Below are 72,089 nucleotides of genomic sequence, written 5' to 3'. Positions count from 1 at the left end.
CTCTAGAAAGCTCATCTCAGCCTTTCCTCGCAGCTATCGACCTCCCCGGCGTCCTTCTCTGGCTCACACATCCCGGGCCCTGCAGCTGAAGGGACAGCGCTATGACCTCCTTCCCTTCGCCACCGTGGCACGGTGATCAGGTGCTACCAGAACTGGGCTCAGGGAGTGCGCGGCCTCCCGAAAGACTCCGAGTCCTTGGCGTGCGGGTATCTCCAACCCCCAACCGGTGTCCCCCTAAGCCATACGCGTCCGAGTTCCCATCTTGCGTGCGCCCGGTCAGTCCTCACCTGAAGTCCTCTAGCCGGCAGTCGGGCCCACGCAGCCTCACTATTCAGGCCCCCAGGCAGCCGGCGACACAGCTACTGAGTGGGTGCGTCCCCGCCGACAGCCACGCGCCCCCTCTCTACGTCCGGCCCCCACCGCGTGCGCATGCCCGGCCTTATACCCCGCGCGTCACCGCTGGGCCCGCCCCCGCCTGCTGCCCCGCCCCGCTCCCCAGGGCCTGCCACGTGGGGCCGCCAGCTAGCAGTGTTCAGTTACCGTGGCCAACCTGGTCCTCCAGCTTTGTGCATCCCGGGCTCGCATCCTAGCTCTTTCGGTTTCATCCACCCTTCCTCTTGAATTCCATCCTTGACTCACGGAGGCCCAACAGGCTCTGCTATTCTCTGGAAACCTCCCATCTGTCCTTCCTAGCCCCTTTATAGGAAACCCTCATAGCCTGACCTCCATCCTGTGTCTCCTGAGGGAGCATGCCCCTCTCTAGGTAGGTATTTGTATTTTTAATACTGTTGATGAATCTAAGAGGCTTTTCTGTTTTCTCCAGTTCTAAAATGTTCTGTAAGCAGGAAGGAGCGCCTCATAGACTGCGTTTCTTTTGCCTGTCCCAGCCAACCAAAAGAATCAAAATGCCTTGTAACGATCCAAATAAAAGATTATATTCATGTTTTTCAGATTTTCGCACCACTTTCTCAGAGTAATCAGATTTCTAAGGAGCCAGGTCAAACCTTAGATTTTGTTTGTCCTGGGAGGAGTCTCTTCCGCTGTGGGAAGGGCCTATTGTGTTGGATAATGAGCTTCGGATATGCAAATTTCTTGAGAAAAATAAGTCACCCTCTAAACTCTTCTTGTTCTATTCAGCTGAATATTATGATTATTTCCTCTATAGCTTAACCAGCTGTCACCTGGGGCAGGGAGCTCCCCCTCCCCCCAGGAAGGACCTCAAATGGTACTGGAGCCATTGAATGACCGGGTTTCTGTTCCAGTACAGGGAACCTATCCAGTTGGCTGTGGTATCTCTAAATTTGTTCAGTAGAGAGATGGCACCTAAGTGTTGGGTTAAGTTCCCAAAAGAAGGAAGTGATAGGAAAGGAACTCGGTGTCCCTAGAACAGGTGGCAGGAAGGACTCCGTTCAGTGGCAGCTTGCTCTTGAACTGGCTAGAGCACCGAAGTGTGGGGCTGGGGGTTGGCGAGGTAACAGCCAGTCCTGGTAGTGCAGACCTATAATCTCCGCTACTCTAGAGCCAGAAGGATCTCAAGTTCAAGGCCAGCTGGGGCAACTTAGTGAGATCCTTTCTCAAAAGGTAAAAGGGTGCCGGACGGTGGTGGCGCACGCCCGTAATCCCAGCACTCTGGGAGGCAGAGGCCAGCCTGGTCTACAGAGTGAGTTCCAGGACAGCCAGGGCTATACAAAGAAACCCTGTCTTGAAAAAACCAAATAAAAAAAAAAAACAAAAAAACAAAAAACAAACAACAAAAGGTAAAAGGGGGACTTGGTACATGTTGATTCAGTGTATGGCTTAGGTCTGCTTGAAGTCATGATGAGTTCGAGGCCAGCAAAACCAGTTCTGGTAATGTTCATGTGGAATTCAGCACTTGAGAAGTGGCGACAAGGATCCCATGTTTAAAGTCCGCCTTACCCCCCCTCAAACTCCCCTCCCCCCCCCCCCCCCGTAATGAGTTCGAGACCATGCCTGAGCTACCTGGGACCCTTTTTGTAAATTAATAAGTAAATGTCTTGCCTAGCATATGCAAGGTCTTAAGTTTAAAAGATATAAAAGTACTCAGCCCAGTCAGATTCTTCTGGCCACTCTACTTTTCTGAAATTCAATTATCTTTGCTCTGTAATTACAGTACTCCAATGAGTAAGGGGGAAAACCTGTGATGGTCCTCTCATTTACTTTCTGAGTAATTTTGAGGTAATGATACCTCTTGCAGAATTTCCTCTAGAGCCCCTTCAACTCTATAATAACACTGGATATTTGCCTTGGTTAAAGTTACAGTGTTTCTCAGACATTATGTCATCCACTTAAGACTCCAAAGTGCAATGGACTGTCAGGAAAGGTCAGTCCCCGTCAGGCTCCTCCTAGAAGTATATGAAAAGAATTGGAAGCCCACCTAGAGATAAGGTATCTGATATTCCAAACACACAGAACTCTGAATAGGATGAAGCTCATAAACACTCATCCCACACCTGGCGGTGGTGGCGCACGCCTGTAATCCCAGCACTCTGGGAGGCAGAGGCTGGCAGATTTCTGAGTTCAAGGCCAGCCTGGTCTACAGAGTGAGTTCCAGGACAGCCAGGGCTATACAGAGAAACTCTGTTTAGAAAAAAACAAATCTAAAAAACAAAAACAAACAAACAATAAAACACTCATCCCACAGGATTCCAGACAGGATGTCAGTACTACTAAACTTGCATTAAGCTGTTGTCAAAGGCAGCTCAGATGGTACAGTATGAGCTGGGCATGATGGCCCATGTTTCCAGTGCTAGCAGTTGGGTGGTAAAGCAAGAGTTCAAGGCTAGTTCAGTTCCACAGTGAGTGTGAGCCCAACCTGGGTTAAGAGAGACCCTGTCTCAAAACAAATAGGCACTAGTGGGAAAGAGGAGTGATGGGCCACCCCACCACAGGACCTATCTGTGTGGCACTGTCACCTGTTTGTGGAACTGTCAAAGTCCACAGGGGCACCCGGAGTTGATAAGCTATCTCAAGCTGATAAGCTATACAGAAGAGGAATTCAATTAATCATTAACATAGCTCAAAATCAAAAAGTCCTAAGTCTCTGCATCCGCCCCCATTGGCATTTCTTCAGTAGACGCATCCTGATGAGAAGACACACGCTGACTAGGTCCTACCTTGTCCATGACAGTGATGGTCACCATACATAGTGACATCTGGAGCCTGGATTTCTCACCACCACTTGCTCCCCCCACCCTTCCATTCATCTGCCTCTCAGTAAACTTCTTGATTGTTCTGAAGTACATCTGATCTACTCTTTCAGAGGTTTTTGAAACCCTTTAAAAAAAAAAAAAAGCAATGTACTTGATGTGTGTGGTCAGAGAACAACTTGGAGGGAGTTGGTTTTCTCTTTCCATCATGTAGGTCTCAGGGACTGAACTCTGGTCGTCAGGCTGGGCATCAGTGACTTTACCATCTAAGCCATCTTGCTGAGACCCAAAGTAATTTCTTTCTTTTTTTTTTTTTTTTTCATTTTTTGGTTTTTCGAGACAGGGTTTCTCTGTGTAGCCCTGGCTGTCCTGGAACTCACTCTGTAGACCAGGCTGGCCTCGAACTCAGAAATCCACCTGCCTCTTTCTCCCAAGTGCTGGGATTAAAGGCATGCGCCACCACTGCCCTGCAAGTATTTTATTTCTATCCTTAATCTTAACCTTAGACCATCACCTGCCTTGATTTCAAGACCTTTCACTCTGTATCCACGCATCCTAATGCAGCAGTTTGTACATAACAGATTCTCTATAAATATTTGTTGGACTGGGTAGCAGCTCCCTCAGATTTTGGTGTTGGGCAATATTTAGGGGAACTGAACACAAGAAGCTGACACAGTCACAGCCCCTGCCAACATATGTAGACAGATTTCCCGCAAGAGAGATGAGGGGAACAGCCCTGCAGAGTAAGCCAAAGAAATCAGACAGCCTTCCTGTAGTGTGGAGGGTGGGGCTGAAGACTCAGAAAGCCACAGCCCTGAGTCAACTGTGTTGACAGGACAGCAGGGAATGAGCAGGACAGCCAAGACTCCTCATCCTGCTTGTCAGTTTTGGACAGTGTTGGATTTGGCCAAGAGTCCACAGCATTTTCCTAGACTGTTAGATTAGTTATCAGTTTCTCTGTTGCTTCTTTTTGGGGGTACAGGGTATGGTAGATTTTCTATGCTAATTTTTCCTTATGTTCTTGTAGGACTTAACAAATTTAAGAGGATCAGAGGAAACATGGTGTCCACCACCCCACAATCTGGCCCAAGGACCCATGTGTAAACACCCTAGGCCACTAGGCAAAGCTCATATGATGGCCAGTGCCCTCAGCTACGACTCAGGCATCTGGGAGAATGCTTGACCCTGGAATAATTATCAATGGGAATGCTAACTGGGCAAACAAATATTCCCAGTGTTCCAGCAATCCATAACCTTTGTTTTCTCCCTGCTTTTGGTAATTTGATTCTCTTTCTGTGTTTTTTGTTTTTGTTTGGTGTTTTTAGATTTAGTTACGTGCATGAGTATTTTTACTTGCATGTATGTAATATACCACATACACATCTGCAGAGGTCAAGGAGGGTATGGATTCCATGGAACAGGAGTTACAGAAGGTTGTGGACACATGGGTGCTGGGAACCAAGCCAGGCCACTGCAAAGGCAGCCGGTGCTTTTAATCCTGAGTCGTTGCTCCAACCTCCTTTAAAACTCTTTTTAGTAGGTATTCTGTGTGTGTATGTGCAGTGTGCTAGAGTGAGTGTGTGGAGGCCAGAGGACAACCTAGGGGAAATGCTTTCTCCTTCCATCATGAGTCAGACTTTCAGGCTTGGTGGCACGGCTGTCACGCTCGCAGAGTCCTGCCAACCACCCTTTGATCCTACACCAGTCTGCCCATTTTGTTATTCATCTCAATAAGACAACTTAGGATTTGTGACTTTCCTCTTTTATTTTTCTGTCCTCTCTTAATTTCTGCTCTGATATTTATTTTTAAAAGATTAGCTGGGCAGCCAGGCGTGGTGGCGCACACCTGTAATCCCAGCACTTGGGAGGCAGAGGCAGGTGGATTTCTGAGTTCGAGGCCAGCCTGGTCTACAAAGTGAATCCCAGGACAGCCAGGACTACACAGAGAAACCCTGTCTCAAAAAACAAACAAACAAACAACAACAAAAAAAAGATTAGCTGGGCATGCGGCACACACAAAGATGCAGCTGAGCAGCCTGGGATGCTAAGGAAGGACCACTTAAACCTAAGAGTTGAAGACCAGCTTGGTCAACACTGTGAGACCTTCATCTCAAACTTAAAAACAAGACAGAGAGACAGAGGCAGAGGGAGGGAGGATTAGAGGGAAGGAAAGAAGAGGGAGAGAGAGAGAGAGATTGATTAATTGATTGATTGACTGACTGATTGATTGATTGATTAATTAGAAGAGTGGTGGCCCTAGCCTTTAATTCTATCACTCAGGAGGCAGAGGTAGGTGAATCTCAGAGTTCAAGGCCAATCTGGTCTACAAAGCAAATAAAAGGACTATCAGGGCTACACAGAAACACTGTCTTCGAAAGAAAAGGAGAAGGTAAAAGGAGAAGGAGGTAAAAGGAGGAGGAAGGGAGGAGGAGGAAAAGAAGACCAGGCATATACAATGGAACCTCAGCTGGGCGTGGTAATGCACTGTCATCTCACCCTGGAGAAGCTGAGCAGGACCAACAGTGTATTTGAAGCCAGCCTGAATTATACAGCAAGACCTTGGCCCCAATCAAACAAATCAACCATCCCCAACACACACCCACAAAACTATTTTGGCTAACACGTCTCATTCTACCATTTTGCCTAATACTCCTCTTTTTTCCACACCACAAGTAACTAACTTTTTTAAGGACTTTATTTTTTTTAGCTCAGTTCACAGCAAAAGTAGCACCCCTACCCCACATGTCCCTGACTCCCTGTACACACCCATACACCTACTACCAACGTCCCCGGCCATGCTGCATTTGTCAAATAGGTGAGTCAATTCCCACACACCATTACCTCCAAGTACCCATGGTTTCTGTAAGGGTTCACTCTTGCTGGTGGGCAGGCTATTAGTTTGACAAATCCTGGCATGCATTCACCATTGCAGTTTCAGAGAGAATCTCTCATCATTCCAGAAGTCCTCTATATTCAAGCTATTTTCCCCACACACCCCAAACTACACACCTGAAACCAACTGTCAGTTTTCTCTGGTTTTCCAAAGGGCTTTTAAAATTTATATGTATGGGTGTTTTACCTGGATGTATTTCTGCACTGTCTTAGTTGGTGTTTTACTGCTGTGAACAGACCCCATTACCAAGGCAACTCTTATAAGGACAACATTTAATTGTGGCTGGCTTACAGGTTTCAGAGGTTCAGTCCAGTATCATCAAGGCAGGAACATGGCAGCATCCAGGCAAGCATGGTGTAGAAGGAGTTGAAAGTTTTGCATGTTGTTCTGAAGGCTGCTAGCAGAATACTGACTTCCAGGAAGCTAGGGTGAGGGTCTTAAACCCACACCCACAGTGACACACCTACTCCAACAGGGCCACATCTTCTAATAGTGCCACTCCCTTGGCCTAGCATATACAAACCATCACATACACCAAGTACATGCCTGGTGCCCAAGGAGGCCAGAGAGGATGATGAATCCTTTGGGACTGAAGTTACAGGTGGTTGTAAGGCACTATGTAGGGGCTGAGAATTGAACCCAGGTCCTTTCTAAGAGCAACAAGTGCTCTTAACCACTGAGCCATTCCTCTAGATCCCTCAATTTAAATCAGAGCTTTGTTTCTTAGCCCTATTGATTTGGAACTCTCTAGATCAGGCTATCAATAAACTTGATGCACTTGCTTCTGCCTCCCGTGTGCTCAGATCTTGAGAATTGTGTGTGTGCTTATGCATGTGCAGATGCATGCCTGTGTGTGGATGAGGAAACCAGAAGAGGTGCCCTCTGTCACTCTCCATCCACTCCTTTGCTCTGAACTAGGGACTTGTACTTTCTTGGCTAGGCTGGAATCCACAAGCCCCACAGGCCCTCCTGCCATTGTCCCCCCTCTAGCTGGAGTGAAAGGTATATACTCAGCTTATTCTATGGTGCTGGGATCCAAACTAATAATTATACAGCAAGCATTCTCAACTACAGAGGCAGATCTCCAGCCCTTCAGAGCATCTTACTCTTTCTTCCTCCCATAATTCCTCCCTCCCTCCCTCCCTCCATTTCTCCCACTCCCCTTAGGCAGGGCCTCACTGAAAAGCTCTGGTTGGCCTGGAATTTGATATGTAGACCAGGTTGGGTTTAAACTCCCAAAGTTCTGTTGTTTCCTTTACCAGCTTCTCAGGTGGACCCCCAGAGTTTGGGATGTCCAGAACCCTTCTGTTGCTAAACATCATTCTCCAACTGTCATCCAGTTACTGGACTCTACCAGGACCGTGCTCTGTTAAGCTCCAGAGGACATCAAGACCACCCACCCACCTTGTCCCTAATCCCAGAAAATGAGACTCCACTTTGGCAGCCTGCAGCCGAGCTCCACCTCACTGTATTTGACATGGGTTTCTGCTGTGTGGTGTTGGTGCACGCCTGTAATCCCAGCACTCTGGGAGGCAGAGGCAGGCGGATTTCTGAGTTCAGGGCCAGACTGGTCTACAGAGTGAGTTCCAGGACAGCCAGGGTTACACAGAGAAAACCTGTCTTAAAAAAACCAAATCAAAAAAAAAAAAAAAGACATGGGTTTTCTTGTCCTCCCCCTGCTGTTCTTTGTTTCCATCCAGGGCAGTCCTTATATCTAGAGATTTCAGTCCTTACATCTAGAGATTTTAGCCCTTACATCTAGAGATTTCAGTCCTTACAGCTAGAGATTTCAGTCTTTACAGCTAGAGATTTCAGTCCTTACATCTAGAGATTTCAGTCCTTACAGCTAGAGATTTCAGTTCTTACAGCTAGAGATTTCAGTCCTTACAGCTAGAGATTTCAGTCCTTACAGCTAGAGATTTCAGTCCTTACAGCTAGAGATTTCAGGTTCAAGAAACACCCACAGATAACAACAGTCTTTCCAAATAGGGTCAGGAAACTGCTCCACAGCCAGATGCCAGGAACTGATCCAAATTGCTTTCATCCCTGTATCTGTTATCCTGTCTAAATATTATGATCTCTATACTTGCTTTCTCTTTGACCAGACAAAAGATTATTGTAGAAAATGGCCAGATGAATATAGGGGCTGCCCATATTGGTCTCATCAGATACATATGCTAGGATCATGAACCAATCATTTCTTCTATCAACACAGCATGACACTTTTCTTCTACATACAAGACCCATGGGATTCCAGGTGGGAGACAGGAGTTGTTGGCAAGCTCTACCATAAAAGCCCAGTTCTCCAGTAAGTACTATCCATATTCAGAGAAAATATGTCTCAATTGCCCAACCCCTAGATATTAGAAAAGTAAGGGAGATAATCAAACACTCCTCCGAGGTCCTTACCTCTTTGACAGCACCCTCACAAATAGCATTAACTTGCCATTTTGCCTTTTGCTTCAGACCCTGACCTCAGTGTACCAACTCCTTAATTTACCAGGCCTGGTCACTTTAAAGATTGCTGGTTATGCATACCCCCTGGAATCAACTCAAAACTGTCACTTACAGCCACTCTGGTGATACTGCCAAGTAACCTTACCTCACCTTTTGTCAGCGGTCCTGCCTCCAATGTCACCATGACTCTGTACCTTATCTCTTGGCATGGCAAACTGTTTTAAGACCTCTGGGAAGCCAGGTGTGGTGGCACACACCTATAATCCCAGCACTTGGGAGGCAGAGGCAGGCAGATTTCAGAGTTTGAGGCCAGCCTGGTCTACAGAGTGAGTTCCAGGACAGCCAGGACCACACAGAGAAACCCTGTGTCGAAAAACCAAATAAACAAACAAACAAATGAATAACCAACCTCTGGGACACGTTTTGTAGGAACACTAAGCTCCCTAGACTGCAATAGAACCATAAGCCTTGATATATCATCTCTGCCACAATGCCCTGCAGTCCAAAACACGTCAATTCTTTGGGGCACCCTGGTATATCATTGCCTACCTGCCAGCTGGTCAGGAGTTTGCACGTTGGTATTCCTTTTCCCTGAACTGGGAGTAATCCAGGGAAATGAGCCCCTGCCAATCCCAGTTGTAGATATGCCCAACATAAGAGGGCAGTTCAGGTCATGTTACTCTTGGTAGCTACGGGGCTATATAAGCCATAGGTTTTGGGGTACTGGCACAGAATTGCAAGGATAACAACTTCCATGACCCAATATAATACATTCACTTCCCAGTTTAAAAGCAATCTTTAAGAAATGACTGAAACTGTGCTTACTATCCAGAAACAGATCGATTCTTTGGCAGCTGTGGTGCTTCAGAACTGACGGGGCCTAGATGTTCTGACAGCTAAAGAAGGTGGTCTTTGCCTGTTCCTTAGAAGAATGCTGTTTCTACATCAACCAATCTGGGATAGTGAGAAATAAAATCCAGGAGCTACAGTCAGACAGACAGAATTTCAGGGATCATGAGACCTCCAGTTCTGGGATTTTCGAAAACCCTACATGGAAGTGGATACTCCCTTTTGTAACACCTTTTCTAGTCATCTTCCTGGTGTTATTATTTGTTCCCTGCCTCATTAATCTTGTTTCTACATTGCTCCAGTGGCAAATACAAAAAATTTCTAACCAAACTATTAATCAGTTCCTGTTACAGGATTACCAGCCGCTGCCCACAGAAGAGCCACTGTCCACAGAGGTATCTGACGCAAACCTTTTTACCAAGTGGATCTTGATGGTGAAAGTTAGCTACACCTTAAAACTGATGCTGCCCCTATGCAGCAGGAAGCAGCTTAAGAGACTCAGTGCCCTCCTTCCTTTTCACCATCAGCTTCCCCCTCCTCCTTCTTGTCTCTTTATAATAATAATAAGGGAGGAATGTTGGTACCAGGACCTGTTGCCAAGACAACAGCCACCATATTCCCAGAGTCCACTGGGCTCACCTTTACCTGTGACCACATCAGGACCGTATACATATAAGAGGAACACCCCCTTCCCCTCTTCTCTTTCTGCTGCCACATTTGCCCTTTCCCCTCTCAATAAACCTCCTGTGGAACTGTTTGGCCTGGAATGGCCTTTTTGGAGCTGCTGCGACCCTATGATCCCAACAGTTACCTTTAAACAATTCTAGATATATTTTGGGTAATAGTATTTTCTTCAATTCTGTGGCTTTTCTTATACTCTCTTGATTTTAGAAAGAGCAAAAACAAACAAACAAAAACAAATCCGTGGCAGAAAAAGTTACTAAAGAACTAAACTTAAATTCAAAAATAGTAAAGAGGGTCTTTTAAACCCCAGATCTCTGGTGAATCTCAGGTTTCAAACCTCCATGTTTTTGATAAGAGAGCAAGTCATTCGTAGAATGGTTTCTTTTTCACTTCATTCAACAAAATGTTGCTAGAGTGAAGGCAGCACAGCAAGTGTAAGGTACTTCCTGAACTGAGATCAAGGACTTCCTCATTTAAGAAGGGAGGAAAAGCCAGGCTTGGTAGCCTAGACCTTTAATCCTAACACTCTAGAGGCAGAGGCAGGTAGATCTCCTTACAAGTTACAGATTGTAGTGAGTCACCATGTGTGTGCTGGGAATTGAACCCAAGTCTTCTGGGAGACCATTGGCACTCTTAACCACTGAGTAAGCCCACAAGACCTCAAAGCGCATCACAATGACACACTTCCTCCAACAAGGCCACACCTCCTCCAACAAGGGCACCTCCTAACAGTGCCACTCTCTGTGGCCAAGCATTCACACACTTGAGTCTATGGGGACTGTTTCTAGTCAAACCACCACAGAAACCCCATCTCAAAACCCAAGGGGGAAGGGGGACAAAACAAAACCTCTAAAAAGTAGAGTTTCTTCAACAAATTTAAAGAAATAAAGGGTTGTAAAGGCATGTGGTAGTGGTGTAAACAATGATGCAGATTATTGTCAATGGATCAATGGTTATAGATAACACCAGAAAAGTGTATTGAATAAGGACATTTATTTGGAGGTTTGTCATGTGTTGTGGAGGAGGGGTGAGGGGGGTGGTTCTGGAGATTGAATTCACATCATCAGGCTAGGTGAATAGCTCCTTCAACCAGCAAGCTATCTTACTGTGCACTTTTTGAGACAGGGTCTCATGTCTGAAGCCTGGCCTCAAACTCAATATATAGCCAAAGGTGACTCAGAACTCCTTATCCTCCTGACTCTGTCTTCCAAGTGTTGGAACTTGAGGCCTGACCTCCATCTTGCTGCCCCCTACATATTGTAAATGTAGCTTAAAAGGAAGCTTCTTAATGGTAGAGAGGTAACTTGTGGAGTGAGCTTACTGGATCTCTCTTGAGCTAACAGTATCTATTAAGAAAGACTGACAAAGGGGGAGATGTCTCAGCAGTCAAGAACACTGGCTGTTCTTCCAGTGGACCCAGGATCAATTTCCAGTACTCACATGGCGGCTCATAGTTGCCTATAACTCCAGTTTCAGAGGATCTGACACTTTTATGCAAACATACATGCAGGCAAAACACCAGTGCACATGAAATGAAAATAAATAAATCGGTTTTAAAAAATAGGAAGAAAAGAAAGCTGCCAAGCCAGGTGGTGGTGGCACATACTTTTGATCACAGCACTTGGGAGGCAGAAGCAGATGGACTTCTGAGTTTGAGGCCAGCCTGGTCTACATTCTACATAGTAAGTTCCAGGTCAGACAGGGAAATACAGAGAAACCCTGTCTTGAAAAACCAACAGATAGATAGATAGATAGATAGATAGATAGATAGATAGATAGATAGATAGATAGATAGAGAAGAGCTACCAGGAATGGTAGTACCATAGTATATTCATTTTTTATCACCCTGTTGAAAATATGTTAAATATATTAGTGGAGAATTTTCTACTAGTAAACTAGTGAGGGTTCTTATTCCCTCAAGTCCCCAAATGATTCAAGCACATACACAAACTTAGATGCTCTGCTATGTGGGTCTCCCAGCCTGCTTATGGTGAAACTACTTGGCTCCCAATGGTGCTGCCCCTGACATGCACAATAATAAAGGAATAATTCTAACTTTTGCTTCTCTTTGAAGGAAAAGCCACTTAATAAGCAAACCATATTCTTTCACATACAACTATACACATATATTGTTTTTATTTTACACCACAGGGCTCTGAAACACTGCTTGGCCCTGAAACTGAAGAACAAGGCAAGAATGTTGGATATAGAAAGTACATTCTGGTGTTAGGGTTAAGTGTCTGTTCTACCTAAGGAGAAAAAAAGAGTGCTAGGAACAACAGGTTCTAAAGACAAACTCAAAATAGTCCCCGAGATCCAGAAAGCAGAATGTGCTCAACTTTCAGTCTGTTCCGTTTAATCCCATGGCTTTTACATTTCAGGTCTCAGCCTGGCCTTGGTCATAGATTCCAAAAACCAGAGGTGTATTTGAGGACCTGACACTTATCCCTCGCCAACCTCTGGGTGCTACACCCAACTAAAGGCTTTCCTGGTGTTGCCCTAAGCCCAGGGCCTGGCCTGGCCTGGCTTGGTGAGCGTTGACACTGACTCCACAGCCCCGGCTGCTCTTCAGGATTTCAAACTGAGGCTCTCCTAGCACACTGCCATTTAAAATGAGTATTTCTGCTCAGCCCCCTACCATCCATCCATCAACCACACCGAAACATAAATAGATACATACAAATTTGAAAAGGTTAAGTGAAATTAGCTTTAAACCCAGAAAAGCAAGGGATACTGCATTCCGGCTGAAGAACATGAAGATCCTGAAACAGAAGGAATGAAGGAACACAGAAAACCAACTGGTGCTTCCCCACAGGCCCTAGGAGAACGTCCAAATGTCTACACTCAGGTGAGAGGCTCATACTTGTCCAAGCCAACTTTGGGAAGCCTGAAATTCTGGGATTTTGAAAATTTCCAAGCAACACCAGCCCACATCTGGAAGAGACTCTTGCATAATCTCATTTACAGACTTTTGCAGAAAAATCCCTCCACTCCATCCAGAATGTTCCTAGGTCAGCTGAATCCTTTCCATGTGTTCTAATTGAATCTATTCAAGATTAGTTACAAAGAACAAGTATGTGCACATGAATGTGCCAGTTGGGCTGCAGAAAGCAATCTGATGGTTGTAAATAACTGCAGGGTCAGAAGAGCAGTTCCCGCCGAACTCTCAGGAAGCCAGGGAAGGGCCAGACTCACAGCCCTGGGTCAAGTGGGCTCACAGGCCCAACTGTGCCTTACACTGCTTTTACTACAGGTCTTTCACACATGCAGACAGCTGCTCTCTCTGAAACACTATGCTACACAGTAACCATCTCCCTAAAGATGTCTGCAATGACTTTAAAGATGTCTGCAATGACTTCATATCACTTTTGGCACCAGAAATAGGATGGTCCTGTAGGCATAACTTCTGGGATGCTGCCTTGGGGGCTATTTTTTACTTCCGTTACTTATTTAGTAGGAGATTTGCCCTGCTAAGGACATGCTCATCACTGCCTGCCCATAGCCCCGTGCACAGCAGAGGAGCAGCACTGCTCACAGCACTCTGCTCCACCAAGGCGGCTGGCAGCTGCTACTTAGAAACTTGCTTCATTGGCACCAGGCTTTGGTTTTGTCGTGGGCTTTGTGAGGACAGTGGTTTGTTTTTGTTTTTTGAGACAGGGTCTCACTCTGTGAGGCTAGCTAGCCTGGAACTCACCATGTAGTCCAAGCTGGCCTTGAACTAAAGATCCTTCTGCTTCAGTCTCCCAAGTGCTGGAATAACAAGCATGTACCACAACACTCTACTATAATATCAGGGTTAAAAGAAGAACAGAAATCTAATTCTATAAGGATGGAGAAAGAGAAAATGCAAACACAAACTCCACTGCCATTTCTGTTGATTCTATAAGAATGAGCTGAGCTGGAGTCCAGTTGCTCCTTGCAGCCGCAAGTTCCCAGTTACAGGAAGAACAGGTTCTCACACAGCTGGATGGCTGGTTCATGATGGAGAATCTGTCCGGACAGGAAAGCTAGCTTGTGGGCATACTTGCAAGGAGCTGGAACTCGGATGGTACCAGGCCAATTCCAGTACATGTGGCATAGTTTGAAAGTCAGCCTAAAGTTGAGAAGAAAATATGTTATCATTTCTAGCTCCACCAGGGGTTGGGAAGGATGTCACTCTTGGGGATACAACACACAACACTCCTAACCACAGACTGGGGGATTCTGGAAAACCTAATGTTGTTTTTCAGGAATTTTTAGTTTTATATTTCTTTCTTTGGTTCGGTTTGGGGTACAGGTTCTCAACTACCTAGCTTAGGCTGGCTAGTAACTCCACTAGCCCAGGTTGGCTTTGAGCTGCTAGTGATCTTCCTGCCTCAGCCTCTCAAGTGCTAGGATTGTAGGTATGAGCCACTAGGTCTAAGAAAGAAACCATTAGTTTTCATGTGGAATTGTTAATATTTCCACATAAGCCAAAGGATAGGCAGAGCAAGCAAGCACAAGTGTGCTGGTGTCGCTATGGTAGACATGTCTGAGGGGCTGGAGGAATGGTGTCGCTGTGGTAGACATGTCTGAGGGGCTGGAGGAATGGTGTCGCTGTGGTAGACATGTCTGAGGGGCTGCTGCTCTTCCCAAGGACCCAGGTTTGGTTCCCAGCACCCAGATGGCAGTTCACAGGCATTTGTAACTCCAATTCCAGGGGATCAGACACCCTTTTCTGACCTCCATAAGTACCAAACACACATGTGGTACACATATATGCATGCAGGCAAAACACCATACATGTAAAATACAATAAAAGCAGAAAAATGCCACAAATGAAAAAGGCTATAAAAGGGCATTTACCAGTCTACTGGGGGTACATCATAAATGTGGTAATATGTCATAGTCATTTGCAGCAGTTATCTGTCTCTCCATCTGGGTAGCTAGCCAGCTAGGTTTTTGAGACAAGGTCTTATTATGTAGCAGTGACTGGCCTTAACTGGAATTAACTATGTCCTTCAGGCTGATCATTCTAGATGATTCTCTGGCTTCAGTTTCCTGAGTGATAAAATTATAAACATGTGCTACCACATGCAGCTAGAGCACACATGTCGTGTGCCCCTTTAATCCCTGCTACTTAGAAGGCTTAAAGACAAGCTAGGTGTAGTGGTGAATGCCTTTAATCCAAGCACGCGGGAGGCAGAGGCAGGCAGGATCTTTGTGAGTTCCAGAACAGCCAGGGTTACACAGAGAAACCCAATCTCAAAAAACAAACAAACAAAACAAAACAAATAATACAAAACCAGTCTGAGCAAGGTATCAAGATCATTTTTCAAGTGATTTCTTTAATGATTTCCTTATTTTTATTTTATGTGCATTGTTGTTTTGCCTACATGTATGTCCTTGAGAGGATGTTTGATCTCTGGGACTGAAACTACAGACAGTGTGAGCTGCCACGTGGGTACTGAGAACTGAACCCAGGTCCTCTGGAAGAGCAGCCAGTGCTCTTAACCACTGAGCCATCTCTCCGCCCACATAAGACCATTTTTCTAAAATAAATTAATATCAATGCATAGGAATGAAGGCTGTTAGTCATCCACATTTTCTTAAAGCTCTTCAAGTGATTTTAATGTAAAAGCAGGATTACAAATTATTCCTCAAAAAAAATACCACTATTATCAAGATCTGGAGTGTCAACGGGCAAAATATTGGTCTAGGAAGCTAGCTCAGTTGGTAAAGAGCTTACTGTAGAAGCACAGGGACCTGAATTCAGTCCCAGCAACTACTTGGGTTAATCTTGTAATCTTAACGAAGGAAATGGAGACCTTGTTTAATTTGAGTTCTAGATCCTAGTGAGAAAAATTGTCTCAAAAATCAAGGTAGACAGTTGTTAAGACACTTGCTGATGACCTCATCCTCCATACCAATGCACAAATGCACGTGTGCATGTGTATGTGTATATGTGAGTACACACACATACATGAAAGGAGAAAAATATTTTGAGGGACACTGACCAGTCACTTAGCTATTAGTCATTATAAACATCGAGAACAAGTATGTTTCTCACAGACTCACCTCTGCATGTGATCAGGGCTCAGATTTGCAGTATTCAGAACACAGATGTAGTGTGTAGGTATGCCACAGCCCTGTCGCACATGATGAGCAAGAAGGTAGAAATCCACCCTAGCAAGGAAAAAGCACCAACTAGTGAGATGACTGTAAGGCATTCTGAAGATTGCTGCAGCCCCATCGTACATGGCTCAGAAAGGAAAATGACAGCTGGGCAGTGGCGGTACACGTCTTTAATCCCAGCACTTGGGAGGCAGAGGCAGGCAGATTTCTGAGTTCAAGGCCAGCCTGGTCTACACAGTGAGTTCCAGGACAGCCAGGGCTATAGAGAGAAACCCTGTCTCAAAAACAAAATGACAAAGTTAATAAAAGGGCACATGTGTGTGTGTGTGTGCGCGTGTGCGTGTGCGTGTGCGTGTGCGTGTGTGTGTGTGTGTGTGTGTGTGTGTGTGTGTGTGTGTTTGTGTGTAGGCTCTTGGATGTAATCTCAGCACTGGGGAGGCTGAGGAGGAGGTTACATATCTGTTGAGGGCAGTCTGCGCTACATAGAGAGTTTGGGAGGTATGTATAGCATGCGTTATATGAGACCCTGCCTCAGAAGGAAGAAAGGAGAGGGAATATACCTAAAAAGTAAAAGCTTTGGTATCTGGCCTTTACAAGGCACAAGGTTCAATCCCACTGACAAAATGTGTGCATATGTGTACTCATGTGCATGACTATCTGTGGCTGATGAAGATGAGCCCATATCCACACTAAGCTCCTCCACTGGGCTCAGCTGAAGCTTGCTTTTTTCAAGACAAATATGAGGATTCCATTCCACACCTGTCCAGGAATATTGGAGCAACAGACAACTTCTCCAGCTTACTACTCGTCAACCGAGGACTCCTGCTTCGCCTACTTACCACTCACAGCTGGTTATGGTATGATCAACTACAGTCCCAGGGGAGGGGGTGACAAAGTGATCAGGAGCAGCAAGGTACAGATTGGTGCTGATTTTCTTCTGAACTACAAACACCACCATCTTGGGGTGGTAGTTATCAAAGGCTTCAAAGCACTTCTGCAGCTGAGGGATCTCGTAGTTGGCAACTGTCTTTAGCTGGCCATCAGACACTCCATCTCGGTACACCACAATCTTCTCTGGAAGACAATGGTTCACCTAAAATGACACATGGAGGTGGTGACTCCAGAGGCTCTGGGCCACAGTGAAAAAGCTCACACTCATCCTGCAGGATGGAGACTTGGCAGCTGGGAACTCTAGCAGTCAGCTTCAGAGTACATGACTGCCAAGCATGCCAAAAGCTTAAAACCAGTTCTAGATTTACTCAGGGCAGCAAAAGGCCTAATTCAGCCACAGTGCTAAAACATGAAAGCAAGTCACAGCAGCTATGAGTCCCATGCTCACTACCTACTCTCACACACAGTGAACAACAGTCAAAGGTAAGGGCAGGTGCTAGATGTAGTTGCACACACCTGCAATGCCAGCAGTTAAAAGTCTGAGACAGGAGGATCACCATGATTTCTACAGTGCCTGGGCCATACTGTGAAATCTTATCTCAGGAAAAAAAAAAAAAAAGGATAGCGGAATCAAGGACTCAAACATTTTTCTACAAAGATAGTGTCCATGAGTCAGTGGCTATTTGACTTGGGTTTAATGCTGACAATGTCCAGGAAAGAACCTGGAAATGTTACAGAAAGTGTAACACTGCAGTTTTCAACTTGTGGGTTATGACCACCCTGGGTATCCAACAACCCTTTCACAGAAGTCCCATATCAGATATTCTCCAAATCAGATATTTACATTATGATTCATAACAGTAGCAAAATTATAGTTATGAATTAGCAATGAAATAATTTTATGGTTGATTATCACAACATGAGGAACTTATTAAAGGGTTGTAACATTAGGACAGTTGAAAACCACTTGTCTAACACATGAATCCTATGGTCCAGCAGAATGTTAAATCCATTTATGATAAGAAAGCAAGCGGGTTCTCACTATATTAGCTAAGAGTGCATTTGGTTCCATTTTAAGTTAGAAACCCCTCAAAACTGATTTGCTTAACTTCAGTTCTGATTATGGCTTAAGGTATTCACATTCCAGGTCCTTGTCCCTTGACAGAATCATCATGAGTAAAACTTAAATACTTAATACATTCTTTAAAGGTAACTCTACATGAAAACTTTATATCAAAAGACTCTTCTAAAAGTGGCCTTGCTGAGCATGGTAGCACATGCCTGTGACCCCAGCTCTTTAAAGTCCAAGGCAAGAAGAGTGCTGTGGGTCTGGGGCCAGCATAGGCTGCACAGGACATTTCTGTTAGCCTAGGCTACAGGGAAAATCTGGCCTCAAACATCCTCCCTCCAGCCATCTTTTAAAAGTTTTAGTTCAGTGTTTCAAGCTGGGTGTATGGTGGTGCATGCTTTTAGCCCCAGCACCCCAGGGGCAGAGTACCTACATACAGAAGCGAGCGTATCTCTGTGAGTTCAAGACCAAATTGTCTACATAGTGAGTTCCAGACCAGCCAGGGCTATACAGTGAGACACTGTTTCAAAAACAAAACAACATCAAAACAATAAATGTCCTCTTTTCTGAGATACCTTAAATATTTCAACATTTACAAACATCTTTATAGTCAATGGAGTCATTAACTCTGTTTGTGGTACTTTTTCTCAGCCTCACACCCCCCTCCTCTTTTGTGGCAGGACTTCAGTCCCAGTAACGACAGACTTGTGTATACAGTGACCTCAAAGTCTCCAGCCTCTAAACCAGGGTTTCTCAGCCCCAGAGGGCCAGCATTTGGAGATGGGTGAGTGTTCACTGTTAGAGCTTCCCTGTGCTCTGTGGATCAGTGTTTACTGCTGTCCCAAATCTCTGCCAGTCATAAGTGGAAGTGTTTCTAGATAACTGTCCCAGTAAGGAGCTAGGGCTTTAGCCACAGAGCACACAGAAAACTCAAGCCATATTCAGCAGGTGATGTACTATGGTAAGAGGGCGATGAGTCCAGAGCTCAGACGAGCCTTTTACAAATAAGCAAACAGAGAAAAGACACTGGACTTAGGGTCAGGAGCTCTGAGACTGAGTCTGATTCCACTGCTATCTGTGGCTTCAAATACTGCTTCCTGTTGAAAAACTAAGCAAACAGATCACCTCACCACGTTCTTCTCATGGTGGAGAAGAAAAGAAATTATATACACATGGATAAAGGGCTTGGTGCACTACCATGATCTCTAGTGCTCACAAAAAAATCAAGTAGAGCAGGATGCACCTGTAAAGTCCAGCCCTGGAGGACAGAGACAGGAGACTCCCAGAGACTCCCAAAGCAGCCCATGCAGCCCAAACAGTAAGGTCCCATCAGAGTGTCTGCTTCAAAAGTAAGACAAAGCATGGTGAAGACACAAACACACAGGTATAATGTGATGTCTGTTTTAACATAAATATATACAAAGACTGTAGAGGCTGAATGTGGCAGTAAATGTCTATAATCCGTACAATGCTAAGGCAGGAGGATTGTGAATTTAGGGGTTACACAGCTTGAGACCTTGCTTCAAACTATCTTTTGTTGTCAAAGTTGAGGCCAAGCTGGGTCAAGAAAAGACTTGGAAGCACAGAGAAAGCACATGAGAGAGAAAAGAAATGAGTGGAGTGAAAAAAGAAAAAAAAGGAATCAAATTCACCTGGAGAGTTTTCTGCCCCAACCTTGGTGTTTAGCCCGTGCTAACATGTCAGTGAGTGTTTGGCACCACACCTATAATCCTAGCATAGGAGAGGATGAGGCAGGAGATCATCCGGGGCTAAACAGTAAGACTACATGAAGAAGAAAAAGAAAAAAGACACAGTAAATATTCCCATAGTACTATTAGAAAAATTTAAATCAGACCTATGTATTGGGACTATTAAAAATCATTAAATTTTAGTCTCCCTGACTTCTAGAGGGAGGAGCTGTCACAGTACAGTGAACTTGGAAGGTGTCCAGATAAATCAAGAGGAGAGGAAGGAAGGTGACCTCTGGGAACATTACCTAGGTCAAGAAGAGCCATACAGAGTCGGCTAGGAAGGAGATCAGTGTGCTGACCTATGTGAGTACTGAAGACTGCTCACCTAGCGTCTGCAAAGCCCTGGGATCCATTTCCAGCAGCACCGGAAAGGCTAGACAAGCTGTGGACAATACTGGGCACAAGAGGAACACACAGGAGTCAGGTGGACTCCCCCTCCCCCAGACAACAATCTTTTGCTTAAGGTAACACTGAACCACAAACCTCTCCCAGTTATGTGAGGAAAGGGAAGGTGGAATTAACACACAGAGACAACGTTGTCTCACAGGCCACAGGAACTTCCCTGCTTTGCTTTCCAGGATCAGATGTTCATCAAAATGCTCAGGAGCCAGTCATGGTGGCAGACCACTTTAATCCCAGTAGTCAGGAGGCTGATGCAAGAGGGAATAGGAACTCCACAGGAAGACCAACAGAATCAACTAACTTGGACCCTGGGACTCTCAAGAGTCTGAACCACCAACCAAAGAGCATACACAGGCTAGACTGAGGCCTCTCTGTGGGTCCTGAGCAACTGGAGCAGGGGCTATCCTAAAAGCTGTTGCCTGATTACGGGATATGTTCTTCTATCTGGGTTGCTTGTCTGGCCTCTAGCCTCACAGAGACATGAAGTGTCAGGGTAGGGAGATACCTAGGGAGTCTCCCTCCTGCTTAGAAGAGAAGGGGAGGGGGAATGGGAGAAGTATTATGGGAGGGGCTGACCAGGAGGGGGACAGTGAGAAGGATATAGAGTGAATAAATAAAAACTTAAAAATTAAAAAGTAATAGTAGTAATAATAATAAGAGAAGGAGAAGGAGGAGGAGGAGGGAAGGAAGGAACGAACGAACGAATGAACGAATGAAGGAAAGAAAGGAGAAGAGAAGAGAAGAGAAGAAAAGAAAAGAAAAGAGAAAAGGCTCAAAGACAGACTGGGCAACATAGTGAGACCTACATAGACACTGTGACTCTACACAAAGCAAAATAAGTGTAAAACAGAAAAATTACTCCAGTCCCTGAGCTGAATCAGCCAGAGGTTGAGGCACCTCCTTAGCAATTTCCGTTTGCATTGTCAGAGCTCAGGTCAGAGCTGTTAACACTGAAATCAAATAACAGATCAATCAGGATGGGTGGGGCTAGTCATGAGAGAGAAAGCTGCAGAGCAGTTGTCGACTCCGTTTTGATTTTCACACCTGAGTGGGAGGTGACACTGGTGTTCAGACATTAAGGCTGGAGTGGCCAGGAAGCACACACCCAGACTCGAGTTATAGAAGCTAAATAAACTGGATATACTAGAAAGATATACTATACTTTCTTCCTTCTTTCTTTCTTTCTTTCCTTCCTTCCTTCCTTCCCTCCTCCTCCTCCTTCTTCTCTTATTATTATTACTATTAATTTTTAATTTTTAAGAGTTCTCAGGATGAGCTCTGTGGAAAACCTCCTCTCCTGCTGGAGGTGAAACCAGTCACTAAACTTCATCCTAAGAGTATCCTGAGACATTTTCATGAGAAATTTTGACATAAATTACAATAGCATTTTGCAGAGTAACTGATGTGCAGTATTGCAATAGGCTGTAGTATCTTTCCGACTCTTTGTGGTTTTGGTGGTTTGGTTTTTTTCTCTTGGTAGTCCTAGCTGTCCTGGGACTTACTACTACTGGACATATTTCTAATTCATAAGTCAAATATAGCCATTTGCAAACATGTAAAAGAAAAAAACCCTCAAACTTTAGAAATTACCTTTCCTTTGAAATGTCATTTACACTAATATGCATTGAACTTGGTATTTTTGTTTTTGTGCCACAGTCTCATGTGGCCCAGGCTGGTTTCAAATTCTGTATGTAGCTGAGCGTGACTGACTTCTGATCTGCCTGCTTCCTACTCGCAAGAGCTGGGTCCCAGCATATAGTTAAAACATTTTCTTTCTTTCCTCCCTCCCTCTCTCTTCTTCCTTCCTTCTTCACTAACAGGGACTGAACCCAGGGCCATATACTGGGAAAGTAATCTACTTCTAAGTTAGAAGCAGATCTTCTACTTCTTTTTACTTTCTGAATCACAATCCCATTAACTTGTCCCTCATGGCCTTGAATTTACTTGGTACTCCAGGCAGACCTGGTGCTCTGGTAATCTCCCGGCCTCACCGTCCTGTGTGCAGGGATGCAGACATACACCACTACACTTGGTCTCTCGATTCCTTTAGCACTGAGGAAGCTTTCATTGTCTGGCTGTACCAGTCACTTACCCAATCCCCCACTGAAGGGCACCCTGGCTGCTTCCAGGTCTCTACATAATTTATTGTGGCTCCTAAATTTTTGACTTGTTTGAGCAAGATTCCTAGATCATGGGGTGAGATTATGATTAGTTGTTTAATGGCAATCTGAGCATTCTGATGGCTCTATATCACGCCAGCTTCTGGTGTCCCAAGTCCTGGACTATGCCATTTCCACAGCACAGTAGGCCACTGTCACTGTGTAAGGCTCTAAACGCATGGTTGACAATATTGCAATATGCTTATTTGCCATCTGGTGATAATCTTTCATGTCAGTTCTGGTCTTTTGTCCATTTGGGAGAAAAGAGAAATATAGCAAGACAGAGCTTTTCTATGTATAGCCAAACCCCTAGCTAATTAATACTAATATTTACCATGTGCAAAGGGCAGGACTGAGGTAGAGGGGAAGCTCAAAGTCAAGGCAAAAACTCTTCTACCTTAACCCATGTACCAGGATCACCAGTGTGTGCCACCCTACCCAGCTGCTGCATCCCACCACTTCCCCCATCCCTGGAGCTTGCACATCGGCCAGATTGGAATCCAACATATAACACAGTCCAATTTATACATCTGCAGCCATGCCATCAGTGACTTGTATAAAATGCAAAAGCAGCTGTCTGGGTTTTGCATCTTTAGAAAGAATCATTATTTTTTCAGTTACATGTATGAGTCTATGTATCAGGGTGTGTGCATTATTTTATTAGGTGCCTACAGAGGGCAGCTTTCTCTCTCTCTCTATATATATATATATATAGAGAGAGAGAGAGAGAGTGAGAGATACAGAGACAGGGTATCACTTTGTTGCTCTGGCTGGCCCAGAATGCACTGCATAGGTCAGGTTAGCCTTGAATTCATAGAGCTCTGCCTTCCTCTGCTCCCAGGTGCTGGGATTCAAGGCCACACCTTTATTCACCATAGTCAGGTTAAAGTTCCAGCTAATCAGAGGCTCACAGTGGAACTCAGATTTTAATATCTGAAGCAGGAGGCACCCAAACCACATACAAGCCATGGTTTTCTATCTTTCTAAACGTATTTCAAGATTTATTTTATGTGTGTGAATTTTGTCTGCATGTATGTATGCTCAGCACGTGCATGCTGCCTGGTGCCCTCAGAGGTCAGAAGAGGATGTCAGATCCTCTGGAACTGGAACTAGAAAGGGGTGGGTGTAAATTACCATGTCGGTGCTGGGAACTGAACCTGGGTCCTCTGCAGGAGCAGTGAGTGCTCTTAACCCATGTACCAGGATCACTAGGTGGTGGTGGCACACACCTGTAATCCCAGCACTCTGGGAGGCAGAGGCAGGCGGATTTCTGAATTCGAGGCCAGCCTGGTCTACAGAGTGAGTTCCAGGACAGCCAGGGCTACACAGAGAAACCCTGTCTCATAAAAACCAAACCCAAAAAACCAAAAAACCAAAAAACCAAAAAACCAAAAAAAAAAAAAAAAAAAAAAAGACTAAAAGTGATAACACTTAGGAGAAATAAACTTCAGTTTCTTTATTGCATTAGTAGGACTTCTAAAATGAAGCTGCAATGAACAGCAGCTGGAGGGACAGGAGGCCGCCGTTGTCTGCAGTGAGCATAGTTACTGCTGTTATACAACTACCAGGTAGCTTTACTGAAGCTATGCAGGTCTAATTCAGAAGGGCACTTCAATCTATGTAATAAAAATAAAAATAAAAAACAACAACAACAATGGGCTGGAGAGTTGGCTCAGCAGTTAAGAGCACTGACTGCTCTTCCAGAGGTCCTGAGTTCAATTCCCAGCACCGACATGGTGGCTCACAACCATCTGTAATGAGATCTGATGCCCTCTTCTGATGTGCAGAGCATTGTGTATATAATAAATAAATAAATCTTAAAAATAACCCTAAAAACCACCACCACCTACCTACTCAGGTCCTTCATGAAAAACCTCTACATCTAGTGGTAGCACACTCATGAGGAACTTAAAGCTAGCTGCTTCGCCTCTAGGGTGAAGAATAAAATAGTAGTCTCCCCATGACTATTCTTACCCGTGAACCACGAACTAAGTGGCCCCAAACAACAGACATTTGTTACCTCATGGTTTGAAAGTTGCAAGATGTCAGTAGTGGGCCGAGGTTATAGCCCGGTCAGCAGAGTGCTGCCCCAGAATGCGCACGACCATGCCTGAGCCCAGTACTGCATAATAGATGTGTGGTGGTGCTCTCCTCGAGTGCCCATGTGCTTGCTTGGGAGGCAGAGGCAAGATGGTCAGAAACTCGACATCATCTTTGGCTTATACAGTGAGTTTGTGGCCAGCCTGGAATACATGAGACACATTTTGTTGTTGGTGGATTTTTTTTTTTAAGTTTAGTGTGTGTGTCAATTGGAGTTTTGCCTGCATGTATGTCCTTGTGAGGATGTCAGAAGCCCTGGAACGGGAGTTAGACAGCTGTGAGGCTGCCATGCAGTGAGTTAAATCACTGAGCCATGTCTCCAGCCTCTGTTGTTGCTGTTTTTTTTTTTTTAAGATTTATTTATTATTATATTTAAGTACACACTGTAGCTGTCTTCAAACACACCAGAAGAGGTCATCAGATCCCATTACAGATGGTTGTGAGCCACCATGTGGTTGCTGGGATTTGAACTCAGGACCTTCGAAAGAGTAGTCAGTGCTCTTAACCACTAAGCCATCTCTCCAGCCCTGTTGTTGCTGTTTTGAGACAGGGTTTTTCTGTGTAACTCTGGCTGTTTTTGAACTGCGTATTCCTTTAACCATTTCTATCTTCTACCTAGAGTGTCTTTTCCCCACGAACAATGTCATATTTTAGTTTACTTCAGTGTAAATCTGACAATGACAGCATCTCTATTTCTCATTTTTCTGCACATCTTTCACCTTCATTAATGGAAGTCATTTTCAGTGGACTCTGAATCCAGGGTTGGTGGTCACTGTCTTTCATCACTTTGAAGCCATTCCTTTATATCTTATGGCTTACTGTTTCTGTTGAGAAGTTATCTATTAATCTATTAAGATATAACCTCTTCTTTGCTCTCCCAATTTATGTGTATTTTATGCTTATTCCCAGCAAGTTTTTATAATGTGTCTAACTGTATTTTTGCATGTATATATACATATATGTATACACACATATTCTATCTCCTGAGATGTTGGAGTTTGTGTGTGTGTGTGTGTAGATGTGTGTGTGCAGATTTATGTGTAGATGTGTGCGTTTGTGTATGTGTGTTGTGTGCAGATGTATGTGTAGATGTGTGTGTTTGTGTATGTGTGTGTGTGTGTGTGAGAGAGAGAGAGACAGAGAGAGAGAGAGAGAGGGAGGGAGAGAGAGGGGGGATGAGAGAGCAAGTGAGCAGAGAGATCAGAGAGATTGAGACCAACTACCTGACCAACCGGTTCTCACTGGATCCTAGTATAGGCTAGCTAATCTTGCCCTCAGGATCCTCCTGCATATACCTGCAGTGCTGGGATCCCAGGTGCACCACAGCACCTCCTGGGACTGCAGGTGCACCATGCGCCTGCCTCCTGAGTGCTGGGACTGCAGGTGCGCCATGCACCTGCCTGCTTGCTGGACTTTCTCAACTGATGATTTGGCATCCTCAGTGTATAGACCACTGCTTCTTCACTGCTGCCTTCTCAGATACTGCTTTGATTCTTGCGATTTTTTTGTTTTTGCTTTTTGCTGCCATTGAACCATTTCTCTGCGTATTCTGTATTCTAACCCCACACTCCCCATATGTATTGGCTTTCCTGGGTTTGTATTGTTTTGGTTTGGTTTTTGTTTATTTGGTTTTAGCTTTTGTATCTCTGTGCTTCAATCCAATTACGTTCTTCTTGCCTTTCTTTAGCTGTATTTTAAACCAATGTTATATACTGTTTTGGATGGTAGCATCCCTGTCCACCCCCAGGAAGTTTCTAAGCTGACATCCTTACCCTTCAGTCTCGCAGAATGTAACTCTTATTTTAGATAATGACACAAACACATAGGTAAGAATGTGTGAAAACCCATTTACAGGACAAAGAAAGACGACAGGAGAAATAACCCCACTGTCAGCTTCACCTGAAAATTCTTGCCCCAGGCAGTAATGTCTGCTCTTTGAGCCTTCCACCATGATACTTTATTATAGTCTTCTCTTCTTAACATACAACACACATCCATTGAGTGTGCACTCGCAGTTACTATAGTTTTTAGGTCTAAAAACTGTAGATTTCAAAGCTTTCAGTTCATTGTCCAAGTTCTTAGTGGTGTTATTTTTATCTCTTTTAAGATCTTAAGTTGTCTTTACTTATTCATTAACTTTATTCTTTTTTTTTAACATTTATTTATTCAGGGGTGGGTGGCTACGTGCATTACCATGTGTTATGACATCTGTGCGTGTGCGTTGGTGTGGAGTATGCTATAGGAGCAGGTTCTCTTCTACCATGGAGGCTACTGGGATCAAGTTCAGATGGTCAGGTTGCTGGCAGGAGACTTTAGCCACTAGGCCATCTGTTGGCCTTCACATGTGTTTTGACTGCTCACTTCCCCCAAATACTGATGAACTATCAAGCGCACTCCTACAAAGTACTGCAGTTACAGAATAAGGACCTCCCAGAAGACAACAAGAACAGTGGCTAAGATCATCAAAATCAGTTTTGTTTGACTCTGTTTTAAGAGAGCCTCACTGTAACTGTATAGCCCTGGCTGGCCTTGAACTTGCTCTGCTTGCCAGGCCCCAACTTGTGATTGCAGGAATTGCTCTGGAGTGTTTAACCTGCTCTACTGCTTCCCCTTCCCCACTGTAGCCTTGTCCCCATGGTAACTGAAAGTCAGCCAGCACCATGGAACACAGAGAAGAGGAGAAATCCCTGAAGTTGGCTTCAGAGACACATACTTGTACACCCAGTACTCGGGCAGTTTGCGCAGGGCAATTATAGCCTGGGCCACACAATGAACTCAAGGCCACTGTGAGCCTTGAAGCAACTCCGCCATTCAATAGCTATTAAGCTATCAAAATAGAGGCATCACAGGCTGCACGTAAGTAACACTACAAAGATTATAGAGTGCAATCAATCACAAGGGCAATTAATCAACCCACCGCACCCATGGAAGCATCCCAGTGACCCTCTGAATACCAAGGCTCAGGTGAGCAGTCAGGGCTGGCAGTTCTCCACACGCCTTATCATATCTTGGTACCAGGAAACAACGTGTTCTGCCTTCACAAGGAGAGGCCTCTGAAGTTCCTTGTGTAGTACTTCCTGATTCAGTCAGTGCATTCCTTCTCCTGGCTGACTATAATCTGTATCCTTTCTTTAAAGGAACCCCAAGCATGGATATAACAGCTTTTAGTGAGTTCTTTATCTCTTCAGTGAATTATCAAAACTGAGCAAGATTTGGGAAACCACCCAAACGTCCAGCTGGTGGGCCTTCCAAGTGGGGCAAGCTTGGGTAAATAAACTTCATTGTTCAGTCCTAAATTCTTGTTTCAATAATGACATTTCTGAAATTAACATTTGCTAGAAAAGAACATTAGATATGAAAAATAGGAGACAAAAAATTAGGAGACTTTGGATCTAGAAAATAAGAAAAAGTAAAAGAAACAAATGAGAGGAACTCATCAAAAGAACGAACAGAAAAACACCCTTGAAGCCAGATATAGTGGTGCATGCCTTTTATCCCAGCACTTGTGAGGCAGAGGCAGGTAAGATTCTATGAGTTCAAGGGCAGCCTGGTCTACATATGGAGTTCCACTACAGCCAGGGGTACACAGAGAGAGACCTTGTCTCAAAAACAAAATCAAAAACACAACAACAAACACAAAACCCCAGTGAGAAGTCTGGAATATAGGTCAACATAAAGCATTTATCTAGCTTGTACTGATAAAGCCCAGAGTCTGATCCCAAATACCACCCAAACAGAGAAGTGTGGGTAATGATATAAAGAACATTCCTAAGTTAGCAGAATGTGATAACCAGTAAATAGTACAGAATACAGAACCTTGAAGAACAACACAACCAGATCATTTTAACCAAGGGAGGGAACTGTGGGGGAAAATAGGAAAGTGTCACAGAAGTCATTGCCAAGTCAGGCCCTAGAAGGCAGATAGAGCTTGCAAGGAAATGGCAGTAAGAAAATAAATAACAGAGCTTGGTGATAAATTACCGTATCATTTGGGTTTTCTGAGACATGCAAATCCATATTGTCTAATACGTGACAGATACTGTAAGAATCTTAATTTCATAAGAGACTAATAACTTCAGTCACATGGAATCATACGTTTCTAATGGCCTACCCACCATGCAAAGGCCACAGCAGCCCTAAGAATGGAAGCCACTTATCACACTGCTTTGATGTCTTGGCCAGCACAAAACTCAGAACCTAGTTTGCTCACTAGAGCTCTAGACCTTGTATCAGCTTAATGATAGCAATTCTCCCTGGGTAGCATTCTTTGAAATTATGAGAAGTGAATTACAGTGAAGCTTTTGTCCTAAACCAAAATGGAGAGTCAGCAGCTAATGGCAGTCATAAACAGATGAGTAAATTAATAAGTTTTAATTGCTGAAATTTACTTCCAACTCAGCCAGTAAGGGCATGGGAATTATGTTCACAGGCACCAGCTGGTCAAACGGGCAAATATTTATCACTTACCAAATCAAGGTGCAGTGCTGGGCTCCGCAAGCTGCCGTGCAGAGCAGAGCCTGAAAGGGGATTCTGAGCTAGCTCTCTACTAGGCTACGGCTTTCCGACTCTGATGTCCTCCCTGCCTTCCCCATGTCACATCTCTGCTCAAACCTTAACTAGGTATCCCTTAAAGTGTAGTATTGTCAGGATTTCTGGTCTCCTCACCTCATAATACTTTTTCAAGGAGCCCACCAGGCAGAGCTTCAGGCTGTCCACGATCTCCTGATGTGGCATCTGGAATACCACCCTCGAGTACCATTTGGTGAGTGTGCTAGGCAGGTGAGGAAGAAGAGAGACACAGAGAGCACGGTGAGCAGCCACAGCACACAAAGGCCTGTGCTCGCTGTCCACACACAGGGTCCCTTCTGAATTAACTCAACACATATCATCTACCTGCCACGTGCACTTCTGGGGTCAGTACAAGCCTAACAACATGAGATCAAAGACAGAAGGGACAACTGACTCTACAAAGTCATCCTCTGCCCTCCAAACATGTGACCACCCCCACCATCCCCAATGACAACTTCAGTTCTAAAAAGACTAGTAACACAAGGCGCTGGCAGCCTCTGTCTTTGCCAAAGGTGCACAGTACAGGGAGCAGATTGTGCCTGTGGTGAGTGTCAACCACACTGCAAATACAGATATGAGAGGACAGAGGAAGGAATGTAGTGCTTCATAGTCTAGGACAGAGTACCCAAGACTCATCTGATGGATTTATAGTAAGACCAGGCATTGAAATGAGGTGGGCAACAAAAATATTGCTATACTTGCTCACAGATTTATGCTGGCAACGAAGCCCACCACAGAGCGCATGCCTCGGCTGGGGTCGTGGTACACGTCCATTCCAATCACCATTAACTGTTTCTAGGGTAAAAAAAACAGAGACACAAACAAAAGCAGAACTCAAACCCACACAGTCCACTGCTCCATCTTTGTCTCAAAGTCAAAGCACCTCTCATCTTATTTACATAAGAAAACAAGCTCTGCAAAGAAGCAAAGACTGCAATCAACTTGACAGTTTCTAAACATAAAGAACAAAGCCAGATCTAGACTAGGGATCAGCAAGTATTTCCTATGAAAGGATAAATAAGTAAATCTGCAGGTTTTGAGAGCTGAGAGTCTCCCCAGGAACCCTGTAACCCTTTGACTACAAAGGGAGACGGATGTATCCAATGCTGAGTGCTCCAGAGAGAGCATACTTAAATACAGAACTGAATTTCACAGTCTTCATATGTCAGGACATGTTGAACTTATTTCTTCACCATTTCAAAATGTAAAGTACATGCTCAGCTCATGGTCTGTCTAGAACATGCAGCACGGCAGCTGGACTCCTGAGTCCACACTGAGAACAAGGAGGACAGCAGAGGAGGAGAGAAAGAGCGGAGCACTGAACAGACCCATTTCTCTATCACTCACCAGCGGAATATCCACTCCCCAGAGCTCACCACCCAGTTTACAGTTCATCTGAAGTAAAATTTTCTGAGCCACACTCCGAAGCCTGGTGGGCTGACCAATGGTTCGGACATTGATGACCTATCGTGACAGGACCAGAACATCATCAACCTTTTAGGAAATGTTAATAGTTCTAAAGTAACAACATCTCTTGGCTCCATGTCCTTCCTATGTCCCTTCCAACAAGGAAACCAAAATCAGGGGATGCTCAACTCCCTCCCATACAATGTCACAGTATTTGTGTACAGCTGCCCAGACCTCCCTGTAGACCTAGATCTCCATTATTTATAGGATTGAATATTTATTCACCATGTAAGTAAATAGTGGCTATCCTGCATTGTTTAGGGAATAAGCACAAGGGTTTCCCTTCTGAGTTTGATGAGCTCAGTAGAGGTATAATTTTCTTTCAGAATGTTTTTAAACTATGTTTGGTGAATCAGCTGATGAAGAATCCACAGACAGACCAGCCATGGTGGCATGCTTGTAACACCAACATGTGGAGGAGGTGGGCAAAGGCAGGAGGAATAGGAATTTAAGGTCATCTTTGTATACATAGGAAATTTGATGCTAGCCTTGGCTACATGAGACCATCTCAAAAGACCACTAATAGCCCGGACTGAATATACTATATGAAGAAGCTTGAATTAGCATATGTCTGTTATTAATAATACTAATTCTAGGGTTACTAGGTATATATGCACATAATAGGCACATAAACATACAAAAACTTTCAAAATTGTCTTATTAAAAGTGACATTTTTAAAGTTCCCTATGAAAAATATTTTCCCTACTCAGAGTGAAGCCTACATATCCAGCCTTAAGGATTGTGAGGAGCAGAAGAGCTCTTACGAGAGACAGCTACCTGCTGCTGCTGGCTCGTTCTAACCAGACCCTTCTGTGAAAGGCTCTTCCCATGCCAGCCTGGAATGGCCATTTCAGTTTCAGCCTTCAGAGCTTTAGAGGCACTGAGCTGGAGCTGGGCCCATGTCCTCCCATTACCCCTCACCTGTGAGGGCACTGGGGACTGCACACAGCACAGCTTCTTGATGGCTCCATAGAGATCATCACGTGTGCCCATGATGATGCAAACGACCATTTGTATCTTCCCCTAGAGGAGACAAGAATATACTGCCAGGATGTGATCACTCTGGGGACTTTCTTGGGACATATATAAAGTAGACAGGAATTGAAAAACAAATGGTGGACATTCCAACCAGAATCATCCTTTGAATCTGAACTATCATTTGGCTTGGGGCTGCTGTTCATAGACAGGTGATTCATAACTAACATATAGAGATGGCCATGACTACTAATGCTAGTTAACTAGGAGTCTTAAGATTCTAGAAAAAGGGGCTGGAGAGATGGCTCAGTGGTTAAGAGCACTGACTGCTATTCTGAAGATTATGAGTTCAAATCCCAGCAACTACATACATGATGGCTTACAACCATCCATAGTGAGATCTGATGCCCTCTTCGGGGGTGTCTGAAGACAGCTACATCGAGCAGGCCCGAGCCAGAAGAAAAAATATTTGAAGAGAGCTACAGTGTACTTACATATAATAAATAAACAAATCTTTTAAAAGTGTTGCTATACGGAAGTGTACAGAGCCAAATGGAGAAGGAAGGGCCAAGTCCTCTATCTCCTGAGACTCTTAGCCAATGTCAAAACAGAGGACCTTCCGAGAGGGGATGTCAAACAGAATACCACAAGGCTAAGAGACTCCAACTCCAGCACTGATCTTCCCAGGACACTTCAATTCACCAGACTCTTGTACTCAAGGCTAATTTATTTCCAAAGATTTGTCTTCTACCTCCATCCTCTCCTTTGACTTCATCCTCTGTTTACAAAGGGCTGGAGAGATGGCTCAGTGGTTAGGAGCCCTTGCTGTTCTTGCCACTCTTGCAGAGGACCTAAGCACAAGTCCTAGGGCCCACATGGTAGCTCAGATGTCTGTAACTCCAGCTCCAGGTATTCTGAGCCCTGATTTGGCATCCTCAGGTTCCAAGCACACACACTGTGGACTGACATGCATGCAGGCAAGACACATACAAATTTTAAATATTTGTATTTACAAAGAGATAAGAAAGTGAAGTCTGGAAGCTGAATGGGAGTACTCAGAATCAGTTCTGATGAGTTATCAGGATCAGCTAGTGTGTCTATGGCCAAGTTCATCACCGGGGCAATGTGCATCCTGGTCCCGACTATTCTATTACAACTAGGAACTGCATCCAGAAAGACAGCACCTGGCTCAAGTAGCTGGTTTCTGAGCACAACATGTTCTACAGATAATGAACTAAGTCAGCTGTTCTTTCAGCCAATTTCATAAGGAAAAGGCTAAAGAGAGCACACACGGATAAACCAATACAGAATGAGAAATGCAAATAGCCCAAGGGCATGAAGAATACAGTTTCGTGTGAAAACCAGAAGGACACAGGCTCCTGGGCATCATTAAGACTGATAATCCAGATCATTTGAGATTGAACATCCAAGTACTTTCAAGATCTTGTAAGTTTACTCCAAGTTACTTTATTACCTCAACTCCCAGTAAGGACTGAATGGTCCTGATATAGGTCTCTATTCGGTCGTCCTTCAGTTCAACCCAGGCTGGGGGGCTTATGCGCATGCCAATGGGCCCAGCTATCTTTTCCAACATGTTAACCAGTTCTCTGGCTTGGTCCATTGCTCTCTTTGGATAAAAGAGTGCCCAGAAATGCATGGGAATCTAGGAACAAGAACACGGTGTATTTAGATTTGGGAAATTTACTATAAAGAAGAAATAGCTTTACTTTCCTTCTGCTTGAGTCCTTCTGCCGAATATAATTTCTATCATTCTCATAGACTTATAAATATTGACAGTCCTATAATGGAATACAACAATGAAAACTGATCTACAACCATACCCAATAATATGGAAGAAAATCATGAATATAAAGAAGTCAGATATAAAAGACTACTCACTCTGTAATTCTGATACACACACATCCACACACACAGTACAAAACCAGGTAAAAAGAACCTTTGCTTTTTAGGACAGTTGTTATTCCCAGGGAATGGGGGTGGCAATAATCAGGATATATAGTAAGGGGTTGAGCATATTTATAAATTTCTGTTTCTTAACCCTTGATGTTGGTTATATAGGTCTATTTAACTTGTAAAAATCAAGTATGCTTTTGTTTGTGCTGTATTATAATAAATCTTTAAAAGTTGATGCTTTTTACATATGGCCACAATGGCCAACACTCAGAATGTTGGTTGAAATATTCAGAAATAACTGTCTGCTATTTTATACTTTGATGCAAATAATCAACACCCAGTTGCCTAATGGAGCACTGGTTTAATTTGACTGTCTTCTGTGGATAAAAATAACCCTAGGAATTCCCAGTGGCAGAGAGGAAGAGAAAAGAGAAAAAGGAAGAACAGCTGATGGGCTGACTCAGAAGAATCACCATGGTAACACAGTTCCTTCCCTTCAGCCTGTGGTCAGACAGAAGGCTTCCCTCTAGCACTGCTCTGCTACAAGGCCTTGCTTAGCAAGTCACTCAGGGTGGAGTTTGGATGACTCTTCCTCTCAAAGAAGACACCAGATCACCCATTTCCACACTTTGGGAACACTGATTCTCCAGCACTTCAGAGTTCACTCACAGTCAGGATGGAAGCATCTCTGGTCACTTCTTTAACCCAGTTCAGGTCCTCCGACGTGACAAATGAAGTGTTCCTTAAGTTAATCCTCTCCATTGGTAGAAGACGACCTTCAATCTACACAGGAAATAAAGTGCCGCTGACATGAAGCCTGCTACAGTCTTCAAGGAAACAGTGCTCCTGCTGACTCTGACTTCTCAACTACACACAGGACCCATTACATCCCCACACGTTTTTTTCTTTCTCTCTTTTATAGTCTTGCTGGCCTCCAACCTGCTGCTTGGTGAACGGAGGGTCAATGTGAGAACAGCCATCACACCACCATACCTGGCCTCTGCACTGTGGCTCAAGATTGGCTAAGACTTAGTTGTCAGATTTTCCAGAAAGTGTATTTACCTGCTAGCATCACTGGCATCACTTTCTAATAAAAAATTTCTATGTATATTTAATGTGTATGCAAGTGTGTCTGTATGCGCTGTGTATGTACCTGCTGTGTGTGTGTGTATACCTGCTGTGTGTGTGTACCTGTGCTGTGTGTGTATACCTGCTGTGTGTACCTGCTGTGTGTGTGTACACCTGCTGTGTGTGTGTGTGTACCTGCTTGTGTGTGTGTATACCTGCTGTGTGTGTGTACCTGTGCTGTGTGTGTATACCTGCTGTGTGTACCTGCTGTGTGTGTGTACACCTGCTGTGTGTGTGTGTATACCTGCTGTGTGTGTGTACCTGTGCTGTGTGTGTATACCTGCTGTGTGTACCTGCTGTGTGTGTGTACACCTGCTGTGTGTGTACCTGCTTGTGTGTGTACCTGCTGTGTGTGTGTGTGTGTACCTGCTGTGTGTGTGTGTATACCTGCTGTGTGTGTGTGTATACCTGCTGTGTGTGTGTACCTGCGCTGTGTGTGTATACCTGCTGTGTGTGTGTACCTGCTGTGTGTGTGTGTGTGTACACCTGCTGTGTGTGTGTGTACCTGCTGTGTGTGTACCTGCTGTGTGTGTGTGTGTGTGTGTGTGTGTGTGTGTAGGCCACTGGTTCACATCAGATGTTTTCTCTACTGCTTTTCACCTCACTTCTGAGACAGGTCATCTTGCTGAGTCCAGACTACCTAGACTATCTAGACTGGCTGGTCAGTGAGCAGTGGGAATCTGCCTATCCATACAACTTCTGCACGTGGTGGTACAGATACACACCAAGAGGTACGCTTTTTATACTGGGGATTCAGAATTAAACTCAGGTTTCTCATGCTTCAGGACATGATGATCTAAGATTTATCCTCAAGACCCATGTGGTGGAAGGAGAGAACTCTCTCCTGTGCATTGTTTTCTCACCTCCACATACAACAAATAGAATACAACACATTTTTTTTTTTTGAGATAGGGTTTCTATGTGTAGTCCTGGATGTCCTGGAACTCACTCTGTAGACTAGGCCTCAAACTCAGAAATCTGCGTGCCTTTGCCTCCTGAGTGCTGCAACTGAAGGTGTCAGCACTGCCTAGCACAACATTTTTTTAAAAAAACAATGAAAAAAAGAAAGACCCAGAACTCTAAGAATAATATAGGTTAGGCTCAATCTTTAGTACCACAGAAAAATAGGCTAAAAATTTAAAACAGGGCTGGCAAAAATGCTCAGCAGGAAAAGGCACTTGTCTGACTGAGTCTGATCCCCAAATACCACAAGGTGGAAGGAGAAAACTGATCCTATACAGTGTCTTCTGACAGCCACACATGCACTGTGGCCTGTGTTATGTGTTATACACACACAATAAATACATAAACAAATAAACACAAATATATAAGTAAATAAATAAATAAGACGGATAAATAGATAAATGAAAGAAAAAAACACTAATTAAAATCATGTAAAGAAGAGGCTGGGGTGAAGGTAGGGTGGGGTGGCTCATCATTTTAATCCCAGCACTCAGGAAGCAGAGGCAGGCTCTCAGGGAGGTCCCGACCAGCCTAGTCTATTGACTTCCAGTCCAACGACGGCTACACAGTGAGATCCTGTCTCAAAATAAGCAAACAACTTTGTTTTAGAAAATTTAAATGAGGACATTGTAAGTTAATGCTTCGCTTGCTTCCTATTTGACCAGAAAGTAGTAACTCTGATCTTTTGGAAATACAGAAGAAAAGTCTACAAATGATCTAGCAGATTAGGTTAAGGGAGATTCAGATACCATGACTAACATGTAAAAAAGTTTAATAATAAAGTCAAGGGCACACAGGCTGTTTCCTCACAGAAATGTATTACAAGACATTCACATGAAATGAACAAAAAACAACATGAAGAGCAAAGCCCAACTCCCCAGTGAAACAAGAGTGCTCTGTCCCACGTGGGCTTCTGGTTTACCTTGTGGACGTCTTTTTGCAGACTGAGCCCCCAGCGGGTCAGCTCATTGTTGGCTGTCTCATTTTGTGAAATTCTCTGCAGCAGGCATTCCAAAGCACTGTGGTGTTGTTTGGGGCTCAGGTTAATTTGCTGAGTCAAATCCTAGACAGAAATAAAACATAAGATAGCAAGTTCTAAGCACCATCCCCCCAGCAGGAGGCTAATGAAACCCCGCATTCTAAAATGTTTCTACGAGCAATCTCATGACCAGGGAAATCCATGGAAAACCTGGTTTACAGAATGAGTTCCTGTTTCAAAATAATTGATTTTTTTTTTAAGCTACTGGTTCTGGCTCCATGACATCTAATTTCTTTCTCAAAACATCTCTGAATTTACTTTTTTTTTTTTTTTTTGATTTTTGGATTTGTTTTTTTTTTGTTTGTTTGTTTTGGGTTTTTTTTTTTTTGTTGTTGTTGTTTTTTCCCCGAGACAGGGTTTCTCTGTATAGCCCCGACTGTCCTGGAACTCACCAGGCTGGCCTTGAACTCAGAAGTTCACCTGCCTCTGCCTCCCAGAGTGCTGGGATTACAAGCGTGCACCACCACCACCCGGCTATCTTCTGAATTTAAAATTCCTAAGAGAGCCTAAGAACAGGGACACCGGAACAGAGCGGGCTTGATTATAAAAACTTAAAATCTGGGGAGTCCTGGAGGGAGGAGGACAAGCGACCTGTCTGTACTAGGACAGCAAGCCACATTCAGGTTCACACCTTTTCTTTCTGCATTAGAAAGTCAATGCCACCATAAGGCTACTTTCCCCCTCAAAACTAGCCACAGTATTATCACATTACAGGCACTCTGAGGGCCTTGCAGATGTGTGTGTGTGAGGAATCTGAATCAGGTAAGAGTCCTTTGTGCTTCTGAGACTCATGAACCATACAACTACAGGTATGTAAGCATAGATAGACAGACACCAAAGAGACCATCAAGCCATCAGCTTGTTGGCAACTGTTGGGAAGGTAAACATGAAAGAAAGAAATCTCTCACAGGTTCTTCTGCTTCCTTAGTTCTCTGTAACACTACTCAAAACAAAACCTCACATGGCATGTGGGTCTGGGCAAGCCAGAAACATAAGGGGGCAGAGGGAGGGCAGGTAAAGCACACACCCTGGGGAGGGCAGCAGTGAAGGTCTGGCTGGTGCTGCCCTCCCTCCCTACCTACCTCCCTCTGCTCCCAGGGCCCCAGAGCTTCACTTCTCAGACAAACTCAGGATGTTAGGAAGTGTAAGGAAGCACTGCAGGAAGGTGCTGTTCTCAAGGAGTCTCATTCACTGCTCTGTAGCTAGCTAACCACTGCACATCTACTGGGGAGGATGAGGACAGGGCTGTTCCTTTTCACTAGAATCCAGAGCCTACACTGTTCTAAAGCTGTCCAAAGCTGTGACATGTAGCATCCTTTCTATGGTAAAGTATGTGGATGAGTCTACAGAAAGGAAAAGCGGAGCCCAGGAGAAGAGGCTCACTCAGCAAGTCAGAGCTTCGGCCTACTTCTAGCTCAGGCTGCTATCCCAAATGTGGGCACTTGAAGCAGGCACACACCACCCCACCCCCAAACAGCAAGACTCCAACCTTCATGGCCCTGAAGTCCTTCTTCATCTTCTCAGGGATCCCCGTCATGAAGGAGAGCTCAGGCAGCAGCAGAATCTCACCCTTCAGCAACTTAGCCGAGAAAACAGACAGAAAGCAAGTGATCACAGGGCTCATTCAAGATGGGTGCAGGTCTGCAATAACAAACCTGCCACTGAGAAACTTTTGTGAAACCCCAAGGGAGCGGACAAGAGGACAGAAACACTGTGTATTCTGCCCTCCTTGTCTTCTGTCACACATAGGCAGCTACTGTGTTAGAAGGTCTCACAAGAAGAGACAAAGACCTGCAACTGAGGCAGGCAAGGGGGAGGGGGTGTGGAGGGCTTCTCGAGGACATCAGAGATGTGGGGATAAGGGAGGCACCCAAGAATCAATGGGGTGACCTTAGCTGTGACTCGCAGCATTGGGGATATGAAGCCTGTAGAGGCCACCACATGTAGCCAGGCAGGAACCCTAGTAGAGCTGTAGGGACACCACCCTACCCACAAAACCTTCAACCCAAAATTTATCCTGTCTACAAGAAATACAGGGACAGGGGATGGAAAAGAAACTAAGGGAATGGCCAAGCAATAACAGTCCAACTTGAGACCCATCCCATGGACAAGCACCAGTCCCTGACACTATTAATGATTCTCTGTTATGCTTGCAGATAGGAGTCTAGCACGGCTGCCCTCTGAAAGGCTCCACCCAGCAGCTGACTCAGACAGATACAGATAGCCACAGCCAAACAGTGGATGGAGCTTGGGGACTCTTGAAGGATTTTATGCCCTAGAGGGGATAGGAACTCTACAGGAAGACCATAGAGTCAAGTAACCTGAACCCTTGGGGGTCTTAGAGAGAGACAAAAGAGCATATTTGGTCTGGGCATAGCCCCTCCACACACACAGATGTGTCTCTTGATCAACTGGAGGGGGAGGGAGAGGGGACTATTCCATGAGCTATTGTCTGTCTGCGGGAGATGTTCCTCTGGCTGGGCTGCCTTGTCTAACCTCAGTAGGAGAGGAATCACCTAGAGCTGCAGAGACTTGATATATCAGGCTGGATGGAGGGATACCCAGGGGGAGCCTTCACCCTCTCTGAGGAGACGGGAAGGGGTTGGGGAAGGATTGTGGGAGAGGATGACTGGGAGGGGACAGAAATTTGGATGTAAAGTGAATAAATAAAAATTTTTAAAAAGAGGAGAAAAAGAGAAGACACAGTGTCTCCTGCTCAGCTGACCCTCAGCCTTCACAGCTAAAATGAGGTGAGGCCAGAGGCATGGCTCAGCACTTACAAACATTGTTGCCCTTGAAGAGAAATGGGATTTGGCTCTCAGGACCCACATAATGGCTTAAAACCTAGTTTCAGGAGCTCAGACACCTTTCTCTGACCTTAGTGGGCACCAGGAATGCATATGGTACATAGATATACATGCAAGCAAAATGTTCATACACATAAAATAATAAATTTAATTTTTTTTATTAAAAAAGACCAAGTGAGGTATCAAGGCTAATCTCTGGGCCCTTTTCCTGATAAAATAAATGTCTACAACTCCCTCTTGAATCTATGGATTTTTGTTTTTCAAGATTTATTTTCATTATTTCAATTGTATGGGGGGAAACGGTATATACACATGAATGTAAGTACCCAGAGGCCAAAGGTGTTGGATTCCCTAGGTGGGGTTATATGCAGTGGTAAGACTCCTAATGTGGATGCTGGAAATCAAACTAAGATCCCCAGGGATAGCAGTCTCTGCTCTCAACCACTGGCCATCTCCCCAGCCCCAGAAACTTTTTTTTTTTTTTTTTTGAGATAATGTCTCACTACTTAGCTCTGACTAGCCTGGAACTCACTACATAGACCAGGCTGGTCTCAAACTCTGAGATCAACATGCCTCTGCCTCCCAAGGGGATTGTAGGCATATGCTACCACGCTCATATCACAGTTTTTAATTTATTTTGTATATGTAAAAGTGTTTTACCTGCATGTGTATATATATATACCTGGTGCCCACAGAGGACCAGAAAAAGCCCAAGATCCCTTGGAACTGAAGGGTAGGTTGTGAGCTGCCATGTGGGTGGTGAGAATGGAACCTAGGTCCTTTGGAAGAGCAGCCAGTGATCTGAACCACTGGACCCTCTCCCCAGCCCCAGAGTTTTTAATCTTTAAATACAAGGAACTCTCCTTATGCTTTTAACCACAACTGCTCATGGAGACATTTATCTCCTCCTAGCAACTCTGACTATAGGGAAAATAAAGCCACGCCCAATGTGTCCTACGTACTGCACATGTGCGTGGGTACGTGCAGTGGGTGCATGGACGAGAGCACATGCGCCAAGAGCAGCGGAATGGAGGACTGCTGTGGCCGTGGTGTAAGCACTCACCGTGCCATGGTTGTTCTGCCTCTCACTGGGCCGGTGGATGAGCAGCGGCTGGTCATCCTCCTTAACTGTGATCCCATAGTTTTTGCTAAAGCAGGACAGAGTAAGAAGGTGTCACCACTCCTACAACAACCCTCCAGCTCTTCCCAGTGCTACTGCAGCTTACGATTTGCACAGTATCCTCGTTGAGAATCCATCAGACACTAATCATAGTATATGTAAGTGGAAAATACAGGCTACAGTTTTCTTGCTAATAGACAGAGAACAAAGGTATATATATTATATACATATATAGTATATATATATGTGTGTATAATATATATACATACATAGCTCAGGAGAGAAGCATGTGGTAAATGCATCAGGCTAAAGGATTTAGAAATAGAAGTCTAATGATTAAAGATGAGAATTTCAATTCTCTTACCAGACAAAATCAACAAGAGAAATACAATTAACAAAAAAATCGCTTATGTAATAATTGCCAAAAGTACCAAAAGAACCAACTGTAAGAACAACACGTGCAGGCCAGACCCACAGACAAGCTTGTCTCCGGTGTTTATTATCAGTTTACAGAGCTGTGCAGTGTCAGGTACCCATCATTAAAGGTACTCAAGACCCAGAGCCTGGGAGAGCACATCCCGCCCCTACCCTCAGACCTAAGTGCAGCCTCTCGTTGTACCTGTAGTACTCCAGGAATGTGATTTCCTTCCCGTCTGACATTACAAAGCTGTCTTTAGGGGTCTTGTTCCAGTCCACATCGTCGATTCGGTAGGTACGGTTGTTGTAGCGTGTGATGACAATGCTGCCAACCAGAAGCTTGCTACACTCATCCTGGAAGTGCTCCTTGTTCTGCTGGTAGATAGCATGCCTTTGGGAAGAGGCAAGAGACTGGTTGGCACCCATACACTCAGGCTTGTAAGAGAGGGATAGGGGCTCCAGACACTGAGGTAAGGACCCAAGGGTTGGGTCTCATCTTTTACCCCCTCATTAGCTGTATTCATCACATGAACCAATTACTGTCCTTTAGGATTTATTTTTATTATTTTAATTGTGTGCATATGTGTCTGTATGTACAAATAAGTGCAAACACCGAGGAGGCCAGAGGCATCGATACCCGGAGCTGGAGTCACAGGAGGTAGTGAGCGGTCATCTAAAAGAACAGCAAGTGTTCCTAACTGCTGAATCATCTCCCTGTCATTCAACCCCAGAAACACGGTCTCACTGTGACGTAGCCATGACTGGTTTGGAGCTTACTGTGAGACCAGGATAGACTTGAACTCAGAGAGATCTGTCTACCTCTACCTCAAGAGTCCTGTGATTAAAGGCCTGTGCCACTACACCCAACTGTTGTTTGTTTTTAACTGAGGTCTCCCAAAGAAAAGTCACTTGCATTGTTTTTTTTTTAAAAAAAAAAATCCAGGCTAGAAGATAGCTCAATGGTTTGGAGCACATATTGGCCTTATAGAAGACCCAGGCTAAATTCCCAGCCCCATCTGGGGGGAGGGGTTCAAAACGATCTGTCACTCATATTCCAGGGGACCTGACACCCTCATCTGGCCTCAAGGCATGCACATGATGCACAGTTATTCAGGCAAAACACCCATACACATAAAATAAAATTTTAGAAATTTTAATTAAGTTCTCATGACTTCCAAATACAACAGCGAAAAGTTTTGTAAAATGTCCATAATTTCTCTTTTAAATCACAAATCAAATTACATGTGTGAGGCCTAAGAAAACCATTACTAAACAGTTTAGAGTAGGAACCATCTATATGTTATGATTCTGTAAGGTCGCTCTGGCTCACAGAGAAGCCCTTCTTTGAGGATGTGCCTATGGGGCAAAGGGATTTGTGGGTGCCTCTGGTGAACTTTGAATTATTATTGTAATAAGTTTCTAATGTCACCCTAAAGTAGAGTGAGTGACTCTGAGTTTGAGGCCAGCATTGTCTACATGGTAAATTCCTGGCCAGCCTGAGCTACATAACTAGATCCTGTCTCAGCAAGAAAGAAAAAAACAAAAGAGAAAAAAGAAAGGAAGGGAGGAAGGGAGGGAAGGAGGGAGAGAGGGAGGGAATGTGTTGGCCAGTCTCAAGTCAACTCAAGACACAACTAGAGTTATCTCAAAGGATAAATGCCTCCATAAGGTCCAGCTGTAAGGCACTGTCTTAATTAGTGATTTATAGGGACGAGCCTAACCCATTGTGAGTGGGGCCATTCTTGGGTTAGAGGTCCTGAGTTCTATGAGAAAGCAGGTTAAGTAAGCCATGGGTAGCGAGCCAGTAAGCAGCGCCCTCCATGGCCTCTGCATCAGCTCCTGTCTCCAGTTTCCTGCCGTGTGTGAGTTTCTGTCCAGACTTTCTTTGATGGTGAATAGTGATGCTGACTGAAGTGTAAACTGAATAAACCCTCTCCTCCTTAAGTGCTTTCATGTTTCATCACCGCAATAGAAACCCTAACTAAGACAGGAAAGACAATTCATATGACAGAAAATATCTCAAATTACGTATTTGACAAGATATCTGTATCTAAAATACACAAATATTACAATTAAATAATGCATTTTAGAGGCTGTAGAGATTGCTCAGCAGTTAAGAACACTGGCTGCTCTTCCAGAGGATTCAGGTTCAATTCCCACCATCCACATGGCAGATTATAGTTGTCTGTAACTCCAGTTCTAGGATCTGACACCCTCATACAGACATATATGCAGGCAAAACAATGCATGTGAAATAAAATAAATACTTTTTAAAATGCATTTTAAAAGTGGATCAAAGATCTAACTATTTTACAAAGATATTCAAATGGCCAAAAGGTGCAGAAAAAACTGCTATCATTAGACATGAGGTAAATGCAATCAAAGCCACAGTAAGACTTATTTCACATGCAAAGGTGATTAGAATAGAAACACGACAGCAGGTGAGGCTGCAGGTGAACTGGAGCCTTCAAACACCTCTGGCAGGAACATGACACGTGCCAAGCTGTCCTTGGGTTAAGAGAAGGATAAAAATAGGCAACACACACACACATCAAGATCTATCTGGACATGGAAGTCCACAGCCACTTGTAAACACAAACAAGTACCTCAAACAGCTGAGTGACAAATATGGCAAGGTCACCAAAGTGGCTTAAAAGAGAAGGGCTCTTGCTGCCCAGCCTATCAACCTGAGCTTGATCCCTGGGACCCACGTAAACTTCCTCTGACCTCCAAACCCAAGCAGCATACAGTACATACATACAGTACACCACACAGACACACACACAGACACACACACAAAACATTTTAATATCACTTTTAAAAAGAAAGAAAGAAAATACTTGGGGCTAACCACTGAACACAAAGACAGTTCAGTGGTTAAGAGCACTTGCTGCTTTTCCAGAGTACCAGATCATCATTCAGAGTACTTAGCATCCATGGTGGACAGCACACAATCTCCTGTACCTCCAGGTCCACATCTTCTGACTTCCATTGGCACACATACATAGCATATACTCATACAAATATAGTAAAATAAAAATAAATATTTTTTAAAAGAAAAATATCAATATGGTAGAGTATTGTTCCACACAAAAGGAACTCTGTATCATGCATATAATCTGGATATATCTTGAAAACCAAGATACGGAATATTATACAAAGATTATTTTTCATATGGAATGTTTGAAATAGTCAGAAAACAAATTAGTGAGGTAAGAGGATTACAAATTTGAGGCCAACATGAACAAGTCAGCAAGATCTTATCTTTTTGTTTTTTCAAGACAGGGTTTTTCTGTGTAGCCCTGGCTGTCCTAGAACTCACTGTGTAGAGCAGGCTGGCCTCAAGATCAGAAATCCACCTGCCTCTGCCTCCCAAGTACTGGGATTACAGGCATGAGCCACCACTGCCCAGCTAAGATCTTATCTTAAACAACAACAAAAAACAGGGAAGATAGAAAGGAATGGGACAAAATAAACACACACACACACACACACACACACACACACACACACACACACACACACACCAGACTGATGGTTTCTCTAGGCCTGAGGAGGGCAAAGAAGGAAACTAACGGCCAAAGGCTATTTATAGCCTCTCTCTGCAGTGATGGAAATGTCCTAAAACTGACTGTAGTAATAATGTACAGCATATACTATGGATACACTAACAACCACAGAGCAGCACCCTCCAGATGAGTATATTTCAGTCTATATTTTAATAAAGCTGTTTAATAAGGTCACACTGGGGCTAGCCAGATGACTCAGTGGGCAAAGGCCCTCGCTGCCAAATATGAAAACTTGAGTTCGATTCCTGGATCCTGAAAGTGGAGGGTGAAAATCTACTCCTTCAAACTATTCTCTGACCTTCACACATACATGATGTGTACATACACACAAATAAAACAGATGTATGAAAAAGCATACACAAGCTTAGTGTGTATGTATACACAAGCTTAGTGAATATAGCTTAGTGTGGGAATGCTAGACTAACATGCATGAGGCCTTAAGTTATGTCTCCAGAGTCACAAAAACAATAATAAAAAACTAGACATACGCTTATTATCTCAGTTTTTTGAGGGTCAGGAATCAAGTGTGGCCGAGCAAGGTGACTTTGACAAGGATGCACACAAGGTTTTCAGCCCAACTACAGTACCTCAAGGTTGAACTGAGACAAGACGTGTTACCAAGATCACTGAAGTGAGCCACTCTAAAGGCTGTCTTATAACATGGCTGCTGGCTTCCTCCCTTGGCTGAGTGGCCTAAGAGACAGTAAGAGAGCACACCCTAGACAGAAAGCAGTCTTTCCATACCCTACCTCCCACATATTTTATTCACTGAGATGTGTGGGAAAGTCCAGCCCACACTCAAGGGTAGAGGACTATACAGAAGCATTATTAGGATGCAGGAAGAGCCTCTCCTAGCTAGTTCTTCTTAACCAGGCTTCCAGTTCACCACCCACTACACTGACCCGCTTTAGCAAGAGTCCTACTGAGTCAGTTTAGCCAGAATTCCAGCCTTGATATTAGATTGCCTTCTATATCTGATCAGCCTTCATTCCCATCATCCCCCCCCCCCTCCAGGTGATGTACTACTGTGAGCCTCTTCAGTTTCCTTGGCTACTATCCCTCCACATGGGAGGGATTCCCTGTTAGGAACTCCCTTCTATTCTCCCAACACTGCTAATGTTTTATAGATTTCCACTTCTCACGTGGGACATGTTAAGTGTAAGCCTGTGGTGGCCAGCCACCTGGGGGGCTATGCAGAATTGCTTCAGCCCAGCTAGGAGTTTGGACTAGCCTAGGCAACACAGCAAATGCCCACCTAACACAGTCCCTCTTTGCCTTGTGAACAGTCTTCAGAGCTGAGTCCATCCCTCCCACCATCACAGTGGTCCGCACCTACAGTCCTCACAAAGTTTACTCTTCTAAATAGGTATCACAATTTTTTCTTTAACAGAGGCTATAACTAGATAAACTATAACAAAACTTCTGAAAAGACAAAATTTAAGAATAACTTTTAAAAATAAATAATTATAGCATGGGCAGCTGATTTGGGAATACAAATGATGTTAGCAAGAAGACACTGGAACATAGACAAAACGTTAGAAGAATATATCTACCAGTTACAAACTTTAATTTAAAAAGCAGAATAAATGACAGTTTTAGATAAACATCTAAATTACCACCAGTAAATCCTAAACTAAATGGCATACTATACTTCAGGCAAGAAGGAAATCATCCCAAAGAGAATCCTAAAACTACAGTAAGGAACACCGAACAACTAATATTTCGGGAGACTACAGAGAAAGCTGCAGGAGACTGAGCCAGTCAGCATTCCACCTAAGGAGCAAGGGGCCGCTCTCCAGCTCTCCTGGGAGATTTAGGAAGTTAAAGCTGTTGATGGGGAGGGGATCAAGGCCCTCCCTCTGTGAGGACCCAGCAGCTGCTAGAGGTTAGAAGGGATTGTCTTTCCTGGTGCATGGCTCCTGGTAAATCAGCCTTCATCCATGCTCACATAACCCTGAACCTGCCGAGTCACAAAAAATATGCTCAACAAAATAACATGCAAGAGGGGAGAAGAGCAACTGGTTAGGAAGAGGCAAGGAATAAGCAGGAGTAAAAGAAAGGGTAGTAGGGGCAAACTGACCAAACACATCATATACATATATGAAACATCACAAAACCACCATTATATGTAATTAATATATGCTAGTAAAACAACAAAAAGGAGCCCGGTAGAGTTGTGTATACCTTTTCCCAGCACTTGCGAGGCAGAGGCAAGCAGATCTCTGTGACTTTGAGACCAGCCTGATCTACAGAGGAAGTTCTGGGACAGACAGGGCTACACAGAGAAAAGTTGACTCAAAAAACCAAAACAGCAAAAAGGGAAGTTTGTGAACCTTCTAAAGACAGGAAGCACAGTGAAGAGAACACCTGAATACTTGGGAAACAGAACTCAATATGGCTCTGCGAACACGAAATCTGGGCCTCTGGACAGCAGCACTGCCCTGATTCTGAGGGGAAAGCCCTTCCTGCTGAGAACAGTACTCAACCTAAGGTGAACCTGAGGCTCACAGCATTTCCTCCTTTGTACCCTTCTCCGAGGAGATGATGGAGGCCATGTCCTGCACCAGAGCAGGAACGGCACAGGCAGTATGATGTCTGAGACAAGGAAGGAGGTGAGCGGATCCCGGCCAACTAGAAGAAAACCCAGCCAAGCCAACCCCACCAGTACTTAGCAGACATTTGAAGATGGTCCTGAACTCCACTAGGATAATCATTAAATCAGTGACTGTGAATGTAATAGCAACATGTAACACTGAACCCACTGGATAAACCTATTTGCTTGCTATCATTTAAAAGAATATAAGTTATTCCTGTAATGGGGGGAAATTTACTATTTCTAAAGACTGAGCTGCTCTGACATCCAGGAAAATAACTTCTCTTTGGCAGTTTCCAGGAGTCTGTAAGAACACAAACGGTCCAGAGGATGAAAGCAGCCATAACAGTAGAGGGCTCCCTGCTCTAGAGCTGGGTGGCTTTGTACCACAGTCATATTAAGGGCCAGTCTAGATCACAGCATAAGTTCCAAGCTAGCCTGTAATACAGAGTAATAATACTATCTCAAAAGTACAAAAAAACAAAAACCCAACCACCAGTCGCCTCAGTCTGTGTATGACATAATGGGGTGACGCCTGACAAGACTTAAAAACATGGCTCAGAAGAACTAACTTGAAATATGAGTCCTAGGAGAACAGCATATGCCTGCCCCGTCAGATGCTCCTCAGCAGACTTCAGGGGAGAGCACATCCTTTCAGCTAGTTTGTTTTCTTCTCTGAGACAGGGTCTTGCACTGTAGCCCAGGCTGGCCTGGAACTCTATATAGCCTAGGTCAGCCCATGAGGTAGCCCTCTTGCCTCAGCCCTAGAGAGTCATCACACCTGGACCCGGTTCTTTTAATACACTTTATGATTAACCCCACCCACAACACACACAAAGTCGTCATGGTGTTAAGGGTGCATCCCTCTGGTTACTCACATGACGTCCAGCACAGAGTCATTCCGAATAACCTTATGAGAGACATCAGCGAGCAGGAAGAGACCCCCATCTGTCCTCCGGATGCTAGCTGCGTAGCCAGGCCAGATCTGCAATCTGAAGAGAGAGATGTTCCAAGCGCATCAGGATCCCTATTTTACACAATACTGATACTGCCCTTCCTGATAGTAATGAGGAAGGCCTAGGGGGGAAATGTAACCAAATCAGAATCAGTACAAACTTACTAGAAATATAAATAAACAAAAAGATTTAGCTGATAAATTGTACTTATGACAATAAAATATTGTTGACGTTCTTGACCTATGTATAGTGGGCATAATGAAAGTTTCTTTCTAGAACATTCAAAAATGAAGGAGAAAAAAAAGCCACCAACCTGTGTTGCTGCAGTACCATGGCACTTGTAGGGTCATAGAAGTTTCTCCCCACAAGCTTCATATCCAAAAGTTTCATTACCCTGAAATCAATGGCAGAGGTCAGTTCTCTTTCTCCTTCTGAGTGCTGGGTGGGCCATAGAGCTACACATTCACTAGGCAAGCACTGACCCTCAAGCTGTGTCCTAAGTCTAACAGAAAAGCTGTCCAAAAGCTCCTTCAGTCTTAGCTATGGTTTCCCCTGCAAGCCTGAAGGAGCAGGCTTGCGTCTGCTCTCTGCATAACATAGCCTGTGTTTAAAACAGTCTTGCTATAGCACAGTTAAGCTAGCATCTGCAGCGTGTGCAGATGACTGAAGGCTCACTCAGGACCCAGTTCTCTGAACCCAGGCCTACTTCCCTGCTTAATTAGATTACTGACACCATGAACCAAGGAGAGTGCAGATGAACTAGTTTCCAATTTGTGAACAGCCCAGCAAGGGAACTGTGTCTGTTCGAGCAGCTCACTGGAGGGCCTAGTTCATTAAATCAGAGATAGTTTGGGATTAAACTCCTGTGCAAAACTGATTTTTTTTTTTTTACCCACAAAAGAAGTTAAACAATTATAAAGTGTGTATATATTTTTTAAAGTGTAGGAAATACTGCTGTACTGTGAGGAGCCCTTCACATGCCACTGTCTGTCCTGGAGGAGTGTGGTCATGCACGCTATAACCCCAGCATTGGGGAAGCTGAAGCAGGAGGGTTGGGACAGGCAATCCTCAGCTACACATCAAGCTGAGACTAGCCGGAGTTATACAAAATCCTGTCTCAAACACAAACATCTGGTCTGAAAAATTCTTAAACTAATCCAAAAGAATCTATTTGCCTACTCAGCTATCCACACACCTAACTTCAGATCCCACACCTGGCCTGTCATTGAGAGATGACCTGAGTTGACACTAAGGTCACTCATTAGGAGCTTCCAAGCCCACCGCAGACAGACACTGCGTGCGGACCATGCACACCTCCTGAGGAGACACAAGGCCGCAGTGGCCCCCTTACCGCCGGAAGACCACATTGTAGAAGGGAATGCACAGGTCAGAGCACGGCTCCAGGATCTTCGTCAGCTGGATCTTGATCTTGATCTCAGCATCATCAGTTTTTCTCTGGCTTTTTAACTCAACAACCTAACAAATAAACATGAGAAGTGACAAAGCTATGAAGCCTTAACCCTAACTCAGAGTTCTAGAGCCCAAAAGGTAGCTCCACCCCACCCCTACTCTGCAGCTTATGCTGGCTAAATCAGTGTGACAATAAACAAACAAACTAAGTAAAATTCCAAGTTGAACACGTAAATCTTTAGTTTTGTTTTTAATTGATTTTATGTATATGTACATGTGTATCATGTATACACAGGTACCCAAGGAGGCCAGAAGAGGGCTCTGGATCCCTGGACCTGGAGAGGATGGCCGAGGCCGCGCAGTGTGGGTGGAGGAACTGAAACTGGTTCTCTACAGGAGCATCAGGTGTTCTCTACTGCTGAGCCCTGAAGTTGAAAATCTGAGTGACTGTCAGAGACCAACTGCTCCCTACCAGTCCATTTATGAATAAGGAGTGCTACTTCACAAACTTAGGCCAAAGTGGGGCTGGGGGCATGATTCCGGCCTGCTGTGTTCTACAGAATCTGCCCTTTGTCAAGTAAACTGTCAAAAATAAAAGTACACAAAGAATATGTGTACTTTGCCACTCTTCAAACCATCAGGGCACACAGGAGTTTCACCCACACCACAGTCTCCACTGGGTCTCACTTGTTGAAGCTTCACAGGAAGATAAAGAATAGAGCCATCAAAAGCAGTGACATTTCCAGTGACAGACTGGTGGTCCTTCAACATGCCAAACCTCATGCTTTTGCACTCCACATTGGGGCTGCAAAATAACAAAGGGGATGTTACTTCAGTTTGACTCAAACAGCAATCTTTACCAAAGCTATGCAGTAAGTTAGCGACTTAAGAAACATTTTTTGTACCTGCATGCCACCTAGTGGTCATATTTATAATTACATAGCTGACTAAAGACAATGACTCTTCAAGGATACCTGCTGGAGTAGAAACATTAGAAAATATAACTAATCTACTAGGCTTGGAGTGTATGCCTGCAATTCAGCTACATGAGAGGCTCAGGCAGGGGGATCATCAGTTTAAGACATCTCTAAGCAACTGAGAAACATATGGAGGGAAGGCAAAAACAAAATAAAGTAAGACAAAACAAACACCCATAATTCTAGAAAGCTTGCTTTTACACAGCATGTATATCCTTCTAGACTTCCAAGCTGGGGATCAGAACACCGTAAGAGTCCATCTTATAAGTATCTAAGGCTTTACATGACCATACACTCTTGCACCTCTGCTATAACAATACAAAATCATAGCACTGAATCTCCTGAGTATGGCAAAGCTCACAGTAAACAAGCCCTGTCCTTGGGCTGATCGTGGTCTGCCAGTCCCTGCTCTGAATCTTCAGAGGCACAAGTTTTTAAAGTGGACCTTTCCCTTTTGTTTAAAAAATCTTTTTTCAAGATGAATTTTTCTGTATATTGCACGTGTCTGTCTACCTGCAGAGGGTGGCAGACTGCCGGAAGCAGGAATTACAGGGGTTGTGAACCACATGCTATGGATGCTGAACTGAACTCAAGCCTCTGCAAGAGCAGCGAGTTTTTGTTGCTTTTTTTATCCTCTAACCCATCTCTCCAGCCCCTAAACTGATTTTGTTTTGTTGATGAGACAAAAGGCCTGGCCTTGAACTCAAAGAGATCCCCCTGCCTCCTCTGACTTTCAAGTACTGGGATAAAGGCATGAACCACAATATCCCACCGTAAGGTATTTTCTTAATGAGATTTTAATCATTTTCATTCATGGTGATTTAAACTTTTTATTATTCACTGCAGCAAACTGGCAGCTTAAAAAATTGTAACAGCTACCTAATTATCAATGATTGTTCTAGTGTATACACTAAGATACAATCTTGTTCTTCAACTCTAAAGTGTGAACAAATTCAAGACTAAAAAAAGAGCCAAGTATGTTCAAGTATAGAACACTTAACGAAATTCAACTGGCATCCCTAACATTAAATATTCACACGATAACATTTCTCCTCCAAAAAAATCTCATATGCAGATTGAGTATTCTTTATGCCAAATGCTTAAATCCAAAGTGTTTTGATGCTGGAATATCTGCATATACATAATAAAACATCTTGTGGATGAGACCTACATATAAACACAAAATGCACTCATGTGTCCTGTATGCCCAACCTACAGGTAGTTTTATATATTTAAATTTTTTTTTAGGTTTAGGGTTTTTTGTTGTGGTGGTCATTGCCTTTTGAAAGAGGACCTTTACTCTGCAGCCCTGGCTGGCTTGGAACTCCCTGTGATCAGGTTTGCCTGGGCCTGTGGATCAGCCTGCCTCTGCCTCCTGAGTGCTAGCAGTGCAGTCCTGCGCCACGACACCTGGATCAGACCTTTTTGTATGAATAGCTCACCTAACTGCATGTATATGTAACACATATGTGCCTGTTGACCGTGGAGGTCAGAAGAGAGCACTGGATCCCTGGGAACTGGTGCTGCCAATGCTTGTGAGTCACCATGTAGGTGCTGGGAACACCTTGGCCTTCTGCAAGAACAACAAAAGCTCTTAGCCCCTGAGCCATTTCTCCAGCCCCTTACATAATACTTTTAACAATTCTGTACATGAAAGTTTCATGGTGTGTAATTTTCTACTCATGGCTTCATGTGCACATTAAAAAAACTTTTAGATTCTGGGGCATTTCAGGTTTGGGGTTTTCAGACTGGGACAAGCTAGCTGTGCGCACTTAGAGCAGCACCCTGGCACCCTCTTCCTGTTCATACCCCAGGAGAAAGCCACAAAGCCACAGGCGCGTACTGCTCCGCATCCGTGCTCTCTATACTATCTTCTCAATGACATCACCTTCACACCACGGCTTCAAAAATCTAACTGGGGCCAGGGAGATAGCTCAGTCAGCTTGACCCTGCTCTAGCTTTTATAGCTATGAAAACACACAACCAAAATCAAATTGAGGGAGGAGATGGTTTATTCTAGCATACAACTAACTCTCATCCTATCACTAAGAAAAATGAGGGCAGGAATTAAAGCCAGGGAATGAAGAGGCAGAAACTGAGGCAGGACCCATGCAGGAGCACGGCTTACTGTCCTGCTCAGCCTGCTTCCTGTCTTCTCTCGTAGATTACATACAGCAGTCTCTCCTCCTTCCCTCCCTCCACCTCCTTCTTCCCATCCATTCTTCCATTCCCTTCAGAAAAGAGCAGGCTTGCAGAGCTGTCAACCTAATATGGCACATCAAGTTGCTATAAGATTAGGCACTTCCCTTCACACTGAAGCTGGAGAAGGCAACAACCCAGAAGGATGACAAGGGTCCCAAAAGCAGATTAAAAGTGGCAGATATAGGAGCCCCACAAAAAACACCAAGCTACACAACTGTAACACTTACGCCGAGGGCCTGGGTTAGACTCTGATGTTTCCATCTCAGTGAGCCTGAATCCAGGGTTGTTAAGTCTGGGTTTTCTTGTGGTATCCTGACCCCTCAGGCTCCTACAATCCTCCCTCCCCGTCTTCAGCACAATTCCCCTGAATTCCACCTAGTGTTTGTCAGTCTGATTGCTTATACTACCCAGGACCTAGTACTCAGAGATGCCACTACCCACAGCAGGCTGGGACCTTCCATGTCGGTCACTCAAGAAATGCCCGCCAGACTTGCCTACAGGCAATCTAATGAGGGCATTTCCTCAGCTAAGGTTTGATAACACTGTATCAAGAGGACCCGAGTTTGCTCCTAACACTCATGGTGGCTTACTTGTGATTGCAGTAACTAGGAGCTATAGACAGGTGGGTCCTTGGAACTTGTTGGCCAGCCAGCCTCGCCTAAGCAGAGCCACAGGTCCTAGTGTCTTAAGAAACAAAGTTTTGGAAAAAGTATTTCTCTGTTTAACAGGCCTGGCTGTCCTGGTGTTTGCTTTGTAGATGAAACAGGAGTCACAGAGATCTGCCCACCTCTGCCTCCTAAGTACTGGGATTAAAGACTTGCACCACCACTGCCCGGCTCCCTGAAAGGAAATCTTGCTGCCTTATCATCCTTTTTTCCAGCTTTTGAAATGAGTGGTAGGTTCATGGGCTGTTCCTCATGGCCTAGGTTCTTCCTGGTTCCTTTAATCTTAGGCATTTTCTCTGTAATTCTAACAAAGTTCACAGAGGACTAGCAAGGGTACACTGAAAGCAAATCAACTCTTTTTCCTTGTGGTCTAAATCAACCATGTTGCCCACATCCAGATGGATTCCTTCCTGGCTAATTACAATTCTTCTGGGTCCTTTCCTCCTAACCATCACTTTGTTCTCTCTTTTCATTCCGCTTTTTCTACTTTTAGTAGCTGTCCTGCAAAAATTCACATTTCTTAGTACAGCCATTTTGGAAAAGAATATGGTGGCTCTTGAGAAATTTAAAAACAAATCTGAAGCTATGTCCTTATTGGTAAACTTCTTCCATTGTAAGCACAAGCATTCAAGCCCCAGAACCCATATAAAAATAGAGGGCATGATGTCTACGCGCCATGTGTGTGTACAGTTCCTGTGGAGGCCTGAGAGAGTGTCTGATACTCTGGGACTGGAGTTCTAGATGGTTGTGAGCCACTATGTAGGTGTTAGAAATTGAACCCAGATCCTCCAGAAGAGGAGCCAGTGTTTAACCACTCAACCATCTCTCAGGCCTCCACAGCATGTGCTTGTAGTCTCATAGATAGGAGGATCTCTGGAGTCTGCTAGCCAGACACTCTGGCCTAACTGGTGAAGTCCGGGCCAATGAAAGACCTTGTTTTAACAGAAGTGAATGGTCTTCCTGAAGATGATACCTGAGATTGTTTTCTGGACTTTAGACGTGTGCATATATGAATAGTTACACACATACATATGCATATAGAAACCTAAAAATATGGTCAACCCAGTAATTCCACTTATGGATATAAACCTAAAAGATCTATAATTGATTATTTCAAAGAAGCACCTACACACATACCTAGATTTACTTTAACAAATTCACAATAGCCAAGACACATTTATCATCAGGTAGATACAAAAAATGTGAAACACAACAGATTTAATTCCCGGCTGTATCCTTTCTTATCCCTCTGAAAGTCCCGTGCATGTGTATAATGAATTTAGCAGTTCTCAGGGCAGGGCCGTCTCTAACGCTCTCAGTGGCTCCTCCTCTTCCTAAGAAACTCCCTCCTGCACTCGGGTGGAGACTCCCTGCTCCACCAGAGTCCACACTGGAACTCCAGGCAGGCAGCTACCCACTCATGGACCTTCCCTTCTTTCTTGGTAGCCTCCCCACTCACGACTCTACTCCATCTCCCCTCTCCTCCTCATGGAAATGTGCCAGCCCCAACTCACTGGAGCCTCCCTGCTCCACTAGAGGCCATGTAGACCAGGTAGGTCATTTTGAGATTCCATCTTACACGTGTCAGAATGGTTAAGACCAAAAATACAAGGACCAGCTCATGCTGGTGAGGATGTGGAGCGAGGAGAACACTCCTGCTTTGCTGGTAGGAGTGCAAGCTTGCACAGCCACTATGGAAATCAGTATGGGAATTCTTGAGAAAATTGGGACTAGCTTTACCTCAAGCCCCAGCTATACCACTGTTGGGCATATACCTAAATGACGTTCCACCATCCCACTTATTCATAATAGACAGAAACTAGAAACAATTTAGCTCTAAACTGAAAAATGAACTTAAAAAATATGGAACATTTACACAATGGCTTATTACTTAGTTGTTTAAAAAAATAGCATCATGAAATTTGCAGGCAAATAGATGAAACAGTAATAACGAAAAATGAAAACCTTGAGTGAGGTAACCCAGACCCTAAAAGATAAACATGGTTGTACTCATAAGTAGATATTAGCTGTTAAGTAAATGATAATTGGTCTACAATCCACAGACCCAGAAAGGCTAAGCTAACAAGGAGGGCTCAAGAGGGGATGCATGGCTCTTCCTGGGAAGGAAAAATAGATTTTGTGGCTGGACTAGGGGTGAGTGGGAATGGGAATAGGAGGGATCAGGTAGAGTGGGGATGGACGGAGACAGAGAATATGGGGAAAGAAAACTGGAATTGGAGGGCATTGGGGGGGGGAAGGTATTGGAAATCTAATACAGAGGAAACACTCTAAAATCTTTAAGGATAACCCTAGCAAGGATTCCTAGTTATGGAGGATATAGAGCCTGAACCATCCATCTTCTGTAACCAGGAAATGTTTCAAGTAGTGGGACTTGGACACCAACCCAGCCACAAAACTTTCAACCTACTATCTATCCTGCCTGCAAGATGTACTGGGGCAGCTGGTGGCACAGAACTTGCAGGGGCATCCAACCAATGACTGGTCTAATTTGAGTCCTACACAAAAGAGGGAGCCCATGCCTGGCACGGTCCAGATAAGCAGGAACCAGAAGCTGGACAGCCCAAAGACTTAGGACAGACTCAAACATGACTGGCCAATAAATAACTAAATTAATTATTTCTAATGATAGTATGCTATACTCATAGATCAGTGCATAACCCAGTCATCATTAGAGAGGCTGCCTCTAGCAGTGATGGGAGTAAATCCATAGACCCACAGCCAGACATTAGGCAAAGAGACAATCTAAATTGGAGGTCTCAATTGGGCCCAACTCTGGGTACCCTGTAGAAGAAGAAAACAAACTGTGGGAACCAAAGGTGTCCAGGACACCAGAGAGCACAGCCCTCAAAATCAACTAAGCAGAGGTGTTTCAGAGGCTGGAACAATAGTGGAGCCTATATGGGTCTGTGGCAGGCTCTCTGCATATCTTTTGTCGGCTTGGGGGTTTTGTGGACTTCTAATAGTGTGAATGGAAGTGTCTCTGTTGTTGGCTTGGGTTTTTGTGGACTTCTAATAGTGTGAATGGAAGTGTCTCTGACTCCTTTGCCTGCTCTTGGGACCCTTCCCCTTCTACTGGGTTGCTTTACCTAGCCTTGATGCGAAGGTTTGTGCCTGGTCTCACTTATTACTGTGCCATGTTCAGTTAATGTCCTTGGGAGGCCTGCTCTTTTCTTGTGGAAGGCAGAGGGGGCAGTGGATCTGGGGGAGAGGGAAGGTGGCAGGGACTGGAAGGAGTAGAGAGGGGAAGCCGTGGTTGGGATGGATTGTATGAGAGAATAAATTTTAAAAAATTGTATAAGTGCTTAAAAAGCATCACAATCCCCCCAAACAAGAAAAAACTAGTAAGGTTTTCCTGAATCTTATTTTAAAAAGAAGTTCCCTTTCCTACTTTCATGTAAAATTTTTAAATTTTAAAACTTTTTGGGGGGGGTTGTTTTTTTGTTTGTTTTGGGGGGTTTTTTGTTTTATTTTTTATTTTTTATTTTTTATTTTTTGAGACAGGGTTTCTCTGTGTAGCCCTGGCTGTCCTGGAGCTCATTCTGTAGACCAGGCTGGCCTCAAACACAGAAATATGCCTGCCTCCCGAGTGCTGGGATTAAAGGCATGCACCACCACTGCCCGGCTCAACTTTATTTTTATTATGTGTTCCGTCCATGTATATCTGTATACCGTGTATGTGTCTGGTGCCCATAGAAGCCAGAAGAGTATCAGATCCCTTGACTAGAGTTACAGATGGTTGTCAAGAGCCACCTTATGCATGCTGAGAATTGAACCCTGGTCCTCTGGAAGAGAAGCCAGTGCTTGCAACTTTGGAGCACAGCACTAAGCCCCTACTGCCATGTCTTTGTGTATGACCCTCTGAAGTTCACTGGGATTGTTTGCATGATGCTATTTACTGGAATATGGGCAATTTTTCAAGGACTACACCAGTGAAAAAAATTATACCCACTTTCTCCAATGACCATCAACTACCACTGTCTCATAGGGCCCCATCAGCCCTTCCTCCTCCATGATAAGGTGTTACCAGGCCAGTGTTGTGGTGTTCTGCAGGATGATCACCCTGCAATGAATTCATGAACACAATGGCCATGTCATTTAGAAGTTTAGAAGTTCTTTAGCAGCACACTTCTCTATCCATGGGCTCTTGCATCCTCTTCCATGTTGTTAGATGAGGCTTGGTGGGAGTGATATAAATGTCTTGTTTAGAACTGAGCACTTCATTATCATTTAATTCTTTTTGTTTGTTTGTTTGTTTGTTTTCGAGACAGGGTTTCTCTCTATAGCCCTGGCTATCCTGGAACTCATTTTGTAGACCAGGCTGGCCTTGACCTCAGAAATCCACCTGCCTCTGCCTCCCAAGTGTTGGGATTAAAGGCGTGCACCACCACTGTCTGGCTTTCATTTAATTCTTAATACTCTGACCAGTTATCAGAGATATCAAATACATCTCTACATACATATATTTACACACACACACACACACACACACACACACACACACACACACTATAAGATCTCACTCTACCCAGGAATTTACTATGTAGCCAGACTGGTCTTGAATGAATGATAATTCTGCTTTGGCTTCTGTACTGGTTTTATATGTCACATTGACATAAGTTAGATTCATCACAGAGGAAGGAGCCTCACTTAAGGAAATGCTTCCATGAGATCCAGCTGCAAGGCATTTTCTCAATTTTTGATCAGTGGGGGAGGGCCCAGCCCACTGTGGGTGGGGGCATCCCTGGGCTGGTGGTCCTGGGTTCTATAAGAAAGCAGGCTGAGCAAGCCATGGGGAGTGAGCCAGTAAGCAGCACCCCTGCAAGGCCTCTGCATCAGCTCCTGCCTCCAGGTTCCATCCCTGCTTGAGTTCCTTCCTAACTTCCTCCAATGATGGACTATGAACTGGAGGTGTAAGCCAAATAAACCCTTTCCTCCCCAACTTGCTTTTGGTCATAGTGTTTCAACTCAGCAACAGAAATCCTGACTAGCACAACCTCCTAGTTCTGGGACTACAGGATGTGTCTATACCTCATTTTTGCAGTTGTAAAAATGAACTCTGTCATTTGCTGAGTGGATGACTACAGGGCATTATCCTATGTGAAATAAGTCAGTGGTCAAGAACGTGTACGTAGATCGTACAAGGCTTTAATCCCAGCACTCGGGAGGCAGAGTCAAGCAGATCTCTGAGTTGAAGGCCAGCCTAGTCTACAGTCAGGACTACTCTGACTCAAAAACCAAACCAAATCAAACCAAACAAAGAACAAAGACCATGTACTGTACTTGCAGAGGACCTGAGCTCTGTACTCAGACCCTGTGTCCACAGCTGCCTGTAACTATAGTTCCAAGTGGATCGGACATCTCTGACCTCTTTGTAGACCTGCACACATGGAGTATACTGACACACAGGCACATAAGTACACATAATTTAAAATCTTTTTTAAAGATCTCACTTATGGGTGGAACACAAACCAACCATATGGAGCAGGGTAATGGTGGTAAGGGATGAGGGGGGAGAGGCCGTCAAGGCAGCAGTGCTCCGTGGGAGAGCGAGCTTCAGTGAGGACACTACAGCACATCAGAGCCTGTGACTGTAAGTTATGATACGCTGCTAAAGGGAATCTTACGTGTCCTTACAAGTAGATGATGTGTTAATATGTCAGTTAATGTCACAGTGTCACACAAAGGAAAACATGCTCCTCCCCAAGGTTATAAGAACTGTCAGAAAAGTGCAGGTTTCTATCTTTGCATTTTCTTCAAATATATTTCAAAACATTTGTTTTTCATGATTCCAGTCAATAAATAACCTCTAGACCAAGGCTTTCCTATGATCTTTTACACACATATACACACACAGCCATAAACTCCTATGAACCCTCACACTTCAAAAGTAGGAAAAAATCCTAAAATGTTTGTATAAAATTAAAGTTCTTTCCTTTGATTTCAAGCTGAGTTTATTTTTTAGGATTTATTTTACTACTTTCAATCATTTGCATGTGAATGTGTCTACGTTCAGATGTGATGTCAGATCCCCCTGGAGCGGGACTTACAGCTGGTTGTGAGCTATCCGAGAAGGGCGCTGGGAAGCGAGCTCGGCACTCTAGCCCCAGACCGTTGAGTTTAACTCTGGACTGTCACTGGAGAGACACTAATGTTGATTATGATAATACATGTACAGGAGGATCCAGGCTTCTGAGTTATGGATCTTATACAAGTGGTGAGAGTATAATAAAAGGAATAAAAAATTACAAAGATGAGCCAAGAGGTGGTGGAAGGGAGCTGGTGCTGCTCAGTAGTGGAGCACTTGCCCGGGACGTGTGAAGCCTGCTCAGGCATCAGTACAGCCCGAAGAACATGGGAAGCACAGACATGGGAAGAGCCATGCAAGCCATAGGCCCTGACATTACAGCCCATGACCTCCACATTTAATCCGGTTCTAGCTTCATACCACAAGTCTGAACCTATTAAATCAAAACCCGAATTAGGAAAAGAGCCAAAGCACACATGAATAGCAAGGTCTTCCTCCCAGAATCTTGGGTACAGGCTTACTGCATGGAGAATAGTCGGTAGTTCAGAGGAGTGCTGAGTTATGTAGACCATCCCTACCCTGGAATGCACAAGGGAGAAAAACAGCTGTACACACCTGAAAGTCACATGATACTGATAAACTGCTTCATTATGACACTGGATTTTGATGAGGTTTAATCCCAAAGACTGAGGTGTTCCTTTTGATCCTTGCTTGACCAAAAGCTCTCTGGGGGGAAAAAAAAAGAAAGAAAAAGAGAAAGAAAGGGGGAAAAAAACAAAGTACAAGCCAGGAATGATAATATACAACTTAGTTCTATCTATTCTAGATGCTAAGGTGGAAGATTCCTTGAGCCCAGGAGTTCAAGGCCACCTGGGACTACATTAAAAACAAAACACATCATATACCCCAATAACCAGCTAAGCAACCCCATCAACTGGAAAAAATGTTTTCCACTTAACTCAAAGATACACAAACTGGGAGTCAAGATATACCAACACACCACATCTAATTACATAGCAAAGTCATCTGGGCTGCTCAACAAATGTCACTATAATAAACAAGGCCAGCTACTTAAGAACAAAGGATTTGTTCCACAGAGTGAGATGAGGTGTCATTGATATTCCTTCTAGGTGACTTCCTTATTTTCAACGCGACAGAGAACTGTCAATCTCATGTGAAAGGGAAGTGACAAGCTGTGAGTCTGCTTACTGGAAACACCCCACTGTTCATTCACTGTTAAACCTACTGCACTTCTTCAGGAATCTCTTCATCTATCTCCCCTCTATCCAGAGGCAAATGCACTCCAGCCCTATCACCCCAGAACAATGTGATTAGAACATATCCACATTTCTACGCAGCAGCTCAGAGCAGGCTGCAGGCAGCCCTGTCCTGGCCACCCCTCCCTCAGGCCAGGTGATCCTAACTCACTTTTCCTTTCGTTCCATGGTCAGGACTGGAGGGGGATCGGCAGAGTGCAGTGAAGTTGGAGACAGAGCTGGAGGCTGTGGCAGCCGTGGGGGATCCCGAGCAGTGAGGCCAAAGGCACTGGGAGGTTTGTCCACTCCCCTGCCTATACTACTGGCTGCTCTTCCCAGTGGTAACAAAGAGACATCAGAACTACCTCTTCCCAGCATTCTGAAATAAGAAAGAGAGAAACTGGGGCTTTTCTAGTCTGCACCACACCTAGACTATCACCTCAAGTGTACCATTCCTTTTATTTTTAAAAATTAAATGTGAAATTAATGAATATGATTAGGTGGGGTGCAGGACAACATAGAGAAGCCCCCAGGAGTGCAGGGTCTATCACTTGCTCAGGGGGTCACTGCTGGGGTGTATCGGGACCCCTCAGCTGTCCTGATGCACTGCACAGCCATCCATGATGGGCCCTTTCTCAGTTACCATGTCTTCAAACTCATCTGCATTAAGCTTGGTGAAACATGGGTCTTCTTTGACGTGAGGATCTTCTGCCAGGGAACTTGAACTTGGCTCTACACAGAGCCTCAGAGAAATGTTCCTTCTTCTGAAGTTTGATGAAGATGGACATGATGACCTGGCCAGTGTGAACCCTGGCTACAGCCCTGGGGCTTCCCTGTCTGGAGCCTAGACTGGAGATAGCTCTAAGGTCGGAGACATGAAAGCCTCTACAAAACTGTTTTCCAGGTCCTCTTGGACAACCATGTTGGCACAGGGCACATGTACTCCCAAGGAGGCTGATGTGTGCAGCCATGGCCCACCATTCTTTTCTTGGAGGGGATGCCTGCAGGAGCCCAAGCTCAACTGTAGGACTCTCTTGAAGTAATGACCCATTCACTAGCCACTCTCGGCATGCCCACTCAGAGCTGCCTTCCTAGGCAGAACTGAGGGAATGTGACTCAGATCTACTATCTGGGGACCTGTGACAGGTCAAGTGAGGCTCTGAGGTGTACAGAGGGAACTACTGTTCCTTCGCAATGACTGCCTGAGCAGCTCTTCCTGGTAAACACCACCATGGATGCCTAGCTAAGAAATACTCATCTGGAACCCGCCTGTCTCAGAGACTCTCTCTGCATTCGACACTTGAGGTTATAGGACAAAAGTGACTTTACCCACCTACTCCAACCAACAGAAGCCTCTGCCAGCTTGCTGTCCCCAGCTGCCAGCACCGAAGGATCAGGCAAAGAGGAACGGGGTTCTTCTCTGTCTTTGCGGACCATGTTAGCAGACAAGCCTCGACCTAGTACTCCTCTGCCTGCAAGAGTCAAACCTCAGCTGTTACTGTGAGCTGAGCATGTTGCAGTTAGGTTTCTGAAGACCACTGGACACAGGAACTAAGCAACCACACATCCCTCCACATTTCCAGTGGACGACTACGTACCTAAAGGAGGTGCTTCTCGTTTGGAAGGGGCCCGGAATGCTGTGTCAAGGCCCATGCCACGAAACATGGACACCAAACCGACAGACTCCTAGAGAAAGATAATTATTAAGGTTATCCTAAGAAATGGATTAGAACTCTACATACAATGGCTTTTTGAATGAAAATCACCTTCTTCAACTCCTACCAATGTTATATGAATAAGAGATGAACAAGAGCTATCAGCTGGTGAAATCATTCTGCAGTAATGGGAGAAAATACTAAGGCCTGATGCCAAACCTGAGAACCTGAGTTTGATCTCTGGAACCCACATGATGGAGAGAACCACTCCTACAAGTTGTCTCCCGACCTCCACACACATGCTGTAGCAAGTATACACACACACAAACGCACGAGCATACACATGCATGTACATAGAAAACAAATGCAAAGGTAGTAATTTTTTTAAATGGAAAAATACTTCATATTTTTTCAACACTTATTACCACATCTTATTAGACTTTAAATGTAGTTGTGCTAAAATTTAAGTGGATGGAGAGATGGCTCTGCAGCTGGCACTCAAGAGACAGAGGCAGGTGGATTTCTGTGCGTTTCAAGTCAGTCTAGTCTGCACAGTGAGTTCACAGGACAGCCAAGGCTATATAGAGAAAGCCTGCCTCAACAACAATAAAAATAATAATAAACAACAAAAAATCTATTAATTGATATCTAGAATAATAAAATACAAAAAATAGTTGTGTTTTTCCAGGCTTTAATTTTTATCTGAAATTAGGTCTCACTATGTGGCTCTGGCTGACCTGGAATTCACTATGTCGACCAGGCAGGCCTCAAACTCACAAAATCCATCTGCCTCTGCATCATTAATTCTGGAATTAAAGGTGTGCTCCATTACATCCAGTAAATTACATTTCTAAAAAAATTTTTTGTATCTTATATGTATGAAATGTTTTGCCTGCATGTGTGGTGTGTGTGTGTGTGTATGCACTATATGTGCTGGTGCTCTGTGAGGGTCAGAAGAAGGCATCAATCAGACCCCTTGGTACTGAAGGTGTAGCCTGTTATAAACTAACATGTGCGTGTAAGAGCAGCAAGTGCTTTTAACTGCTGAGCTATCTCTTCAGTTTCCAGTTTTTGTTTTGTTGGTTGATTTTATTATTAAATTTAATTTTAATTTAAAAAATTTTAATTTTAATTTTAAAAATTAAAAACTATTTTCTATCTTTGTGCATTAGTGTGTGACTGGCAGCATATGTGTCACAGCGGGTATATGCAAGTTGGAAGACAACCTTGAGACCAGGCCCCTGTTTTCCATCTTGAGACCAGTCTCTCGCTGCTTATTAGCTGGTGCATACATGAGGTTAGCTGGCCCGTGAGCGTCTGTGGATTCTCGCAGTACGAGTCATTGGGATTAGAGACATGGGGTTACAAGATGAGGACCACTGAGCCAGCTTTTACATGGCTGCTGGACATTCAAACTCAGGCTGTTATGTTCACACACAAGTCCTTTCCCAACTAAGTCCTCTCCCCAGCTCTTTTCAAAGTTTATTTAGCTACCTGTATAGCCAAGGTAAAAGGGAACAGGAACACTGGTTAATCAATTTTACAGAAAAAAATCATTTAAGGATATAAGAAGTTTAGGATTTTGTCTTTATATTTTGGTTTTGTTACAGGCGGGCTTCAAACTTGCTATATAGTCAAAGATGAATAAAGAACTAGATTTTCCTTTCTCCACCTCCACAGCACTAGGATTACAGATCCATGCTTCCACATCTGGTTTGTCTGGTGCTGGAAATGAAATCCTGGGCTCTGTGCATGCGGAGAGGTACTCCACCAACCGGGCTGCATCCCTGGTCCCATCCTGAGGGGTCTGTTTGTTTGTTTTTTCTCTTACACACTATCCAATGACACATGCCATGTACTGCTGTGGCAGTCCTGAACACTTGCTGTTGTGCCAGCAAATAAAAGCTACAGACAGACGAGAGCATTCCATCTGACTGGACATGCAGTGCTGCTCTCTTCTGTGCTCAATTCTACAGAGCCAACCAGAGAACAATCCGAACCCTCAGAAGCAGCAACTTCTGTTTCAGTTCAATACACATGAAAGGATGGCAGACTGGAGAAACGAGGGGTGGAAGACTGAAGCTAGAAGCCAACCTTAAAACTGCCCCAAGTCCATCTAGTGTTTACTTTGAGGCACTTTCTCTAGGACTTGAATGGCACGACCACAAAAATGCATCTACTTGTCAAGACAAACAAAAAAATAAAAATAACAGCCCTTGATTCAAATACAGCCTTCTAGTTCCCTAAGACCTCTGAGTGGTCTTACCTTTTGTACTGGCTGGAGTGGTGGGCTGGATTCTTCTGGTTTTCTAAACACAAGACCTCTGCCAGCAGGTCCTGCCCTACCCCAAGCTGGTTCCAAAGGTCTAGGAGCTTGCGGCCAACAACCTGGCATCCGAACACATTGAGATGGGTGGACTGGAGTGGGTCCCCTGAACAACGGCCTGACAGGATCCATTGAGAAGCTGTAGAAATGACTGCTGGTTCTCTTCCAATTCGTTACCTGCCAGCATTTTCAAAGGATTAAAAAGTCACCATCTACTGTAAATAGAATCTTTTCCGATGGGAGTTGAGAGATGTATTAATCTATGGTTGTAATACTTCATCAGGAGTCAGTTTAAAACTATGTCCATTAAGCAGATAACAGAGTCTACCCTAGGGCCGGTCTCATCACAGGTTCTCAGCCTGACAGTAGGCACCACTTCTCTCATCTTATGCAATGGAACTTACTGTAATCAAAGTGATTACTGCTCAAGCCATACCACCTCCCAGCATGGGGAGGACAGGTGGACATGAAGTCCCACCTTCTGCCAAGGAGCTAATATTAGCAACTGACAGCAGGAGGGGGGTCATTTCTCTTTATCAGTGTAGCCTCTAGCAAACTGACCATGCTCCAGGAAAAGGCCACACATCCAGGAGTGTATGAGAAGCACATATCTGATTTGATGGGTGTTTAAAAAAACAAACAAGAGGCTGGGCGGTGGTGGTGCATGCCTGTAATCCCAGCACTCTGGGAGGCAGAGGCAGGCGGATTTCTGAGTTCGAGGCCAGCCTGGTCTACAGAGTGAGTTCCAGGACAGCCAGGGCTACACAGAGAAACCCTGTCTCGAAAAACCAGAAAGAAAAAAAAAAGACACAAAGATGGGCAGGTAGGGAAGGAAGGTGGGCCTGGGAGGGGTGTGGGGATGGAATGAGTATGATCGTAACACAGAGGGGTGAAATTCTCCAAGGACTAATAAAAACAAACAAACATGCAATCCCCACTGTTTACCTTTACCTTCTTCCAAAACAGATTCATAAAATAGAGGAGATTGATCGGCCAAGTCAGATCAGTGACAGGGCCAGTCTCCTATTAACAGGTTCACATCGAAGGTTTCTCTTTTAAAGCAAAAAATAATTTTGATAATGATAATAATTCTTGATGGTGCAGGTATTTGATCCCAGCACTCAGGAAGCAGATTCAGGCAGATCTCTGCATTCAAGGAAAGCCTGGTCTACAGAGAGAGTTCTAGAACAGCTAGGGCTACACAGAGAAACCCTGTCTTGGAAGAAAAACAATGTTTTTTCTTTAGAGGCAGGGCAGAGTCTTGCTATGGAGCCCTACCTGGCCCTGAACGACTGACAATCCTCCTGCCTCGGGCTCTTAAGTGCCCGGATAACTGGTATGTGCTACCACACCTGGCTTATTTTGGAGAAAGCATCTTGCTGTATAGCTCAGGCAGGCCTTGAACTTGCAATCTTCCTGTGTTCTGGGATTACAGGAATAAGCTCCTGTGTCCCACGAAAGCTCCTATTTGGGCTAACAACATTCTAATCACCTCCCACTAACCAAAGCTCCTTGAGTTTCTCTACCTAAACAACCTCTCAGGGAACCATCCATCTATTAGAGAAAGGAACAATTTTTATATATGAGGATGATTTCTATTGTAGTTAACACCTCCATGCTATAAAAATATTGTCAACAAACATCTGGGTTTTGTTTTTTCTCCTATATCAGTCCCCCCCCCCCATCTATAACTGCATTCAACTTATTGGGGTTAGTTGCTTTACTGAATCTTTAGTTTTTGTTATTGTGGTTGTTGCTTTTGGTTTCTAGATTTTTGTTTTGTTTTGTTTTGAGGTCTCCTGGGAACAAAGCTGTTGTTGTTTTGAGTCTACACTACTTGCTGGCTCTCATGGGGTCCACTGAATTCCTGCCCTCCCCTGACAACTTAGGGATGAGCTCCTGAGCCTAGCTCAAGTCTCAGATCCATCAGGCCTCTTCAAAATCGTTTAATAATTTATGGAGTTCAAGTCAGAACTCTGTAAAAGAGTTCTTTCATTGCCCTGACCCATTCCTGATTCCCTGAAGAATCTTTTTTTCTTTCTTCCTTTTTTCCCTCTTGTGCTGGGGAGCAGAGCCAAGGCCTTATGTATGTCAAGCATGCATTAGACCTTTGAGCTACACTCCAATCCCAGAATCTCTTCTGAGCTTTCGAAAACCTGGCAGCATTATTAGCTAGGAAATCCAGTCTTGCCTAAAAAGAAGACGGATACTCAACTCCTCAACTGCTAATAAATGCTCCCAGTAGCCTGCATTTTTGGTGACACCACCGTAGCCTTACCCAAGAATCTAGAAGTCAGTTACCTAACTGGCACATATGAAGTGATGTTACAGCACAGACCTCTGGAATCCTTTTTACCCTCCTATCATCCTGTTCACAGATTGGACGCCTCCTCCAGAAGGCCTTTCCTTCGGGCGGGTTTTCTCACTGGGTTAAATCTCCCACGCCCGCCATGCAGTGAGGGGTCCCAGACCAGGCCTATCGTCTCCAGTTCTCCACGTGCGCCCTTTGGTCAAGGGCACTAGGCCTCAGGCCTAACCCGAGGCCAAGTCCGTCAAAGCAAATCCCACCCAAGGTCCACGACGGCAAAGTACCTTTCCACCAAGTGGACTGTGCCAGCGGGTCTTGCCTAGATTTCTTTTTAGGTCTTGTGCCACTGAGCCCCGGAGCGAGCGCTCTCTCTCTCTCCACGAGCCACCTCCTTTCCCTCCTATTCCAGGCCCTGCGTTCCTCCCACACACTCGGCCTGGAATAACGAATTCCAGTCCACCCTGACCCCGCCCAGGCCACCTCGTGCCTGTGGGGGAGGGGCGTGGGCAGGAGAGGGTGGGAGGGCCCTAGCTGAGAGCGCCCTGCTCGCCCAGGAGCCTGCACCAGAGCGCCTTTAACCCTCCCAACCAGCCACACCTGAGTCGCTTCCTCTCACCTGGCCTCGAGTCTCGAGTGAAGCACCCTGCCTAGGCAGACCACCACCTCCTCCGCCACTTGGAATGAACCACGTGCCCCAAGTCCTGATTTTCAGGGCTCCCCCCACCAGCCCAAGGGCTCGGCCCATTGGCCAAACAGCCTGTCACTCAAAAGAGTCTATCACTTCATTGGCTCGCCCTTTCATGCGGTCTAGCTCTGTGGAGGTTGATTTCAAACCCGTGTTAGAAGTTTTGGGCATAATTTTAAACAGAGTTTCGAGGCGTGAGGGTGGCCCTGAATCCCTTTCGGTGGGCTGCTCCCATAAACAAACTTACCTGATATGCTCATGTGGATAGGGACCTGCTCTGTCCTAAAGGCTCTAAGGAGCAATTGGTAAATAACAGCTTGATAGAGGGCAGTTGCTCCGTGGTAGAGCACTTGCCCTGTCCTTGACTGAGGGGTGCACCAAAGACACCACCGTGGGCAGAAAACAAGGAAACTGTTCTCCAACTCTAAAAAAGCCCCAGCTCCCAATCCTTTTTGGAACACTGACCAAAGCTTACATGAAAAGATTCACTCGTTGCATATTGAAACAGTTGCTTAGGAAAAGAGTCAGCGTCTTTGGGGTGAAGTGTGAAGCAGTTCTTTGTGCACATCTGATTGAAACCCAAAACAAGAAGATTTCATTGCAAGGGTTGTACGTTGGGTTCCTTAGATTTTCAGTTTTGAACCAAGAGTAGGTAGCTTCATACAGTGCTTCCAAGTCATCCGTATACTGTGAGTACTATTCCACCAATAAGGGAAAAAATCCAGTCTTATTTGGAATGGAGATAAAGTTGAGAAGTATTAGAACCTTTGGCATTTGTTAGGATAGTTTCTGAAGCTAAGCAACATCTCTTGCTGTTTATATTCCTTGTTGAGGTGCTAAAGTTGCTAATAAATGTTTTATTTTTAGGGTAGCAATTTTTAAAAAGCACACACAAATGCAGGACTTGTCTAATGTATGTAAGAGTCCTGTGTACAATCTCCAGTACCTCCAAAAAATAACACTTATAAAGCACACACTGTCTCATCATGTGCATGCCCACAGAGCCGGTGGGGTCAGAGTGAGGTAAAAATTTATTTAATTTACTGCAATCATTCTACAATGAAATACATCTAAACCATTACCCATCTAAACCATTGTATCCCCATAAATATATGCAGCGATTTATTTGTCAAAACAGCACACACATATTGCTGAGATAAAGTATTTTGAAGTAAAGAACATATGATAAATATTTTTTAATTATTTATTTTATGTATATGAGTACATTGTAGCTGTCTTCAGACACACCAGAAAAGGGTATCTGATCCCATTACAGATGGTTGTGAGCCACCATGTGGTTGCTGGGAATTGAATTCAGGACCTCTGAAAGAGCAGTCAATGCTCTTAACCAACTGAGCCATCTCTCCAGCCCAGATAATATATTTTTTAATGATTTACTTTTATTTTACATACATTGGTGTTGTGCCTGCATGTTTATCTGTGTTAGGTTGTCAGATGCCCTGGTACTGGAACTACAGACAGTTGTGAATTGCTGTGTGAGTGCTAGGAATTGAACCAGGGTCCTTTGGAAGAGTAGCCAGTATTCTTAACTGCTAAGCCATTTTTCCAGCCACAGATGATATAACAGAAAAGTCAGAACCCTGTCAGGCTCTAGAACCGAGGGATGGAAATGGGTCTATACAGCAGCCACATGGTGGCTCACAATCATTTATAATGGGAACCCTTTTCTGGTGTGTCTGAAGACAAAGATGGTATACTCATATACATCTAATAAATAAATAAATCTTTTTAAAAAATAGGATAAGGGGGGATGGGATAAGGAGTTTGCAGAGAGCAAACCAGGAAAGGGGATAACATTTGAAATGTAAACAAATAAAATATCTAATTAAAAAAAAAAACAAAAGAAAAGAAAATGGTTCCACAGCTCTTCCTAGACATTTATAGTGTCAAATTCTGTGGTCCTATGAGAACCATGGACTCTGAATTCACCTTTGTTGTTCAGAAAATAAGATTGCATAAGTCATAGCAAGACTGAGCACAGGAAATTATGTTACTCTGCTGACCTAGAAACTACAGAGAGGATTTCATTTAAAGTAGACATATAACTTCAATGTCTTAGGAAGAAGTAAATATAAATCTTCTCAGGAGAAACACACCCATAGCCAGGTCCCCAAAACTCTCACATAAAAGGTGTTAATAAATGAGTCCAAACAAAAGAATAAAAATATAAAATGTTAAGAGACAGCATCAAAATCAAAAAGTGGACCAGAGATTAGAAGAAGCCAACATGGGTGTGTGTCACACAACTGCAATCCTTACGCATTGGGGCTGAGGAGGGAGAGCTCTCTAAAACAAAATTAAAAGAAAACTTACTGGGGCCAGCAAGCTAGCTCATGCAGCAAAGGCTCCTGCAGCCAAGTCTGATGACCCAAGTTCAAGTGCCAGAGACCAAATGGTGAAGTTAGAGCTGGAGAGACTGCTCAGTGGCTAAAAGCATCGGCTGTGCTTCCAGTCCCATGTCCTCTCATGGGTGAAATTTCCAGCACCCACACGGTGGCTCACAAGTGTCTGTAACTCCAGTCCCAAGGGATATGATACTTCTTTTTCTGGCCCTTCTAGTCTTTTTGGGAACTACACACATGTACACATGTGGTACATGGACATACATGCTGACAAAACACCCATACGTATAAAAGGACGGTTGGGATTAATGGTGTAAGATGAGAGCAGACTCCTGAGAAGCTGTTCTCTGATCTTTGAGTGCCTACTATGGCAGGTATCCAGTCACATGCACACACATAAATAAATGTTAACACACTTTTAAAACCCTTTTCATGAGAAGAGGAGGAGAAAGAGGAGGAGGATGGTAGAAGAGGAAGAAGGAAAGAAGAGGAAGAGGAGGAGAACTACAGATGGTAAACCAGAGTGACATGCTTTAAGGTGGCCTGGCTTACCCACTCTATTAAAGGCATGAACAAAACCAAAGGCTGAATTACCCCCAATTAAACATTTTCTCTTCCCTAACAGCCTTCACACAGAAGTATTAGCTTTTCCCTGTCTTCAGATGCAAATATAAACATCTGATCTTCCTGGGTCTCAAGCCTGCCAGCTGCTGGACTATAACCATCCCTTTGGTTCTCTTGGCTTTCTTCCCAGCTCCCCTTTTCATCCTCACTAGAACCCGGAGTCACAAGAGGGAACCAGATCTGCCGGGGACCAAAATGCCTTTCTCTGTAGTTTAGATAGGATTGGTCCCCATCAAATTCATCTTCAAAATTTGATTTCTGGAATGGTGAGATGATCCAGTGGGTAAAGATGCTTATATCTAAGCCTAGGGCTTAGATCCCAAGGGCTCACGTGGTGAAAGAAGAGAAGTGACTCTCACAAGTGGTCCTCCAACCTCCACGTGTGTGCAGTGACATGTGTGCACCCCAAACACTAAATGTCATAAAAAAATTAAAGAAAAAGAATTAATTTCTAATATGGCCAGTTGGATAGTTCGTAACAGTACACTCTTAGTTGGCCATTGGGGGTGTGTTGGAACTAGAAAGAAGGCTCAGCAGTTACAGTTAAGAACTTGTTGCTTTTGCAGAGGACTCAAGTTGGATTCCCATTACCCACATGGTGTGTCACAACTCCAGTTTCATCCTCTTCTGGACTTCCAGGTATTAGGCATGGAGGCAAAACATTCACACATAGAAAGCAAATATTTTAAAGAACAACAAGAAGAAAGAGTTCACCTATCTCCTTCTTGCCTCTGCTTTTTCTCTGTTCTGAAGTGGACACCTCTGTTCCCCTTCATCTTTCTCCTGCACTACACATCCAGAGCGACTGAGTCAGCTGACCTGGACTGTGATCTTTAAGGTCCTTTTGACTGTTTCTACTGAATATGTTTTGTTTTCATTGTTGTTTTGTTTGTTGAGACAGTTAACCCCAGATGTCCTAGAACTTATTCTGTAGACCAGGTTGGCTTGGAACTCAAGAGGTCCACCTGCCTCAGCCTCTCAAGTACTGGGATTAAAGGTGTGTGCCGCCACCACCTGGCTTCTACAGCAATGAAAACTCACAAGAAAAACTCAAGGATCTCATGTTCTGCCGTATCTCCCTTACCAATACACAAATACTTCATGTATTTGTGAGTAACACATAGAGCTCCTGTGTCCCAGACTGGCCTTGAGTTTGAGGCTAACCTTGAACTTCTGAACTTTCTACCTCCACCTCCAGAGTGCTAGAATTATAAGCATGTATTGTCACACTGTTTATGCAGTGCTGAGGCTCAAACCTGGGCTTTGTGCATGCAAGGCAAGTGCTCTACCAGGTGAAGTATGTGCACAGCCCGACTTCCCCATTATTATTTCATGTGTATGTGTGGTGGTAGTGGTCATTTAAGATAAAGTCGCATTGTATCCAAAACTAGTCTGGAACTCACTATGTATCTCAGGCTGACCTTCAACTTACAGCAACTCTCCTGCCTCAGTCTCCTGAGAGTTTGGATTACAGGTGTGTGAGGTTGCGGTTGGGTCTATGCAGTAGCAGCTTGTGCATATGGAACATGGCTCCTCTAT

General features: G+C 44.3%; 2 protein-coding genes across 4 annotated transcripts in view; both read right to left on the bottom strand.

Annotated features, from left to right (window-relative positions):
* The window catches only part of Slc39a14 (solute carrier family 39 member 14), a 45,260-nt gene extending 44,837 nt beyond the window's left edge, over nt 1-423 (bottom strand). For all 3 annotated transcript variants that reach the window (XM_052191014.1, XM_052191013.1, XM_052191012.1), the window contains exon 1: nt 288-423. The gene's annotated coding sequence lies outside the window, so the exon portion shown is untranslated. The remainder of the gene's footprint in view (nt 1-287) is intronic.
* Nucleotides 424-11,794: 11,371 nt separating this feature from the next.
* Nucleotides 11,795-64,702, bottom strand: Piwil2 (piwi like RNA-mediated gene silencing 2). The gene is made up of 21 exons (XM_052191009.1): nt 64,511-64,702; nt 62,188-62,275; nt 61,923-62,061; nt 60,762-60,968; nt 59,949-60,059; nt 50,131-50,248; nt 49,385-49,509; nt 48,347-48,427; nt 47,956-48,069; nt 41,118-41,306; nt 40,442-40,526; nt 38,061-38,150; nt 36,455-36,595; nt 34,111-34,224; nt 33,002-33,190; nt 31,474-31,575; nt 30,432-30,548; nt 29,791-29,879; nt 29,181-29,286; nt 16,983-17,236; nt 11,795-14,143 (listed from the first exon to the last, which is right to left on the bottom strand). The coding sequence occupies exons 1-21, from the start codon at nt 64,700-64,702 to the stop codon at nt 13,987-13,989; spliced, it is 2,808 nt and encodes a 935-aa protein (XP_052046969.1). The 3' UTR covers nt 11,795-13,986.
* Between the last annotated feature and the right edge of the window lie 7,387 nt (nt 64,703-72,089).

This window comes from Apodemus sylvaticus, chromosome 8 (genome assembly GCF_947179515.1).
Source record: "Apodemus sylvaticus chromosome 8, mApoSyl1.1, whole genome shotgun sequence".
Classification (NCBI taxonomy): Eukaryota; Metazoa; Chordata; class Mammalia; order Rodentia; family Muridae; genus Apodemus; species Apodemus sylvaticus.
The sequence above is the reverse complement of the archived record's forward strand: the minus strand, read 5'-3'. Positions and strand labels throughout refer to the sequence as shown.

Bases quoted from the DNA above. Each gene is read 5' to 3' on its own strand.
- Piwil2 (XM_052191009.1), bottom strand. From the start codon at position 64,702: ATGGATCCTGTCAGGCCGTTGTTCAGGGGACCCACTCCAGTCCACCCA. The intron at 60,060-60,761 runs GTGAGTTAGGAT...TTTTCCCCCCAG, and splicing joins ACCATGGAACGAAAGGAAAA to AGAGCTTTTGGTCAAGCAAG. The intron at 49,510-50,130 runs GTGAGACCCAGT...TTTATTTGTTAG, and splicing joins TTCCTGTGAAGCTTCAACAA to GTTGTTGAGTTAAAAAGCCA.